The 72,089-nt window shown below is 37.3% G+C and overlaps 2 protein-coding genes, 2 long non-coding RNA genes and 1 other non-coding gene across 8 annotated transcripts; 4 read left to right on the top strand and 1 right to left on the bottom strand.

The window, feature by feature from the left end:
- The first annotated feature begins 4,375 nt into the window (after positions 1-4,375).
- Positions 4,376-4,449, top strand: TRNAV-CAC. The gene has a single exon. It is a non-coding gene; the product is annotated as a tRNA-Val (tRNA).
- A 467-nt stretch (positions 4,450-4,916) lies between these two features.
- Positions 4,917-10,576, bottom strand: LOC113330883. Its single transcript, XR_003350572.1, has 6 exons — positions 9,901-10,576; positions 8,016-8,303; positions 7,815-7,888; positions 7,585-7,704; positions 5,653-5,842; positions 4,917-5,165 (listed from the first exon to the last, which is right to left on the bottom strand). It is a non-coding gene; the product is annotated as an uncharacterized LOC113330883 (long non-coding RNA).
- Positions 10,577-34,906: 24,330 nt separating this feature from the next.
- LOC113330885 lies at positions 34,907-45,910 on the top strand. Of its 4 annotated transcripts, XR_003350575.1 has the most exons (13): positions 34,907-35,028; positions 35,128-35,275; positions 35,746-36,218; positions 36,880-37,189; positions 37,777-38,611; positions 38,749-39,329; positions 39,455-41,244; positions 41,614-41,824; positions 42,765-44,316; positions 44,396-44,495; positions 45,058-45,177; positions 45,488-45,566; positions 45,670-45,910. It is a non-coding gene; the product is annotated as an uncharacterized LOC113330885 (long non-coding RNA). The 4 variants fall into 4 exon arrangements; XR_003350576.1 differs by lacking the exon at positions 45,488-45,566 and having other exon boundaries at positions 41,766-41,824; XR_003350573.1 differs by lacking the exon at positions 45,488-45,566.
- A 1,345-nt stretch (positions 45,911-47,255) lies between these two features.
- LOC113330933 (disease resistance protein RGA2-like) lies at positions 47,256-48,329 on the top strand. Its single transcript, XM_026577723.1, has one exon. It carries the CDS (start codon positions 47,256-47,258, stop codon positions 48,327-48,329), a length of 1,074 nt encoding a protein of 357 aa, XP_026433508.1.
- On the top strand, positions 48,314-52,694 carry LOC113330941 (putative disease resistance protein RGA1). The gene is made up of 3 exons (XM_026577735.1): positions 48,314-50,977; positions 51,176-51,336; positions 51,995-52,694. Exon 1 carries the CDS (start codon positions 48,341-48,343, stop codon positions 50,306-50,308), a length of 1,968 nt encoding a protein of 655 aa, XP_026433520.1. The 5' UTR covers positions 48,314-48,340; the 3' UTR covers positions 50,309-50,977; positions 51,176-51,336; positions 51,995-52,694.
- Positions 52,695-72,089: the final 19,395 nt, after the last annotated feature.

Below are 72,089 nucleotides of genomic sequence, written 5' to 3'. Positions count from 1 at the left end.
TGACGGCATATACTCTTACCGTATTTCAATCAAAACAAACTCTTACCATATTTGATCATGCAACGTACGAATCAAAGGGACAAAGTTTAAAACAAAAATCTTTTGTCCTGAAATCTTATATGCTGTTAAAGGAGTACTGAGTACATAACACGAAATCAGTGCAGGTTATACAATGGAAACTCTTTTAATTAATACTCGATTATTTAATAAACTCTCATAAATAATATTTTTGGTCGGTTCCGAGTCGGGGACAACGTGCCAAATTAATATTCACTAAAATTATAAGATAATATTTTTTTGATGACCTATGTAGGTCCCATATGAAATATAAATTAATAATATTTTTCATATAATACAATAATGATTTTTGCGAAGACTATTTGAAAAATTATTTAATTGTCTTCTATTTTTTTGCTAAAATCAATATTGCATTGAGTTTCATCTCTAATTTTTCTTATCATTGTAAGAATTTTTGGTGTTGTTTACTCATAGCTCAACAAAAAATTATTCAATGTGATTGCCGCTTTTATAGCCTCGTTTCGTGAAGGGGGTCTATTGTAGAACTTTCATCATCTTCTTCCACATCTTTATCAGTTCACATAACGTTCTCAATTATTTCTTCATCAGTCAACAACTGTGTAACTTCATTTTCTTCCGGATAATTTAGGACATCTTTGACATTCATTGAATTGGGATAAATCAATTTCTCAATCAAATTTTGCAAGTGTATGATCATCCAAATTGTCTAAACTTCTGTTATCCGTTGATCGAAGTTTACAATGACGAAAGCAGTTTGTAAGTGTACTTGTACGAACATCGATAGTCCATGCTGAAATTGCAAGATTCATTGCATCTAACACATTTATTTTTTCTGGATTTGACTCCCCTAATTCATAACCTTCTGAAAGACATTTATAAAATCGACGACAATAATACATTTTAAAAGCTCGTACAATCCGTGCATCAAAAGGTTGAATTTTTGAAGTTATATTTGGTGGCAAAAAAAATAATTCAACATTTTGCAGTCCTTCAATATAATATGGTATTTTTGTTTGTATAGAAACCAATTATTTGATATGAAATTTATCTATAAGTTAATAAAGTATTAATTAATGTATAAATTAATAATTATTAATTTATTAGTTAATTAATATCTCGCTTAATAAATTTTGATGGTCCAGCATTAATTTATAGAGTTTATATTGTATTTAACGAGTATAAAACCCTTTAATTTCTAATAATTCATTCAAATATGGTAAGATTATATGTCGTTAGTTACTCTTACTGGTCCAAAAATGTGTCATTAGAAGGCACAGAGGGTTCATATGACTCTGGGCACAGACGAATCTGAACCCATATTTGAGGTCGGGTCCGGATCCTCTGTGCCAAGAAATCCTCCGTGCCCCTGTGCCCTCCAATCATCAAACAACACGTGTCTTATTTTGGGTATACTTAAGTTACTTGATTTGGACGATTTTTATCGACATAAAAAGGAAACATATGTATCCGTCCCTTAATCTTGTCTTCCATCGAAATTTTATCATTTACTTTACTGAAAGTAAAAGAGATAGAATTTATCATAGTTCATTACCACCGTTTTGTTGGTTTGCAGTGGTGATGTTAGAGATGGCTAGGTGGTGCTCATTTGCAAGATTCATGCAGAGATAAGAAATTCGCATCCTCGCCCAATTAGTTTACTTCATTGTTGTCGCGAAGGAACAATGGAAACCATGGTTAAGATAATATTCTAATCAACCTTGTTTTTTGGTTTGTGTTTGGGCACCTTATAGGCCATGATCTTTATCCACATTTATTATCTTCTACTTTTGTTGAGATTATTAATCTCACATGGTTGAGTTATTTAAGATCCTGCTCCGCACACTTTAATAACTTTGTATCTGAACTACTTTAATTCGTTCAGTTGATAAAAGAAGATAGACTCCTAAGCAAAAGTATCTATTCAATAACGGGAGAAGTAGTACACGTTTTCCTTTTTTATCTCGTTAAAAATCATCTGTTTCGGGCAGTTGAAATTCTTAATACGTGGTGCTTGGTGATTGGAGGGTACTCGACACAGAGGATCCGGAGCCTGGCCTGTCCGGTTCCGTTCGGAAAACATTGCTTAAATTTCTCTCGGATCTTGATTTAGAAAATCTTTTAAAAAAGGAAACTATGAACAATATTGAATATTGGGATTGAAGCAGTATAAATAAGATATGATATGCTCCAGTTTGTTAAATTTCTCTGTCCCTTTCTTCTACATAACGAGGGTCTTTTGTTCACCTTCATATATAAATTTGCAGGGACTTTATTTATTGATCAGGTATGTCATCTCTGATTCTAAATATTTCTCCAATCTAATCATCTTATACCGTAATAGATATTATCCTTGGTATATGGTATATTTCTGTACGCAGTTGCAGCCGGATATATAATCATTGCATGTTTTGACAAACCCTATAGGGTGAATAATATTGTCCTTCAGAAATTCTGAGATAAGATTTGCAATTATATATCGTTCCTATTTATACAATCATTGGGTAACTGGTAACCCTAAATCTTAATGCCCAATTATTTATCTTGACTAGAGATGACTTGGTCCCTCTCCTGACTTAGTCTTCTTAAGATATCTTCTGTAACTTGATTCGGAACCACTTTTACGTTGGCATATACTCCAACAGTTTTGAATTCTTAAGGGATACTAGTAACGGATTTATTTATTTTTTCCTGTATATGTGCAGTCGGATATCTTTTGTTTGAAAAAAAATCATATATTTAATTTAATATTAGGATACTACAAGCAAAACAACATACTTAATTTCTTTTATTTTGTTTTCAGGAGGATTCCGATTGATCTAGTTATTAATCAAGTCTGCGTGCCAATGGAGATAATAACAAGATATAATGATGTCTCGCCACAATTATTAAGGAAGACAAGCACGGAGCTACTTATTAACAACTTAAACGTTCTTGGTGTTTTTAATTATTATATTGGTATCATTGGGGCCGATGATCATAGTCGCAGTTTACCTGATGATATAGTAATAGAAATTCTGAGCAGACTCCCGGTGAAATCACTCATGCAGTTTAAGTCGGTATGCAAACATTGGTTGTTTCTGATTAAACAAGATACACGCTTGATTGATTTACATTCCAGTCGTTCAAAATCATGCCCGAATCTCCTCTACATCAACCCAATGCCACAAAAGGGACGCTTTACCTTCGGAAAAAACAAAACTTTACGGCAAAGTATTTCATGTGCAGAGATAATTGAAGGCAATAGTACCGGTGATGAGGAAGCACAAGTGGAAGCCGTTATCAGTAAAGTTAGGATAACTGATGACAAATGGCTCTGTTATGATCATGTCTTGGAACCGGTAAATGGTTTGGTTTGTTTCGTAGATCGGATGACACATGCTGTTATGGTATATAATGCAAGTACACGAGAAACAACACCGTGGGTTAAATCAACTTTACTAGCAGAGGAAAATCAAAAGATTGCAAACGAAGGCAGCACGCTGGAGATAAAAAATATTCGTAATTCAATTTATCGATTTGGGTTCGACCCTGAGAAGAAGGAACATAAAGTATTCTGCTTTTGGAGGCTGGCTTCCATTCGTCCAGGGCCTTGTTACAGTTCGATCGACCGCACTAAATATGAAAAGTGGGAGGCGTTTACCGTAGGACGTGACACTAAATGGCGAAGGATCAATGCGGTTCCTAATGAAATCAACCAAATAATAATAAAACAGGCGCTCCCTCCGGTTATCAGCTGTAGGAAGCAGGTGTATGCAGATGGTACCATATATTGGAGTAACAAAGGATATAGTTGGGATCCAGACAGTTACTCTCCCGATGATCCTGCCGTCATAGTTGCATTTGATGTTGGAAGTGAAAAGTATAGAGTTATCCCGATTCCTAATTTCATCCTCGACGAGCCTCGTGATGGGAAGTATAGGCTACCTATAGATATGCTAGTTTTGGGTACACATGTAGCTCTACTATATCGGATGGAACCTTGCGTCGTGAAGTTATGGATGTTAGATGAAGGAGCTAACAGAAAACTAGAAAATTGTCGAGGAAATGGACATAATTGGAGCTCAGAGACTATCACACTACCCTTTTGTTGTGACAATGGGGTAGGCGGTTCTGCAATTGCTGGAAGTACTGACAAAATAATGTTTGAATTGCGGCGATGGGAAAAGTCGGCAAGCTTCACCCGTTTGTATTCTTATGATCGCAGGAATAAGACTGGCAAAAAGATTGAGATGGACGGTGCTTCTTCATTTACCCTTCACTCCCAAAGGTCCCTAGTTTCAACTTTTACGGAAACCCTCTTTCCTGTCTCAGCCCATCAACAAGGCAAAAGTTAGCAGTCTGGGCGGTGTAGTCGGTTATCACGCTAGTCTCACACACTAGAGGTCCCCAGTTCGAACCTGGGCTCAGACATTTTGAGTATTATTTTATCTTCATGCTTCAAAAAAAAAAAGTAATCGCTTTTGTTACAACAGAGTTGTGATTGCATCTCTTAAAACATAAGATGTTATGCGTTGCCAAGTCGATCAAATATGGTGCCCTAATATAATCCATATATTTCTAACTTTTGTTTCTGTTGAATCTACAAACCGTGAATCCAGGGAAAGTGGCAAAAAGGAAAGAAAGAATAAGCTAAGCTGTTTTCAGTAGACCAACAGCATCAACCACCACCAAACACCTACCAGAACAACCACTCACAACCACCCATAACACCAACCACAACCTGCAAATGCCAATGAACCCCCATCCGTAGTTTCAGAACTTACTGAGTTAGAAGTTTCAGCAAAAAATTTCCCAGTACCAGGTTGAGCTTTAGCAGTCACATCTCTACCTAGTTGAACAGAAGATGTCCAACGTTCCTTGTTGGGTTTAAGAAAGTGTAAGTTAAGCAAACGAAACAAATTCTCACATTGTCATTGAAATATACATCTGAAAGAAAAAAAAGCAAAAAACACAATCCAGAATACAGAAGAACTAAAACAATCCAGAATACTTGCTTGGCATCATCTAGGCCATCTATATTAGATCAGCCATGTTCATTGCCATCTGATGTGTTTGAGTACTGTAGTGCTGCTCTATGTCTCGAAGAATCATTAATAATCACTTGGCGACAAGTTTATTGCAACACCCTGCAGATAACAACCGATACAGATTCATGTTTAGCATGAGATAAACAGGAAACTTATTATACGAAAAAATGAGAGCTTGGTGTTTGCGCCCAAAACGACCTGGCCGGACAATCCGATGAATGCAAGGTTCACACGATTGTTTGGAAGGTCATAATTGATAACCAAGAACACCTAAAAGGCGTAAGTGGTAGCAGAGGCATGTCAACCAAATTCCTTTAACAAAAATAACTATAGGATTTAATTTCTGATATATTTGGATAGAGTACACGATTCCAATACAATAAGACCATGGAAGGGTTTGCAACCGAACATTGTAACCAAATTCATCTAAAACTGTTTGGATTCACTAAACTATACACCACATCCGACTGTACCATAATTTCCACATACTGACAAATGGATTTAACTAGTTATTATAAAAGATAATAAATATAATATGGATCCACAAACTATAATCAAATAAATTAGCATTGTAATTTAGACAAACCTCAAATCCAAGCTGAAAGACTCGCCTGTTGAACATCAATTCCACGACCCCATACATCAGTTGTTATCAGAACATGGGTGTCCACGGATCTGAACTCTTTCATGATTGCATTTTGCTCCATCTGAGGCATGTCTCAAACATTGAGGAGACTGTAGTTATAGCGGCACATCTTCTCAGTTAACCAATCAACCTGCTCATGAGGAAGTGAAATTAGCATATAATATAATACATATCCACGTAACTTTGTAAGGCCTCATGAACAAATAACCAAATAATTAACACACCGAGATAACATCCCAGACACATACCGGAAGCATAACTATGATAACCACAGAATACCCTACTTCAACGACATTTTACACTGAACGGATTTGGTCCATATGGATTCTAGTTTCCCATCACCACACAGCTGAGCATATATCTATTCACAATGACACCAATCGAACAAAAATTCTATAATTTAAAAAAAAATGTAGGTTCATAGTAACATCTTCTATGTTAAATTCCACACATTAGGCAAACAGAACAAATTCTGACATAAAGTCTGTGAGCTCTTTCATTGTCATTGTAATAAAAACTACTCCAAATTTTATACCCCAAAATCGCAAAAGGAGCTATTGTTCTTGTTAGAACAAACCCGTAATTCGATCCTAACAACATTACTAACTCAACTGAAATCAAAACATAACGAAATAAAACTGAAATCGAAGCACTCACTAGCTGAAATTTTCTGCGTGGTAGTCTAGAAACAACATGAACTCCATCCTCTAACTTCCTTATACTTTACCAACATTTTTACCTCTTATGTTTATAGGAAACCCCTCCATAGCCACTAGTGGAAACAGTAAAATTTAACCTCTAGCTTGAGTTCAGCAATTGAACACCATGACCAGTAACATAACATCTGTGTCCAACATGTTGTGTGTAGCAACTAAAGCAAATAGAAAAGAAAATGAAAAAAAAAAAAAAAAGAGTACTTCTCATTTGAACCATCCAGCTGGTAAGAGAAACCTAAAAGCTTTTAAGTTAAAAAGACATCTTCTGTAGGCATTTAACTTTTCTGTATCCCGTAAACAGTAATTGACGATTTATGAACAGAAAAAAAAATCCACAAAATGGCAGCTCTATCACTGTTTTTTCCATCCGAATTACCCAAGTATGATCAAAATTAAATAACCACAAATATGATTCACCCTACTCTAACGACATTTTACACTAAAGGAATTTAGTCCATTCCAATTCTAATTGCCACATCCACACAGCTGAGAAAATATACACTCTAATTCACAGTGACATCAATCTAAAAACGGAATTCAACCCTAAAATGAAAAGGTATAGATTCATTGTACCACCTTCTAAGTTAAATTTCATACATTTAGCAAAACAAAACAAATTACAACATAAACTCGGAACCTTCTTCATTGTCATCTCTAAATATCTCCACATACAAGAAAGAAGTGAAAATAATTTGAGGTCAAATTAGTAAAATCTGTATACTCAGAACACTAAGGAACAAAAATATACATTCAACTCCAAAAACACGTGCCGCACACATGCAGTCTACTAGTCTTCAGTAAAATAATCCTATCTCGACTTTGCTTGACACCCCCCAATTCCCTCCCCCATGATGTGTCGCCACCTACCTCCTGGAGCAAACAGGGGGTCCACTAGCATTTAATTGGGCCAATAACATGACGACACATCAGGGGAGGGATTTGGGGGCAAGGATTCGATGTTATCTGTATTGCACATGACGAGGTGACTGACACCAATATGATCATCTGACATGAAAATGGTGGGGTAAATAGTACTTAGGTATGTACTACTTACCATTGCCCTAAGGAATTGCCTACATTCTAGGTGATGGATCGGAGTCAGCGCAATTCACAGACACTACATAAACATACACCACAAAAGACAGACAGGCGTTACCTTCCTCTTCGTGTTACAGAAAATAACAGCTTGAGTGGTCGTCAGAGTATCATAAAGATCGCATGAAGTATCAAATTTTCATTCTTCTTTTTCAACAGCAACACAAAAATGTTTGACACCCTGACAAAGCAAACCAAAAGATACACGAATTAATAACCAAATAATTAACACACCGACATAATATCTCAGACATGTAACAGAAGCCTAACTAAGATAAGTTAGATACATACCTCCAAGGTCAATTCATCACGTTTTACAAGGATCCTCACAGGTTCTGTCATGAACTTGCTAGTGATCTCCAGTACTTCATGAGGAAGTGTTTCCGAAATTATGCAAACATAAGATGAATATTAACGGCAATCATCATGAAACCTTTTCTATCAGTGCACAAGAAAGAAAGAAACAGCTACAGTGAAATCCTTAATTTGTACCTGAAGTTTTGTTGGAAGATATCTGTAAACGTCATAGATTTGATCTTTAAAACCTCTACTCAACATCTCATCAAGTGTTAATAATTTGATAGTGCGTAACGATCTTTTCTTAATCATATCTCAAACTTTCCCAGGTGTACCGGATACAACATGAACTCCATTCTCTCATTTACTTGCATCTTCACCAACACTTTGACCTCCAATACAAGCATGAGCTTGAATATTCATATAACTTTCTCAGTTTGTGTTGATAATTCACTTTTTGGTTACAAAATCAAAGCTTGAAACCTGAACACAGAATCAAAGATCCAAATTTAATCAGAGATTCAAAGAAAGAACATTCAAAAATTTAATGAGGATTACAACCCAACAAAATCAAAAATTCAAACTTATTGAGAAATCCATGGAAAGAGACCAAAACAAAACAAAGAATAAGATGTTTTCAGTAGACCAACAGCATCCACCAAAAACACCAACACCTACCAGAACAACCACTGGAAACAGTGACGGAGCCAGCGCTTTTAGATCGTGGGGTCAAATAAATTTGTTCGGCGCCGTTTACCAAATGATTTTCTAAACTAGTTCTAAATTACAGTTCAAGGTACTACAAAACCACGCGCACTAGTATTAAAACTAGATAAACTTGCGGAAACCACCGAAGCATGAATATACTCGTAATTTTTTTCTTGGGTACATTACGGTTAGAATGTTACTAATTGGGTAGGCGGCCGAAGGCCGCGTAATTTTTTTTAGAACGGGTCGCAATACCAGTGGACGACTGTGACTTGCTTACAGAGAGGGTACTCGATATATAGAATGAAAAATATCAAAATGAACAAACTTAATATAACAGACAGAGAAAAATTATATATTAATGAGAAAAAGAAGCATTATCAACTTTACACAATATCGCAATGACACTGGTTTAAGTTTTATCAGTTCAATGCAGACCTATAAATATTCAGCAAATGGTGTGTATAGTTCTGACTGCAAATCTGATTTACCTACTTAGCTAGGTTGATTACTACCAAGGTAGTGATATAATAGAACTTTGCTTCAGTCCACCTAATGTCTATAATGTTATTGGAAATGTTGCCCAGAGTGTAAAACGATACGTTTTAAGTCCAAGCCATCCTCAAGGAATCTCATACATGGTCCATTTGTTGTTTTTAATTTAATTTAGAGAGCTAGTCGGGTGATAAAACGAGATTTAAACCGGTATTAGTTGCACTATGACCCCATTAGCTATAGAAGTTTCAACTCTACCACAATGTTTGCCCCCACAACTCAGTTAAAATTACGGAAACATCAAGCCTATTCTAGCCGAAGTTCAAAATCAAGTGGGGTCTTGGGACCCCATTTGTCCCTTGTTGCCTCCGTCCCTGACTGGAAACCGACAACCACCACAACACCAACCACAATTCCCATCACCAGAACCCCAACCCATAACCACAAACCAAAATTGTCAGCCTCCAACAACAACTGGCACTACCAGAACCACCACTAGAATTGGTGATGGTCTGTGTGGTGTCATTGGTGCTGACCCGCTGGTAATTTTAGGTGATGTGAATGGTAGCGGTTGTGCTGGTAATTTTCTTGGATGGGGCTGGCACTGACGGTTCTGGTGGATGATGTTATTGGTGCTGGACAGTGGTAATTTTTGGTGGTTTGGTTATATGATGCTGGTATGCTTATGATGAATGGTGCTGGAGGTTCCTGCAGCGGCGGACTATTCAAACACCTTATTTCTAGTATTTACTTTGAAATATTTGACTCAATTATCTAGTTAAATCAAGAAATCAAAACAAACCCCCTAAAACAAACCAAAACCCCATGGAAAAAGAAACTTGATAACAAAAACTGGGGTTAGAGTTTTAGAACATACTTTGAATTAGAAGTTTCAACGATTTAAACATAAGTTTTCCCAGTACCAGGTTGAGCTTGAGCAATCACATCTCTCCCTTGTTGAATATCAGATGTCCATATTCATAAATCCCACATAGTCATTCATCTTTAATACCCATTTCATCCAAACTGCTTACTGGTTCTACTCCATGACTTGTCTTCTATGTTAAATTTCAGCAAGCAAACTAAACAAATTCCCACATTGTCATTGAAATACCCCAAGATCACAAAAGTGCTACAATTCATATTAGTATAAACCCCCTAATTTGCTTAAAAATCAAACCATTATCATCAAGTTCCCTTAGAAAAATAAAATGAAATTGAAGCACTCACTAGCTGAAACTGACCTTCCAAAACCCCTAATTCCCATCAACTTCCCCATCTTCTTCTCAATCTCACCTTTACTCTTCCAAAAGGCTCTGAAAACCAACACTTTGACATTCTTCCTCTTCATCAACAATTTTTCAATGTCTTCTTCGGCCTCTGATCTTATTATTTAATCAGATCTTGAAGAAGATCATCTTGTTGTTTGATCATTTAACGAGTAGAAATTCCTCTTTTTTGATGAGATTGAATCGATGGATTTGATAAACCCTTGGTTTGGTTTCATTACAGGGATTCATTGGATGGAACCCTAGGTTTTCACAAGAAGATGATTTTCGGAGTGTCTGTATCAAACTCCGATTCTGGGTTTTTTAAATAGAAGAGATTGATCCGACCCGAACCTGTTATAACCAACCCAAACGGGTTTGAACATAACACGCTTTTGACCCGGTGCAGCTAGAACGAACCCGGTTGTGGAACCAGTTTAAGATAGGTTCGTGGGGATAAAGTTAGGTCAAGGTGGGTTTGAATGTAAAATTTCAAAGGTGGGATCCATGGGTCGGATTAGGTGGAATTACGTTACACTCAGTATATTTGGTTGCCCAGATCCAATGGAATCACGTTTCAATATCCGACCTCTCCTCCTAAAATTTGCTGGGAATCTTATCAAGAAATTTATGGACCTACTATTTTTAACTCTAAATTCCCTCTGTATGCAATCTTAAGTGCCAAAAAGTATATGCACTTTAAAACAAGATATTCTATGAATCTTAAGAATTTTAACTGAGTTACCAAATACACGAGGGATGTACCTGAATCCCGGAAATTGTAATCCTATGTGATTATAAAATTCCTCGAAATCGTGAATTCTACAAACAAACCCACCATCATTTCATAAAGTAAAACGGTAAAATATGGATTCTCTGTAAAAGCAAGGTTTTGTATCACGGTCTTGCAACATTCACAGCTCAAAAGGCGCTTTCAGAAGTCCCACTTCCATATTGCATTCACGCATTTTCTTGAACGCAACCAGGAATCGACTCTGAAGCGCCAAATGGTTTGTTCCCTAGATTTTACTTTTGAGTCATATGATTTAGTGTCGTAGAACATATTCATTACGAAATGTGAATAGGCTCTCAACAATTAATCGTTACCATTATTATCTGTTAGATTAAATAACATATCTTTCAAGCTAATGGTGTATAACATTCTGAGCTGAATGGTTTGTCCCCAGCAGTATTCTATGTGTTGAATATTGAATTGTCACATCGGCTAGACGCCGAATCAAGCTTACGTGGCAGATGGTGAATCTTGAATTGTGAATGTAGATAAGAGAAAGCTTGAACCAGCTAAATTTCTTGCGATTTATCGAATAATTTCATTATAGATTCTATAATGTGTATCGAATTTAAACAAACAATGTATTCAGGACAAGCAATAAACTTCACAAAATCGGGTTTGTTCTTTAGCAAGAAAGTACATAATAAACATCAGGGCATTTTTTGTAGATTAATGAAGATAAAAAAAAATCAAGATAAAAGTACATAATAATACATCTTTTCATTGATAGATCAAAACTGAAAGCTTTTGATAACATTATTGAAAAAAAGGAACAAAAGAGAAAAACTTGGTTTGGGAAAATGCTTTCCATAGTCTTAAGCAAATCGGTGCTTTCGAGCATGCCTATCTTTAACATGGCATGCGTTGTCTTACCAAAAAAAAAATAACTAAACGAATCAATGACATACAACGTGATTTTTGGTGGGGAAAACACACCAACTCAAAAGGCATTTACGTAAAAGCTTTTGATTTTTTATGTAAACCAATTGAGCAATGAGGGATAGGTTTTAAAGAAGCCAATAAGGTAAATCAAGCTATGATTAGTAGAATAGCATGGAGGCTAGTTAGTCATCCAGATGATATGTGGGCACAAATCTTAAGAGGCAAATATTTCAAAAAAACAGGTGTCTTATTATCAAAGAAGAAATCAAGCGCTTCTTGGATATGGAAATGCATTCTCCAAGGTATTGAACACATAAAAAAAACATAGCATATGGGAAGTAGGAGATGGTGCATCTATTAACATTTGGGAAGATAGATGCCTCCAAGCTAGAGGTGAGACTTTAGCAAACTCTGTCCATAGGACAAACACACACGTAACACTTGTGGATGAGTTAATCAACTCATACACCAAGAAGCGAAACATCCAATTACTATATTGAATTTTTGATAACTCCATGGTTCAGAAAATCGTAAACATAAATCTTTTCACTATAAGGAGTGCGGTAATCTGAAAAAAGACCAGCTGAGATAAACCTTAACTAAGAATGGGGAATTCTCTGTCAAGTCACTATATGCAAAACTCTTAAATCCTTCTAACATAGTCTTTCAATCTTCTAAAAATTTTTGGAAAGGTTTATGGAGTATGGATACGTCACAGAGAGTGAAATTATTCATCTTTAAATGCTTGCAAGATTCCCTACCAACTAAGCAAAAGATGAGTTCTGCTATAGATGAAGACAACAATTGTGTTTTCTGCCAAAACAGGGTGGAATCAACTTATCATTTGTTCTTTGAATGTGAATTTGCGAAAGCGATATGGAACTTACCTCCAATGGCTTCTCAGGGAGTAATTCTAAACTCAAATATCACTAATAAATCTTTCTTAGATCACTATAATAAATGGAGAACAGGGAACTTAGATTCCATATCTATGGCATTGGCAAATACAAAGTGTTGGTTCATTTGGAAAGAAAGATGTCTGAGAGTCTTTGAAAATAAATGTAGAACGCCTAAACAATTAGATCAAGATATAACCAGACACTATGCTTACTGGCACCCAGATAATAGAATTAGAAACACTAAAACCATTAGCATGATCATGAACCAAAACACTAACTGGACTCTACCATTTGTAAACACTAATAAACTAAACTGTGATGCTTGTTGGTTATCTGAGGTTACTAATGCAGGTTTTGGTTTCATACTTCGTAATTGGACAGGAAATGGGATGCTGCAAGACCTTCTCAGCTGAAGAGACAGAGGATGTAGCTCTGCTAAAAGCAACACAATGGGCCATCATAAACATAATTCAAAATATGGTGATAGAAGGGGACAATCTGGCTTCAATTAGATTTCTTCAGGGAAAGGATTCTTCTGTTCAATAGCAAAGTCAGGCAATACTAGAAGAAGTTAAATCTTTAGCAAAACATTTAGTTTCGTTTTTAGGTTTTCAATATGTAGACATGAGAGAAAACAAGGTGGCAGACTTGATATCAAAGAAAGGAAGAATCTCAATCAACACAACTTCCTGGAATTTGCAAGCTCCCAGTTTTTTAATTCCCGCAATTGCTTTCGACACTTTCAAAGCTTTTGATATATGTAATAAAAATAACTTTGCGGTCCTTTCTGCTGATGTTAACCCTAGATATTCAGTCATTGGAAGAGCAACTCCTCAAGAGTCTGTCTCTGAAGAGTCTGAATCAGAAGATTAACAGAAGCCTGGTAATATATGTCTTATTTTCAAAAAAACAAACAAACAAACAAACAATGTATTAAAAGGATTTCTTCAGAAAATTATCATTATTGAATCATTGTTGTTCAATGCATGATGTTTTTCTTGATTTTGGGTTAAGAAATGTTCATCAGATTGAATTTTTTATAACTAAGGGGTGTTGAAGTTTTCACAATTTATACATATGACATGACTAGATAAATGTCCAAATTTGTGCACCCCATCAAAACCGGGGGAACGTTCCGGCTCTCCTTATTGGAGAATGTTTTGGATGAAAACCAGGTTGTATTCCTAATCCTATATTTACTCCTCAAAACTAGGCCAAGTTCTCTCTCCACTCTTTTTCTCTCTTGTTTTTTATTTTTTTGTTTTATGTATACTCGGATGTCACTAACAGAGTTTGAATCTCCGAATCTCTAATGTTTCAAACTGAAACTCTAATGTATACTGTGTTCTGAAAAAGCGGGGGTCTAACAACACCGCCCAGTATTTCGCTTAGCAATCTGTATGGACTAAATCCTAAATACTTTGCTAGAGAATCAACTAGACAGTCAGACTCAATCTAGATAAAAATATCTCAAGGAGTTAATATCTCTCTCTTGTTTTTGATATTACTCAAGCTAATAGAAATCAGCGAGTCCTAATCAAAACACAAGGAATACTTGGACGGTACCAAAGACCAATGTCCAAGGATCAATCAACAACCAAAGGTTGGATTTCCAATTGATGATCAAGAATGCACAACTTGTATTATTTCAATTATATAAAATATAATGCGGAAAAGAAATAACATATACACCAGAAATTTTGTTAACGAGGAAACCGCAAATGCAGAAAAACCTCGGGACCTAGTCCAGATTGAATACACAATGTATTAAGCCGCTACAGACACCAGCTTACTCCAAGCTAACTTCGGACTGGACTATAGTTGAACCCCAATCAGTCTCCCACCGATCCAAGGCACAGTTGTACTCCGACGCCTCTGATCCAAGCAGAATACTAAGCACCGATTCCCTTAGCTGATCTCACCCACAACCAAGAGTTGCTGCAACCCAAAATCACAGACCTTATAATAAACAGATCTGTCTCACACAGAAAAGTCTATTGAAGGATAAAACGGTCTCCCACAGATAAACCCTAGGTTTTGTTCCGTCTTAAGATATAAAATCAAGGTGAACATGAACCAACTGATAATCCGGTCTTATATTCCGAAAGAACAGCCTAGATTAATCAATCACCTCTCTACAATCCTTCCTGACTACACAGGCGGTTTGTCGAGGAATCACAAACAGTGAGACGAAGATGTTTGTGACTTCTTTAACTTGCCTATCAGAGAACTCTCACGATCTCAAGCAAATCAATCGATTGTACTCGTACGATAGAAGATGCAAGATCTGATCACACAACTACGATAAAGATAGTATCGGTATGGCTTCACAATCCCAATGAAGTCTTTAAGTGGTTAACCTGGTTTTAGAGAAGAAAACCAAAGGTTAAAGGAGAATCGACTCTAGCGAGCGCACTAGTATCACACAGACATGTGGGGATTAGTTTTGCTCAAAGCTAGATGTCTCCTTTATATAGCCTTCAAATCAGGGTTTTGCCTTAGTTACAAAGCAATCCTTATTTACCGTTAGATGAAAACCTGATTTAGATTCAAGCTAATATTTCTCAACCGTTAGATCGAAAACTTAGCTTGTCACACACACTTGGGTATACGTTTACTGGGTTCGTGAAAACCATGCCCAAACGTGTAAGTGTATGTTGGTTCAACATAGTAACCCAAAAGGTTAACCATATGAGCATTTCATATTAACCTTGTTCTTCTTCACCATAACTAGTTCAATTGACTCAAATGAACTAGTTAAAGAGTTGTTCAATTGCTATGAGATCTTATGTAATTACACAAGACACAATTGAAACAAAGATGATTCGATTCGATTGAATCGGCTCATGAACATATAGCCACGGTTTGCATAAAGCATTGCTTATTAATTTAATGTTTCATGTTCAGAGCACATCTTTAGATCATAACCTGTTAAGTTCACAAAAAAGTTCGCGGACTTAAGTTAATCGGTTGAGTTTTCCAAACTCAGCAGAAATTCTCGGAACTAGAACTTCCGCCAGTTCGCGGACTGGGTTCGCGGACTGAGTTCGCGGACTTAGCACACAGACGAGTTCTGGAAAATCCAGCAGAATTTCTCGGTCGAGAACTTCCGACAGTTCGCGGACTGAGTCCGCAGACTGGGTTCGCGGACTTGGCAAGCCAATTCCACAATTCTCCCGATTTCTCTTGATCAACAAAGTTCGAAAAATTCGGTTTAAGGAATACATGGTTATGTAATCTAAACTCTCATTTCAATCATTGAGACATTCTCAGAGGATGCTATGTATCCGTTATTCACAGATTGATTCACGTCAGAGCAATTCTCAAAGTGATTGAAACATTTCATGACTTTCGTCACTAGGTGAAGATAAACTTGATCAAAGCGAAATGCTTTACCAACACACGATTTCGAGATAAAAGATAAGCAATGAATTCTCAGCTCGAAATGTCAAATTTGTGTGATCTAGTCTATATAACATACGACTTTTGTCTCATAAGAAGTAGGAGATAGAATAGATAGACTTTTGAGTGATAGATAAGTTCAAGTCTCCACATACCTTTTTGTCGATGAAGTTCCACGGTTCCTTGTATAGATTTTCGTCGTTGTATGATGAATCGCCATGAAGTCCTTGAGCTCAACTACACTTTTCTATCCTAGTCCGAGACTTAGCTGTGTAGGCTAGAAATCAAGACTCATAGTTTTGGTCACTAACATTGACAAACATGCTTGAGATAGCAACGCATGCGAGGTTGACCAAGCTATGCTCTAACATGTTCTACCTGTTCAACCTATAATTCAAAGGCTGATTATTATATCGTGTTCTCGTTTTCTTTCGTCTTCCGTTGTAAAATTGGCCTTTTTCGCTTTAGCTATTTTCTTATGTATGTTTTTGTTGTTTAAAGAAAAATAAATTTGTAGTTTTGAATACAATAAAAGTGTTATCAATCAGATCTTAAATTAAAAGATTCCCCCATACGTTCCATTTCTCTTAATAGTCGATAAGGAATAAACTTGATAAAATCGGGATATTACCCAAATAGTTGAGTTCTTTAATCATTATGTTTAAGGATTTGAAAATTACGATCAAAATAGTAATTTAGTGCTTTCCAAGCACCAAACCCCTTTTCATGTTAAGCGAGTCCTTCACTCCTTGGATTGCATATTGAAATTTGGCAGTAATCTTTGTATTGGGGTGATGCAATTTATGGGAGTTGTGTGATAGATGAAACGGGTATCTTCAATAAAAATCATTTTGCAAAGAACATGGATATGATTATCGAGTTTATTTTATTTTCTTGGAAAATTTACATCAACTTTATTCCATTCATTATTAGCTCACTGTAATGCTAATGAAGTAGCAGAAACTAAACGAAGAACTAAAAGAGACAAAGGTATATAAACTATCAAAAATAAAATCAGAAGAGAGAGAATATGATTTTATTGGGAACTGGATGAATACTAATAGTGGTTTTATTATACAAAGACCAACCAATGGAGAAAGTTTGAATGTGCACCCCGATTTTGGAGGGGTGCAAAAATTTGGACTTAATGTTCTAGAGCTACTCAAATTATTTATAATTAACTATATTTACGACCATATTAAGTTTGTCCATATATAATATTAAGTGATATTATGCAACATCACAAGAAAAATCTGCACTGTTAGGTTATTACCACAATGATACTAAAGTATTATGTTATAAATGTTGTATGTATCTTGAATCCTCGTACATTGATTTAACAATCTGAACAAATTTACTTACCAGTAGTTTTAGTTCACACGTTTAAACAAGCATTTATATTATCCATATGTTTTGTATACAAGTGGAATGTGTTAGAGCGTTGCTCGGTCGAACCCACTAAGCGTTGGTATGTCAAGTTTGGTTCTCATATATTAGATCCAAAATTCAAGGTTCCTTCATTAGATTACTAGAGTTAACTTCGTTAGGTTAGACAATGAAATCTATAAATGTCAAGATATACAAGTATTACTCTGAAAAACCTGGAGAATCTGAAGACATATCGACATATATAAACGAGCACATCATCCTTCTGCTCGAGGTTAGTAATACAAGACTTGACTTGTTTTCATTTTTTAATTAATTTGAATTTCAAACTTTCCCTCCATCTTTTACATGAACTAAAAATTTCCTACACGGCATATTGTATCAGATGTGGTCTTCCTTTACACTTTCGCCATAATGGACTTCCTCCTTCATATGAGTAGTTTCTCCTTCAAACTGAAAGAGTTAGTCCCACGTGGAGACTACCCATAGCCATTGGTGTAAGGAAGAATAATATCAGTTGGAAACCACAAATAATTCCCTTTTTTTGTGAAAAATGTTTTAAATTAAGATGAAGATGTTTTAAATTAAGAAGTCTTCATCGAGTGGAAACAAGGATGAAATGCGTAGGGTCATATATAAGTTGACTTGTTGTGAATCCTTAAGGTACATGATACCATATAATAATAGTATTAAAGAGCTATCAGGCATCCCTAACTGCACTTCACGAGTTATGTATCTTGAATCTAGAGAATTTCAGAGATCATATAGAAGTAGAAAGAAGGAAACAAAAATGAGAAGACAAATGTGCGCGACTATATTTTTGGCGTTTAATTCGAAAACTTGGCTATTTCCTCAAAGAAATCTATGATGAGTGAAGTAACAAGTATCAACGACGGTGATGATAAACCTTCAAAATTATCATCTTCAGTCTCCAGCAAGCTGTGCATCAGCAAGTTTCAAGGTTTTTTTCTAAATGAGGGGAAGCACAATCATGCCCTTGGAGGTAACTATACCAGCAACATCCATTATTTCTTCTAATCTTAGAATTCCGGACTTTTATCCATCATAAGGACAATAAAAATGTGTAAAGTCTACCCTAGTGATGCCGCAGAATGAAGAAGTTATGAGTTACAATGAAAGGTTTGATCTCTGACTAAATTATATTGCAGATAGTGTTCGTCTAATTCGAGTATTGCGATGTCCATTAAAATCATATTACTACTTCTCATACGGCTTCTCATTTTATTCGGTTTATCCTCCTTCGACTTATAAATCCTTTCAGATATGATGGTATGTCTATCTGAACTCTAGTCCTATTTTTCTGTGTTGTCTTGATCCAAATTTGTTTAAAAGACGGTATATTCATGGGGATTTGTCTAATTTACAGTTATTTATATTAGTATTTTCTCGTGGTGATTATACTTTGAAACTCTCTTTCAAATGACATAAAAAAATTCTAATCATGGTGATTTAAGTCACCATATTATGTTGAAGAGCCTTTTTAATTTCTCCATTATTTCGCCGATTTCAAGTCTTAAGTAGTATATTGATGGTTGAATTTATTACTTCGCGACAAATGTTTTTTTAAGGTCCTACCTATTCTGAATGGAAAGTCTAACGAAGACTCTTCCACACTAAGATACAATTGAACAAAGGTTTGCACAAACATCCTCTACTCATATTGTTCAATTGTGCACTTTATTTGTTGTACTTACGATTATTCCACCTACGGTGGTTTCGCTTTCAACAACATAATATACAGTCTGTTTGAGCATATCAAGTATCTCATCCTTGAATATTGGTTTTTGATCAGACTTTAGAATTTTCTCAATAATGGTTTGTGCTAGATTACCACCACTACCGAAATAGTGTAATTTTTTCTCTATATGGGTTGTCTCTTTATTTGTCACAAAACTGATCTTAAATATTTTTTCCCCGGTTCCGTATCCGGTGTGACCAACACAAAGTCCGTATCGTTCGCTGGTTCGGTATTCAGTGTGACCGATATACATATGATTAGTGTTCTCTTTCGTTGACCGAGAGTGAGCCTTTAGTGCTTGTAGGATCAAAATCTCGCAGCAATAATGCCTCAGCGAAATTATTAACAACACAACACAGTAACGTCGCAGAATAACTTCAGAAACGAAATAATAAACGACGTCAGCTAAATCATGAGAAAAATGTGATGGTCCTGCAAAAATTAGAGAGTGTGCGAGATTAACATTTGTAAGGCTGCGAGAATGTCACAAGCCATATTCGAATATAAAGGACAGATTAGCTGTCATCCACTATGTACTTCCCTATAAATAGTCGTTCAGTTGTAAAGGAAAGGGAGAGATCTTTTTTGAAGTGAGAAGCAAGTAAATAGGAGAGAGAAAATCTAGAGCAGTGGTTATTCTTGATTCCTTTATCTTTTCTTGTAAGATTGTTCAAAGATTGATCAATAAAATTAAGATTGTTAATCTAAAATGAGTTGAATATTAATGAAATCTTGTGAGGGGTGTAATGTAGGATTTCCTGCAACTACATAATGGCGCTAGAAACAGGGACGAAGATCGAAAGTTGAAGATTGTTGTTGAGATTGTTCAAATCAAGAAAATGATTAAACAAATCAGTGAACCAGTTAAAAGAAAAATGATTAGATTCAATGAAGATGACAAAAAATTAGAGTATAATATGATAACAAAAACAATGGTTAATGAATTCCATGAAAACATCAAAGGAAGAATACATAAACGAAATTTTGAAGGAAGGAAAGTTATGGCGGTAGAAAAGACATTACCCTTGAAAGATTGGGAAAAGCAAAAAATCACATTCATGGCGGCAGAAATACTAAAAGAAAATTTGAACCACACATCTCCATTGGTTATTGCAGTGCCTATTACGCGAAAAGAGAAGGGGACAACAACGAAATCCATGGAAGAATGGATATTGAACAGAACTTTAGTCGACACAGGAAGTTCAGTGGATATAATATTTTATCATGTGTTCAGGGGAATGGGATTTAAAGATGAAGAAATGTCTAATTCAACATATCTTGTTCATGGCTTTGGAAAATCCATAACAAAACCTAAAGGAGAAATAGTGTTACGAATTCCACTAGAAGAGATCGAAACACACGTGACACTATGCGTGGTGGATATGGAATCACCATATAATATGTTGCTAGGAAGACCATGGATACATGCGATAAAAGCTGTAGTGTCAACGTTGCATCAATGTATTAAATTCCCCACACCAAATGGAATAGGTGAAATTAGAGGAGATGTTGACAATGCGAAATTATGTCATCAAATTGAAGTAAAACATTATGAAGGACAAGCAAAAAGGAAACAATTTCGCAGAAAGTTGGCAAAGGAGGCAAAGAAAGAAGAAGAATTTAGAGTATACATGATAAGGGCAAAAGAAGGTAGGGGAATACCCAGCGAAATTTCGGAAGAAGGAGAAGGACCTGTGAAAACAATAAAAGAACCAACACCAATGGGAGAACCCAAGTCCAGTTACACTGCCGCAAAACCAACAAAAGAAGTAAACGTTGGAACTATAGAAGAACCTCTAATATTGAGAATGGGAACCAAGATGGATGCAGAAGAAGAAGAAGAAAGAACTGTTAACCTTTTGCGAGAATATAAAGACGTTTTCGCAGGGAGCATGGATGAGATACCTGGAATAGATCTATCAATTGCATGTCACAAGTTGGAGATTAACAAGAATGTGAGGCCATTTAAACAAAGAATAAGAAAAATCGCAACAACTTACCATTCCCAAATAGAAGAAGAACTACAGAAAATGCTTGATGCAGGAATCATAAGAGAAGCTAAATACCCAGACTGGATAGCGAATATGGTCATTGTTCCAAAGAAAAATAAAGGAATAAGTATTTGCATAGATTTCACTGATTTAAATAAAACTTGCCCTATACCAGATATTCCTCAAATGGTGGAATCAACAGCGGGGAATGATAGGGTGTCGTCTTTAGATGGGTACAAAGGATATAATTAGATCCCTCTCGCTGAAGAAGATCAAGAGCATACTTCTTTTTTCGCCCCTAGAGGTTTATATTGTTACACAAAAATGCCTTTTGGTTTGCGAATGCAGGAGCAACATATCAAAGAATGGTAGATAAGGTGTTCGCGAAATGGATACACAAAACATTAGAAGTATACGTGGACGACATGTTAGTAAAGAGTAAAGAAGCCAAAGACCATGTACAGGACCTGAGGGGGATTTTTGAACAAATGCGGCAGTACAACATTAAACTGAATCCGAAGAAGTGTACTATTGGAGTTGCATCGGGAAAATTTTTAGGCTACATTGTATCAAAGGAAGGAATACAGGTTGACCCGAAAAAAGTGCAAGCAGTTCGTGACATGCCAACACCGGCAACAATAAAAGATGTACAGAAGTTGAATGGACTTTTAGTTTCGCTGGGGAGATTCATTTCACGATTATCAGACAAATGCAAATATTTTTTCGATATACTAAAGAAGGGTGCGAAATTCAAATGGACTGATGAATGCGAAAAAGCTTTTCAAGGGATCAAAGAACATCTTATAAAATACAACTATTTTAAAGAAAGCAGAATCAGGAGAAGAATTATTCATCTATCTTGCGAGACGCCGCATGCATTAAGTGTCGTGTTATTGCGAATAGACGTAGGAGTGGAGAAACCCATCTATTACATTAGCAAAACTTTTAATGCGGCCGAGAAGAATTACTCAAAGATTGAGAAGCTAATCTTATCATTAGTTTATGCATCATTTAAGCTCCGCATATATTTTCAAGCGCGCAAGATAAAGGTGTTAACAAAAGCACCAATTGAATCAGTGATGAAGAATTCAAAAAGATCAGGAAGAGTGGAGAGATGGAATGCACAAGTAGGCCACTTTGATATTAAATATAAAATTTTGTCTTCACCAAAATCATAAGTTGTTGCAGATTTCATAGAAGAATTTCCTTTAGAGGAAGATGAAGCAGTAGAAGAAATGATGGATATAGAAGAAGAACACAGAGATCCAAAAGACTTATTAACAGAACCGGATAGATAGGAGATATTGGTAGATGGATCATCAAATGGAGAAGACAATGGAGTTGGAATTGTTTTAATTTCGCCAGAAGGAGTGAAGATGGCTTTTTCATTCAGATTGGAGTTTGCATCCACAAATAACGAAACGAAATATGAAGCTGTGATACATGCCTTAAAGTTCGAAATAGAAATGAAACTAGAAAATGCCAGGATGACTAGTTATTCGCCAAATAAAGGTAGAGTACACTACAAATGAACCATCCTTGAAGAAATATAAGAAGCTCGTTGAAGAATTGTCAGCGAAAATCCCAAAAATAAAATGGAGGCACATTTCAAGAAAGGATAACTGACTCGCAGACGCTTTTGCTTTCATCTCAAGCATGATGACAGATCCAACTGCGAGATGCATAAAAATACAAACACTTCTGTCACCATCAATAAATAAAGAAGAAGAAGAAGAAATGAATGTGATGATAATAGACGGTGAAGAAGAAGAACAAACGAACAATATCGCAGATTGGAGAACAGAACTTCATGCATATTTGGCGAAAGGAGAAACACCAAGAAATAGATTGGAAGCACATTAAAAAGCCGTGAAAAATATTATGAATTAAGAGATGGGATGCTATACCGAAAATCATTTAATGGACCATCACTCAGATGTTTGACACGAGAAGAAGGAGAAAATGTGTTAAAAATGTTACATAGTGGATATGCTGGCAATCATAGTGGGGGAAGATCTTTGGCACATAGAGCAAAAATGCAAGGCTATTACTGGACATACATGCACGAAGATGCAAAAAAAAATATCAAGACGTTGCGAAGATTGTCAGCGACATGGAAAGAAAATACATGCACCTGGAGCACCATTGTCATCTTCAACCAGTGTGTGGCCTTTTGGAAAGTGGGGCTTAGATATTGTGGGGCAATTTTTACCAGGTTTTGGACAAAGAAGATACTTAATAGTCGCAACAGATTATTTCACAAAATGGACAGAAGTGAAGGCAGTACAACATATTCGCGACAAAGATATATTTACATTCATATTCGAAAATATCATTTGCAGATTCGGTATTCCTGCGCAGTTGGTATCTGATAATGGGAAACAGTTTGAAGGACAGAACATAGAAATGTTACTTAATGCATTTAAGATAAAATGTGGAAAGTCTACTCCTTTGTATCCACAAGCTAATGGGCAGGTAGAGGCAACAAAAAAAAACAATTGCAGATATATTAAAGAAGAAATAGGAAGGACATCATATAGCATGGTGCGAACAAGTACATAATGCAGTATGGGCTTATAATACAACTAGAAGAGAAGCTATTGGAATGTCACCTTTTTGTTTAACATACGGGGTTGAAGCGGTGTTACCAACAGAAGTTGTTATTCCGACAACAAAGAGAGAAGCTTGGGAGAAAAATCTTAGTGCGGGTTTGATCTTAAACAAACTTGATAAATTAGAAGAAAAAAGAGAAAGAGCTTTACAACATATGGAGAATTATCAGCGAAGATTAGCCCGAGAATATAATAAACGTGTCAGAGTACGCGAATTCCAACCAGGAGATTTAGTTCTGCGAGAAACACCAATATATCAGCGAGAAAATGGTGGAAAATTAGCGAAAAAATGGGATGGACCTTACATCATTAAGGAGATAGTTGGAACACGAGCTTATAAATTAATGGGTCCAGAAGGTAGAGATGTTGGTCATAGACTTGACAGACCATGGAACAGATTGTACTTAAAAAGATATTATCCGTAAGAAGCTTTGAGAAGTTATGGATTCTGAAAGAATAATTGCGAGATTATTCATATCAAAACAAGATCATGATGTGCGAAACTTTCGCAGAGATAATCATAGAACAATGACATAAAAGAAAGGGGTGAACCTTTATGGCGTACACCCTAGGTAGCGAATAAAATTTCGCAAGAGGCAAATGTAAGACCTAAAGTACGTCATATAAGGGGGTACCTGTTGCATGGCTCAGGGAAAGGCTACACCGCCACCGGAACCTGAGTCATGGAGATTTGGGGTCAATAAAGCCCATCCGGGAGAGTCACCTTGGATTCTCAACTTAAGCATATTACTTAGGTTGGGCAACTAAGGCAATAAGGACTCTCCCAAGGAGTGCAAAATCTGATCAAGGCGCCGAGGTACACAGTTGAGTCAAGAGTTCCAGGGGCGTTTGAAGCGTCACTTGCCATTCTTGACAAGTCTTGGCTTATACTGCACTCGGCCCGAAGAAAACCCCACTTAGGGTGCAGTCTCGTAACCATAAGCCCTATAAGTAAAAGGGATAAGAGGATGCGAAAACAACTTGTTGTTGTTAAGACTGGATGGGAGGAGCTAACCTTGTATGGTAGAAGTAGGCCTCCTTGAAGGGGAAACCAGGGGGGAGATAAAGGCGGCACCCTCCATTAGGGAGCTGATAAGTGTCTTAAGACGCAAATGTCATGAGGCTTTTTACTCGCAAGAGTATTAAGGCTTGTCATATTTGTGCAACAATCCTGAAGAGGCAATAATACTAGAGAAAAAGATAAGACGAGATCAATGGGTTTTCGCATGAAAGTGCAAAGACGTCCTGCGATTTCGTCGCAAGACGACAATGTCATGGGGCTTTATTTTCGCAAGAATATTTAGGCCTGTCATATTGTCGCAACATTCCTGAAGAGGCCATAATACAAAAGAAAAAGTTAAGGAAAGATCAATGGGTTTTTGCATGAAAATGCAAAGACGTCCTGCGATTTTGTCGCAATGACAAGAGGTGACGTAATAAGACCTTTAATTAGGAAGGGAAAATAAGACCGCATAACAAAACAAAATATTTATAAGTATTCATAACAGATCATTTCTCGCAAGAAAGATAATGAGAGGCAAGAATGAGAATCAGTAAACAAGAGGCATTATCTTTCTCACCGGCAAAATACTAAAAGGGAAAATTGATTCCAAAGTTGGTTGAAGAATATTACTCGCAAAAATAAATAAAGATGAGACAATTCAAGAAGATAGAACTAGATAAGAAGCTCATGCTTCAGTATTAATTCTAGTAGAAGGAGATAATAGACGTTCTTCGCCAATGTTCTCATTATCGCCAGCCTCTCCTTCATTTTGATTCTGATCTTCACCTTGATTATCGCCATCAATTACTTCTTCAGAAGAGATTTCTTTTGCATTTTCATCTTGATTAACACCAGCAGTTGCTTCCTTAGAAGGAATCTCTTCTCCATCTTCCAAAAGACTATCCTCTGCACCACTTTCATAATCGTAATCACTGTCAGCATGACGAGGAACTTCATCATCATTTACTTCCAAAGGTTCGATTCATGTAGGAGGAAGAGATTTAGACAATAAAATATCATTCACAAGGACTTCAACCCGAAGATGAACTTGACGAAGAAGTGCTCTATGATGATTCCTATCTTGAATATCCTTAAAGTAAGCAAGATAATCAAGTCTTCTTTCTGCTCGGTCGCGAGAACCAGTAAGGACAGAGACGAGTAATGCATTTTCTTTGCGAATTTTGGCATATTTAGCCTCCAAAACAGAAATGGAGGAACGAAGATTTTTCTCGGACTCTGCGAAATATAAAATACAAAATTTCAGTAAGATGAAGAACTCAAAAAGATATGACAAAGAAAAGATAGTTAAGGCAGTCAAACTATTATAACTACCTTCCTTTTGCGAAATAAGATGTTGAATCAAATTCAGACAACTATTCTCCCAACGACCCATCGCATCATCAAATTTATCTCCAACTAAACCTTTAAGTCGAGACTGAAGATTTTTCTCCTTAGAAATAAGAAAGGCATTTTTATTCGCAAGAGAAGAATAAGATTCTTCTAATTTGGAATATTGTTCTTTAAGTTGACTCGCCTTTACACTTAAAGCTATTCTACCTTGAATGAGTGTATATCTTTCAGCGATAGATGACTCTGTTACTTCTTTAAGTTCATTTCTCAAAGAGCGAAGAGATTGTTCTTGGTCATCACATACTTTCTGAAGGATGCTAAGTTGTTGCGAAGATATCGCCATCTTATTTAAACAAATTCGTTTCTCTTGAGATAGAGTTTTATTCTCATCTGATAAAGATTTCATCCCAAGATTAGCTTTAGTTAAAGAATAAGAGAGGCGAGACATTTCATTACTTAATAAATCTTGCCTCCGAACTAATTGGATATTTTCATTGGTAGATTATTTATATGATCTACAGAATATGAATGGAGGTTATCTAATTGGTTATATTGATCCATCAAGATCTCTTTATCAAGACGGGCTTCTTCAACAATAGATTCAAATTGATATCTCTCCATTATTCGTTTCTGGTTTAAGGCTTAACATGCGAAAGAGGGATTTCAAGGATAATTAAATATGGGAAGGATAAAATCATTAGGAAGGCAAATTGAAGAAACGGATAAGGAAATCATACCTTTTAGTTCATCATTCTTCTTGCGAAGATTTTCGCCAGCCAGCGAAACATTCTGAAGATTTTGATTTTCGAGACGAAGAGCATTACACTCTTTTTCCAAAGCTGTTTGCGAAGCAGCTCTGTCAGAACCGAAATACTTACTCAGAATTTCGTAAATACCAGACTTGACAAGATCAGTGGGAGACCTCTTTCCATCATCCAGGACTTCAGACAAGACTCTGAAAGCAATGTTTATTCCTTCCACGGTTTCTTTCGAAAAGGGAAGAGGCTCAGATAGAGAACTGGCAATGATAGAAGGTTGAAAAACATTATCAACAGGAGGAGAAGAAGTTTCATTCACAGAAGGATCAATAAGGGGGGTTTCAATCATTGAAAGGTCAGTTGAAGAAACAAAATCTGAGGCAGCCTTTTCGCGAATTGGAGATAATGGTTTAACTTGCGAAGATGTCGCAGGAGATTTAGAAGAGATAAGTAAGTGGAATGGAACAGAGGTTTCAACGGTTTTAAGATGGCGAGATTTTTTGAGAGGTTTGTTAGCATCCTTACCATCCTGCGAGTTACAATCCAGATAAGAAACAGAGGCAACAATATTGTTATAAGAAAAGAATAATGTTTCTTACTACCTTCTGATTTACAGACTTTCTTTTGTGTACAACAATCTTTTGCTGCGATTTGGGAATATTAGGGTTTGGAACCGTAAATTTGGTGTTAGAGGCGTTTTTGCTGAAATAACAACAGTATGGTAATTACGTAAGTAGCATCATCAAATAAAGCAGTAAGCAAGATCAATTTCAGCAAAACCTGTAAGAAAGAAAAAAAGAAAACTAACCTCGACGAATCCATGAAAAACACCAGCAGGAGAATTAATTCGTAAAAATTAAGAAAGTTACGAACAGTGAAGATCTTCAGACGGAACAATATGAAGATGAAGAAGAAAATAAAAAGAATAAAAGAAAAAGAAATAAGAAAAGTTACAATGGCAGAATTTACGGAAGAACAATAGAGTTGCAGAGATGAGAGAATAAAAAGAGAAGAGAAAGTAAAAACAAAATGGAAAGAAAAGTAAGAAGAATATATAGAGAGATGATTTTCTACTCGAAGAAATAAACACTATTAATACGAAAAGACGTGAGCGGTTAAAAATTAGCGGTTACAGAAGACGTGTCAAGAAATAGATGGAAGAAAAGATACATGTGATGAATGCAAAGTATGAAGAATTGAATAGTTGCGGCATTTCTCACATCGTTCTCTACTACGCAGAGAAGATATGAGAAGAGGAAAGATGTAGGATCAGAATCTCACAGCAATAATGCCTAAGCGAAATTATTAACAACACAACACAGCAGCGTCGCAGAATAACTTCAGAAACGAAATAATAAACGACGTTAGCTAATCATGAGAAAAATGTGATGGTCCTGCGAAAATTAGAGAGTTTGCGAGATTAACATTTGTAAGGTTGCGAGAATGTCGCAAGCCATATTCGAAAATAAAGGAAAGAATAGCTGTCATCCACTATGTACTTCCCTATAAATAGTTGTTCAGTTGTAAAGGAAAGGGAGAGATCTTTTTCGGAGTGAGAAGCAAGTAAATAGGAGAGAGAAAATGTAGAGCAGTGGTTATTCTTGATTCCTTTATCTTTTCTTGTAAGATTGTTCAAAGATTGATCAATAAAATTAAGATTGTTAATCTAAAATGAGTTGAATATTAATGAAATCTTGTAAGGGGTATAATGTAGGATTTCCTGCAACTACAGTGCTTGTACCAATGATTAATGGTGAGTGGCGTTTTTCATCAAACACTATTATGAACTTATAGTTATGGATTCTGAACTCGTCATAATATATCTCTTATATAGAACATTCGCATGTACATACCTACCATCGGGTTTTACGCATGCGGGTATACCAAAGGCATAGGCCACCAAGGCGGTCGCTTAGAGCCCCCAACAACAAGGACCTCCAAACTTTTTTATGTTTTTATATAAGTATTAAAAAGAAATAAATTAATAAAATAATAATTATTATTATTATACCAATATGGTTGAATTCCGATTAATGTATCTTTGTGTACTTATATTGATTAATTAATTATAAATGTGTATCATGTATTAAAAACACACAAATAACTAAAAAATGAATTAACTAAAATAAATTTTTGTATACAAATTCTATTTATTAGTGGTTTCATATATATGTAAGCATTAATTTTTAATTCCCTACCCGACTCTCTAACATTTTTGACCCAACAAAATTTTAAAAATGGAATCTTCTTCCAAATTTTAATGCATAACTTTTTTATTATCTTTATCTAGAAAACAATAAATAAACAAGCTTTTATTAATATATATAAAGCCATCATTTTCTCATGTGATCAAATAAACATTAATAATAATGATTTTTCCTAGATTATGTTATTCATTAACTTTTTTATTGTTTCTTTCTGAGAAATAATACCTTTTTCTTCTTCTTATGTACCATTTTTTAAAATTAGATTTCTCTTGATTTTCAAGCTTACATACGTCATTCTTACACCTGTGAGATTTTATTGTTTTTTCTTTTATCTAGCTAATCCAGTTCTCGATTTTTTACTTTTCTTCAGTTTTTGCCTGTCACTACTTACTTTACTATTGTGATTTTTTAAATTTTTTTTCTCCTTCAATTCATTCTTGTTATATTATGAGTTATATTATGAATATGTATTTTCTCAACACAAATTTCATCTTTTTTGTTTAACACAACTCTACATGTTATCCATATTAAGTTGAAGGATGTTGAAGAGCTTTTTTAACTTTTCCATTATTTTGCCGATTTCAAGTCTTCAATTAGTATATTGATGGTTGAAAAAATTACTTCGCGACAAATGTTTTTTTAAGGGGTTCCCACCTATTCCGAATCGCAAGTCTGACGAAGACTCTTCTACACTGGGATACAACTGAAGAAGGTTTGCACAAACATCCCCTACTCATATTGTTGCGCACTAAATTGCAAACTTTAAAAGTTGTTGGATCTAGTGTTAGTCCTTATTTAATGGAGGTTAAGCATATTCAATATCAATTACTTGTTGTTCTGATGTAGTTTTACAGGTAGCAAGTAGAAGTTCGTTGCTCGGACTTTTATGAAGATTGGTTTTAAGATTAATAAAGAAAATATTTTTAAGAAAAAACTAATTTTGTTGACCAAAGAGAGAGAGACTAGGGTTTCGGATTCCACTACTTCTAACGGTTGTAACAATTAATTTCTCTAATTTACTCTCAAAATTACACAAGACAATTTTGAACCCAATCTCATGCCTTGGAAAATTTATCATTAATAAAATATCAATTCGACTCAAGTCAACAATCTAAGGCCTAATTTTCCTTCGTTTATAAAAGATCGGTAGCTAAACTACCCAAAACAGTTATTATGAAGCATGTAAAGAAGAGAAAATTTATAGACAATTAAAACTAATTGGAGAGTAATAATTAAAAGAAAATTAAATATCAAAACTTACATGCTAGAAGTAGTTTCTTCCTCCACCCTAGCGGAAAAAATACTCTATTATTACAAAAGAGAAATTAAAACAATGAAATAAAAACTCTACTCTCCGGACCTCCCCTTTTTCTTGATCCACAACATATTTATAAGCACTACCACATCATCACCGAATGAGAATACGCCACATGTCAAGAAAATGAAAAATCCTCCAATAAGAATGTGTCACGCGTCAAATAATATAATTCTCATGCATTTACAATTTTCCTTATTTGGGAATTATTTATTCTTTATTAACTCCAACCATAAAGAAAAATATTCTTTCAATACTCTTTATATATTTAAGTCCCATCAATTACTCCATGTAGATTTCTTACTTAACACTTCTATTTTCTTCATTAAAAATAAATATATCTCCATATATCTTTTTAATATATTGTAAATGATGGCGACATAATGAGCTCCACACTTTCCACACTCCCATATCCAAATAACTGGACAAATGAAATAATTCTCCATTTTTTTTTTCTATTTGGGCCTAGCCCATTAAATTATAAATCACTTCGTTTCCTCCATTTTACGAGCGGAATTCCACATTTTGGTCCGTTGAGCTTTATTTCCCAAAAACACCTACAAATACACAAAATAGCAAAATAAGTACAAATTTGAGCACCAACAATATATAAAACTGAGACAAATTAGACACATAAATGCGTCTATCATGTTGGCTCATGATGAATGAAATTTTAGCTATTGTTTTGTAACGAACGTTATCAATTAAGAAGTCTTGAGATCAATAGAGACAAGGATGAAATGCATGAGGGAATATATAAGATGAGTTGCCTTGAATCTTCTTCATGTTTTATAAATTTGATAATAAAATTTATTATTATGACACGGCATATACTCTTATTATTTTTCTTTGGTCGGATCTTCTTTGTTTTATAACTCTAGCTTCCGACAAAAGTATGAGAGTTGAGCGTAACTAGGCTTTCAACATAATTCTCTATGTCAACCACATTTAAACAATAAAAAATTGGTTATCTAGTACTGGAATGCTTTTGGTCACATAATATTACACCATTGCCATCTTATAAAAGAAACTCACCATCATTATTATTTTTCCATGAACCTAATTTTAAGGTATGAACATCTATGAAATCATAATAACCGGAAGCATAAATGTCTTGGAACTATGCCTGGTGATCGTGGTATTGTTTTGTATTTTCTCGTGGCGAGGTTCCAAACACAAAATATTACGCCATTATATAACCAAATCTTAAGCTTGACAAACCATTAGAAGAACCCAACAAATCAATATGATGCCTAGAATCTTTAACGAGAGGTGGTCTATTCCCTTATTAAATTTTGATGATAATGAATGACAACATATTGTGTAGAAATTCTTTTTAGGATTAAATCTAGGATTGTTTAAGTAAAATTCATACGGTACTTAAATGGAGAATTCTATGTTAAATCCCTTTATGCTAAACTCTCTAATCCTTCTATTTTAACTCCTGCCAAAACTAATTTTTTTTGGAAAGGACTGTGGACTAAGGAAACTTCACATCGGATCAAATTGTTTATATGGAAATGCTTACAAGATGCATTACCAACAAAAAAAAAGATCAGATCCATAAATAATATGTGTGTTTTCTGTAATAATGCCGTTGAAACTACTTACCATCTCTTTTTTGAATGTGCTTATGCCAAGGAGGTTTGGAATCTACAGCAAATGGCCTTACATGGAGTATCTCAATCTCAAAATTCTTACAATTTGCACAACACTTTCTTACATAAATATAATGAAAGGTTCGCAGGGGATATAAATTCTATTTCTATGGCTCTTGGTGCAACCAAATGTTGGTTTATTTGGAAAGAGAGATTCCTTAGAGTGTTTGAGAATAAATCTAGAACCCCTACTCAGCTTGCCTTAGACATAATAAGACACTATGACTATTGGCATCCAACACACTTGCATAACACAACTCAAGTAAATATCAGTCATATCAAAACCATACCTTATTGGCATTTCCCAAGTAGGAATACTGTAAAGATAAACTGCGACGCTTCATGGATTTCAGAGCATACTAATGCTGGCTTTGGTCTTGTTTTTCTAAACTCATCAGGTACTTTTCGAGCAGCGGAATGTGGATGGTGCAATACTTTCTTAGCTCAAGAGGCAGAAGCTGTAGCTCTGCTAAAGGCCGTGCAATGGGCCAACAGACACAATATTCAAAATTTGGCGATAGAAGGGGATAACCAGACAACCATAAAGTATTTACAAGGAAAGACAATCACTGTAAACTGACAATGCTTAGCAATCTTAGAAGAGGTTAAACTAGTAGCAGATAAATTAGTTTCTTTTAAAGGTTTTCAGTATGTAGATAGACGCGCAGACAAGGTGGCAAACTTGTTGGCAAAAGAAGGGAGAAGATCAAGTAGCACAACTTCTTGAACTGATCAAGCTCCTAGCTTTTTAATTCCTGCAATTGCTTTTTAATTCCTGCAATAAAATTATGTAACTATATTGACTCTATCAATGTATCTTGTTCTGCCAGGATTAATCCAACAAATTCGGTCATTGGATGAGCAGCTCACCAAGAGTTAGTCTCTGAAGAGCCTGAATTAGCAGATTAATATTGGCTTAGTAATATAAATCTTATTTTCAAAAGAAAAAAATATGGTACTTAAAAATGTAGGGACGGAAATAATGAATACCCACATACACATTTGCACAAAAATAATGATTTCACCAACATTACTGATGGTGATGCCAGATTACCAAAGAGAGAACCAAAGTCCATATAAGAAACAAAAACTTTTAGTTTTCCTTATATAAGTTTTGGTATCCTCTCTGGTAAACTAGTATCTCTTTTTGCATCTTTATATTTCACTGATAACTTTATAAATAGTACATAGTAAACATCTTTTGGAAAACTTGACACCTCCTCTTCTCCTACCTTCTACTCTCACGCCAAAAAATCCAAATAAAAATTCACAAAATTGGTTAAAAAAATCAAAATCAACAAATCCTGGGTGAAAAAGACATCTAGATTTTGATACTGTTTAAATGGACAAAAATGTAAAAATAGCCAGGATGTAAACAGTTTCATCCTGCCCATTTTCAAATATTTTTTTTATTTCTAATTTACATCAGGATGCATGCAGTTTCATCCTCGCTATTTTTTAAGTTTAAGTCAGGATGAATCCAGTTTCATCCTTGCTAAACTCTTTTTATCCATTTCATCCATACTACATTTTACTTATCCATTTGAACCGTGTTTTAAAAATATTTGGACAAATGACCCATTTTACGATAAAAATTAAGGTTTCAACGGAAGCGCATAAATTATTATAATTGGCAAAATCTCTAAAACAACTTTATCTAATTAATCAAATAATAATGTGACTCGTGTTTCTCTAGAATACTAGACCTTTTCACAAAGCCTTCAATGATTCCTAAAACCAGTAGAATAAGGAAAAGAAAATCAATAAATCAAGAAGTTGAAAAAGAAATTTAATGGGAGAGAACTAGGAAATATAATCCTAAGGCTAAGCACTATGATAGCATGTTTCACTTAGTTGTAGCTTAATTATAATGAAAATGAGTATTATGAGATATCACTTGGCCTTGATGGGATGAAATCGCTTGATTTTGCTAAAGAGTGGAATAGATCCGTTCCTCGTTCAAGCTAAGCAATGGGTCAGTTTCCGTCTAATTAAGCTAAGCCTCTATCCCATGTTAAAGTGTAAATAAACACTCTTTTCACTTGGCTACCATTAATTTATAGCCAAGCGAAATTCCTAACCATAATGCATGGCTAGCTGCACTAGAACTATAGAAAAACTCTTTTCAAAATGTTCAGTAACGGGTGTCACTTTCATATATTGATAAAATTACTAGATGATGATACCAATGACCCGAAGAAACTCGTCCATACCAAGTTCTTTACCCATATTACAATTGGCCTAACCAAATAAACAACCAAAAATAAACAAAATATCCTCGCCAGGCCTAGTTTACTACCACTGTGCGATATTGCAGGAGGTTGAGCATATAATATTTTTAGATGGTTCCTTTAAGCATTTTAATAAGGGAGTTGGTGTTATTTTGTGCGATATTACAGGATTAGTGAGGAGAACAAAATCTGACTTTGCACTGATCTCAGATGCAGTTGGTGTTGAGGCAACTGCTCTCATTTTGGCTATCTCTTGGGTTAAGGAGATTTCCAATTAGCCGTCCCAGTCCCAGTCCCAGGTCGCGCCAAACGCGCCTTAGTAGTTCCCCGTCTAAACATTATTCCCTTTTCCCCAAAAAAAAATATTACATTTCGCATTTTCTAGGGCTTCAGTTCCCCTCCCCTCCCTCGTAGAAGTAGTATTAGCAGACGACGACGACGAAGAAGAGTTGATTTGTGGAACTAAAGATGATGATCTCTACAAACACAAGGTTCTCTCTCTTTCTCACTCGATTACTCATTTTATTATTTTACATTTTACTGAAGTTTGCCCTCGATATTTGTAATTTGTATTCTTGTTTCCAAATTAGGTCACGATGATGTCGATCATGCTTGGGTTTATGCTTGATTAGAGCATTTTAGACCCAATTTTGGTGATCCATATTTTCCAAAACATATTATGGATGTTCTAGGACAACTTGGACCTCTGTGTGTTGGTGTTGGAAGCGTATAATCTAGGTGATTATGCTCCTATATAGGATATTCAATTTGTTTGATTTTTGGGTTTGAATTGTTTGATTTTTGGGTTTAATTACCACCACTCATGCCTAATGGTTATAATACCAATTAGGCTTCAATTCATGAATTGCAGCATTTTGATTCCTGCATCAAACATTATGGAAGTTTTACTGTATGAATTATAAACCATAGTAGCAATTATATGAAACTGCAGGGAACAAAGAATGCTTAATTGTGATATTTAGTAGTCACTATGGCTATTTTCCAGAGATTTTATGGAAGTTTTACAGTTCAACTATGATCTATCTTGTATTTATGTTTACGTCTTTTAATAATATTCTGTGTTCATTTGTAGCTTCTCATTGCTGGGTTTAGATAAACTGTAGTAATCATACATGGATGGGTTTTGAAGTAAGATCAATCGAATTTATGTCCTGTTTAAACTTAGAAATTGTGTATGTTTTCTTCAGGTGGAAATGATACCATAGTGGTTGGAGTCCATACAACATTATTTTGGCTCTTGCGCTATGCCGTTGCTGGAAGAAACTCGCATGGAGATATTTTCACAAATGGAGTTTATGTTAGGTGTACTTCACGCTGAAGTAACATCAGTGGAGGAGTCTAAGCTGCAAGAGGGGTCATTCTTCTATTGCATCAGGGTCGACTCCAGGAGAAGCCGGTATGGTATGTATGGAAAAGAACCATACAGCCTGAAACCGTCGGATCTGTTTATTTTGGGTGATACTGTACCTGAAGTGTCTTGCAGTGTTTTGGAAGCAGTTGGTCTTTGGCTTCAGTTGTAGAAGATGTGAAACAGTCCTACTCTGTGGGGCATGGAGACGAAGTTATGTGCTTTCGAATGGAAGGGAGGAGCCAGATGAAGCCGGGCATGGTTTTAAAAATATGGTTGAAGTGGCATTTGTAGTGGCAATAGTCTGAAAAGGTATGATCCATGTACCATGTTATTTAATTGACTGCAGTAGCTTCTTCATTATGCTATACATGTGGTTAAGTAGATATGTAGTTTTACATTTGATTGTTCTTCCATTCTTATGCCTCGGTTTTATTTTTGAAGTATTAGTGAGGACACCATTCTTGTTGTATTATTGTATACAAATACTATAGATGTGTAAAGTTAAATGCAATTACCTTCTTGTTACCAAGTAGAGCATTACTTTAGCTTCGTCTTTTGTGTCCGTGAAGTAGGAATCATCAGTTGTTAAAGGTTAACATAAGTTCACTAAATTGGGCATTAGGTATGAGTTATCTGAGTTCTGAACGTTTCATTGTGCTCTGCGTTACCAGTAGGACACTGTTAAATTATAGACTCAGGACATTTGTTGCGGTACCCCTGTCTTTTGGAACATTGTTTTTAGCCTTTGCAAAGCCTATGTAAACTGACAGATGTTAATTTAACAAGTTTTAGTATAGCGTGTATAGCTTAAGGATTCAACTTTCCATACTATTTCCAACTGCAGATGTAATGTGTAGAATTCGATTAATATATCATGGCATTGTTGGATCATTTATTTATTTTTTCCAATTGTTAGATCATGATTACTTCATTTATTCAACTTATAAAGGATGTTTTTAACCATTCACAGCTTGAGAAAGCTCAAAGAACAGCTTAACCATTGGTATCGCATCTCCTTACGCTTCCCGAATTACTGCAATAGAGAATAAAGTTGGTCGAAATATGAGAAGCTAAAGGACTGTTTCAAAAGGAACAGCAACGCTGTTTTTCTTGTGAAGGATTTGTGGAACCCATGGATATATTTCTTTGAGTGCTCCAACCGGAAATATGTGCAGAGTGGTTGGGGATGAGACAAAGGGTACTGTCTTACGGCAATTGTTCATAACAGTCAGCTCAAAACTATGCTTTGCTGTTAAAAACCAAATATCGAGCTTGAAAAGGTATCAGATTACTGTTGTAGTGTCAGCTTTGAAATATCTATATTACTTTCTTTATTTTTGTACGTTTGCTTTGTAGATTGTGGTGCCTTTGTAGGTTTAGATAATATGTGTTCATGGAAATTATATCTTCACATCTGTTGGAATCTATAATTTGTAACTGTCTAGATTAGTAGAGAACTATCTAGATAAATCTAGAGAACCGCCCATCTAGATAAATGTAGATTATACGAAGTCGTCTGTAGTGCAAAACTTAGATATCTAGTTAGAGATGAAAAGAATAATGAATTATCTAGTCCTAAGGTCGGTTTTTGTATGTGTTAGTTTAAATGTTACATAGAGTATCTAGGCAATCAAGGGTCGATACTTGAAGGCTATAAACGTGATATACAAATTTGTAAACTTAAGCAAGGAGTTCAGGTACTGCATTTGAGAGTTTTAGGAGCTCTCCATGAGCAACAATTTCTACTATGCTCGCACATTTCCGAATTGTTCTATCTTGGCATGAGAGCTTCAAATATCAAAAGTTTCAACAACTTCACGTTTGATACTTTGTTATTCTAATTAATTTTCGTGTACTTTTAATACAGCATTATTAGCAGCGGCAGGGCCTGAACAGAGCACAGTTCCATTGAGTTTCCTGACGCCGATGATGCAGTTCAATTTTGTGATATACCAGATTCTCTCAAGGACATTCCACCTGAAAATTATCCACTTGTCATAATGTTTCAGAAGTTCCTAGTGATGCTTGATGCAAGAGTATGCGAAATTCATATTTTGATAGATTTGGTGATATAAGGGAACTTTCACAATCTTTCAACCACAAGGTCATTTGCTTTGCATGCTCTTAGAAGAACGAAAGAGGTCAACTATGAAAGATTCAACTCATGTTACTGGCCTCATTTTAATTGCAAATTGACCAAGAAGCTTGATTCATGTATGGTTTTTATTGAGATAATCTCACACGTAAAAGATGGGTTATTAGCTGGAACGCTACCTGATGATAGACTTAGACGGGAGGACTACATATCATTATCTGAGGGACGGGTGTCATCCATTAGTAGGGAAAGAAGGGAGGTGATTTATGATGTTTTCCTCAAATACGAAAAGAAGAAAATGCATAATGATAAGTTTGATTTGGTTGATTTTTTCATTGACCTTCACCTTCGATTGAAAACTGGGTGTTACTAGAGTGAGGAAATGGAGTTCGTGTATATTGATGAAGTACATGATCTCCCCATGAGACAAATTGGCCTTCTTTAAATATATTTGTAGAAGTTTTATGGAAGGATTTTCCACTTCTGGTGATACTGCGCAAACTATTGCTGGTGGGGTTGATTTCAGATTTCAAGATGCAAGATCTTCGTCCTACAATGAGTTTATACTTTATTTTGGGTTCAAGAAGGGATGGCATGGGATTTTCAGGTATATGTAGTGGGTTATGGTATTCCTTTTGTATTTCGAGTTCAAGGTCCATTAGAATTTATCTTAGTATGATTCGTTGTGTTTCATGAGTGTACACTGTATGATTGATCCTGACATTGCATTTGTTGTTTATGTAGGATGTTTTGCTTTACAACATTTTTGGAACGTCACCTTTAAAGAGTCAATGGTGCGAAATTTCCACATAGTCTGGAGGGAATCATTAAATTCAGGGAAAACTCATGATGATACTCAAGCATTGTCAGGTCTTGCTCCAGCCGCTGCTGTTGATGTTACAGTGAAGCCAGCTCCTGGGGCTCGTGGGGAAAAGTTCAGCTCTTCGGTTACAATTACTTCACCTCATGTTAACAAGGGTGAATCAGCAAAATTACTTGGGCCACCTAAAGCAGCTGGCCTGCAATTTCCACATGAAATCACTACAGATTACTCTGTTCAGCAGTCAAAATCTGTGCTTGAACCAGTGAGTTCTGTTTCACCTTCAATCAGTATCAAGGATACGTCTGCAACATCCGCCTCTGTGTCAGCGCAGAAACTGCCATCCAGTAACTATTCTTCTTCTGTTGTACCTTAGGATGAATCTTCATCTCTTGGAGCCAACACAGAAGGTAGAAGAGAAAACGTTAGAAGGTCGGACTCTTTCAAGGATCATTTGAAGAAGACAACTAAGAAAGATTTACAGGATTGTCATTCACAACGCCAGGTATCATGTCATATGATTTCCTTACAATATTCAGGGCCTACTTTGGCTTTTGCATTATTTTACTTATCTGTCATTTATTTCTTTTCTTTTTGTTGTTGATCACTGTCTACGTGGAATCGTCGCAGGAAAATGCTTCAGACTCTGTAGGTGCTTCTAAGTCCTTTTCGTCCGTTGTCTCTTGTGAAGTTGCCAAATGCCCTGAAACTAGTCAGGATTTACCTTCAGAGGTAGTTAAGTCATCAACTAGTGGTTATGATGCTTCTGAGGTATTAAATGGTGCAACGAATGGTGGGGCCAGTGAACCATTCAGCACTTGTGACCTTGGACTCGCAAAAGAGATTGAGCAAACACTGGAAATTCTAGTGAAAGAAAAATCTTCAGCGGACCCAAAGTCATCTGACATTTCAGAACACAATGAACATAAAGACGGATCCAGAGGGAAAGAAGAGAACACCAGTGACTAGTTCTGCAGAAGCTGAACAGGTGATGGGAAAAACTGCTGCTTGTAGCTCAGAAGATAACATGGTGACGGTTGACGATGTTGCACTAGCTTCCAGTGATGCCGTAAATGTTTCTACTTCTGTTTCACTTCCTGTATCTCGAGATATTGCTACAGATTCACATACAGTTGTAAATGAAACCACTGGTGGGATAGAAGTATCCATTTATCTCACCCAGACCCTGCTCCTGTTATGTCACCAGCTTCATGAGAAGTTAATTCTGAGTTTGAAAGCAAAAACACTTCAGGGGCTGTTTCTGAGTTCTGTTTCTGGTTCAATTTCCACTTCAGGGGCTGTTTCTAAGGATAAGCCCGAACTAACTAGGACTAAGAGCAACATCACTGCGAAAGCAAAAAAAAGAGGAAACACATTCTCAAGGCCGCGGATGCTGCTGGATCAAGTTCTGATCTTTACAATGCGTACCAGGGTCCAGAGGAAAAGCATGAAGCATCTGAAATACTGGACAGTTCTCACAATGCTAGTTCAAATCTTGAACCTGGCAAAGTGGCGGAGAAGGATTTTACAGCCAGTGAAAAAGATGCAGAGAGTAAATCTGAGCCAGATGATTGGGAAGATGCTGCAGAGATTTCTACTCCAAAATTGAAGATCTCTGATGACGGGAAGCAGCTTGATGGAGATGGGAGTGGTGGTACTAGCAAAAAGTATAGCAGAGATTTTCTCCTGACATTTTCAGAGCAATGCAATGTACTTCCCATAAACGTTAATATTGGACCCGACATAGCAGATTCTTTGATGAGTGTTCAAATAGCTATTTCTCATCATGTTGATCGAGAACCATATCCAAATTCTGAAAAAGTTGTTGATAGACCGAGTGGGGGACCTCGGCCAGATCGACGTGGCAGTGGTATGTTGGATGAGGGTAATAAACCTTGGAACAGGCTACCCGGTAGGAAGGGATCCGCTCATGGACCCAATCAGACACGCAGAAGGTTCTTCCAGAGGTTTTCGGCCTCAAGGAGGGGAAATCATGGCGTATTAAAAAATCCTCGGGGACATCCACCTGGACACTATACTGGTGGTATTCTTTCTGGGCCAATGCAACAGGGTGGGATGCCAAGAAACAACTCCGAAAATGTTGTAAAGCAAAACACCAAATTCTCTGCTCTTTAAAGGTGACGTTCCAAAAATCTTCTCGACTCCAATGATACGAAATTTCCAGAATGTAGCAGCGGAAAACACCAAATTCTCTGCTCTGAACTGAAGTGATTGTATGTTGCTATCACTCGTACTAGGCGGAAACTGTGGATCTGTGAGAATATAGATGATCTTCGAAGCCTATATTTGATTACTGGAAGAAGTTATGTCTCGTTCAAGTGAGAGAACTTGATGAACCAGTTGTACAAGCAATGCAAGTTACGAGCAGCAAAGAAGAATGGAGTTCACGCGGTATCAAGGTTGGTGTTTTAAATTGTTTAACCTCTTTATAATGTACCCTTGTTAACATTTTTGCTAAAAAGAATGTGTTCACCAGTACTTAAATGTCTTTTCCTATATAGTTACATGTGCGAACATGGCATGGACTACTGACTACACCATGAAATGTACATCTGTTGGATGGTTAAATGAAAAGTGATTAGATATCATTATAAATTCGTTTGTAGATGATTATCGCACGAGTATATCATTTTTTGTATTCATTTAAAATTTTAAATTAATTGCAATGACCCACCCTATTTTCCATCTTCCCGGAGTCCATGCTACTAGTACTAATTTATTACCTATTGTGGTCTGAAGGATCCATTTTTACATGCTCAATTTTGCAGTACTTAATGATGGTTATTTTGAGATGGCGCCAGTATGCTTTAAAAGAGCTGGTGATTCATTCTTGGAGAAACTTGCTAAAGCTTCTGGTCTTAGAGCTGCTGGTATTCACTGCTTGGTTCTAATACTGAACTAGCTTGGGTTGCTCTTGTAGTGACAGCTGAGATTGTGCTGCCAAATGTCTCGTGGAGTTAAAGGAAATTAGAAGAGCAGGTATGGACTATTTCCCTTTGTACGTTATGCATATTAGTTTCCTGATCCATCAAACCGTCTTTTTGTTGAATCGCAAGAGGATCGATCTGTCACACTTCAACTTACTAGCGGTTAGTGGAATAGAAGTTGTTTTAGCCTTTCAAGAATCTTTTAGTATACTGTCTCCTTTGTATCGCATATTCGTAGAAAATAAATTATAGAGCATGAAACAACATCTAGTAAAACAATTTAAAACTAAATTGGTACTAGAACAAGAAAGCCAGTGAGATCAACCTTTTTCCACTCAAAAGTTCCTATCACTATATTGACAACTAAGAAGGTCATTTTGTGATCAGATTAGAATGACTCTTTAGTGTCCGTCTGAGGTCGGGCATGCTCCTAACTCATTATCAAACCATGTATTGAGTCAAACCCAACTCCAAGCAATGCAGAACTTTTAACAACATTTACTAGTAGTCCTGTAATTGCAAACTGCACAACCACAGGTTGAGTAAAGTAACAAATATTTGCTTATACGTGCCATTTATCATTTCGAATGTTATAACAATCTTACAGTGATGCAGGGGCATAACCTCTTCATATAGGCTTGTCAATATCGATCAGAATAGTTTGTAACACCAAACAAGAATCCTAGAAATTAAGGGTCTTGGGAATCAAAAAGGTCCATGCTGAATAGGTACTGTTAGACACTGAAAATCTTGAAACTAGAGACCGAATACACTAAAGTATCCCAAGGACATATGATACATGTTACTTTCTTTCTCTTCTGCCTTAAACTTGTACATTGGATCTAGATTAAGTTTAATAAAATCAAGCCTTTTCCACTCATGTTCCTTGAATTTTGATTACTAGTTAATAGTCAGGTGATTGCCTGTGCATGGACCTGAAATCATCCTACCAGCCAGGTTATATTCAGCTTGCTTATATTTTTATGCAACAGGTACGATTGATTAGGAACACTGTGGGGAACCTAGGCTTGAAGAAGCTGGCGACTGTTTCAGTCTTTCTGGATGTTGGTCTACTGCAGCTGATGTGTATTCTAGGTGTAACTATTGGTTAATAAAATCAAGCCTTTTCCACTCATGTTCCCTGAATTTGCATCTTCTGCTCAAAACTATTGGGGAAGTTGAAAAGCATCGACAAACATTCTGATTTGGCTAAAACTGGTAAGGGTTATTTCATGTCGACTACTGGTCCTTTTCAACAAGGAATAACCGCTCTTAACAGTTATCAAGTTGCAAAATCAATAATAGAGCCCAAGATACCGGGCAAAAGCTTCCTGGAGAACTGCTCAATTCCTTGGAACATACCGAGCAGCGTTTTTTCGCGATGTATTGTCAGAGGGACCCGAAGATAAGATGGTTATGATCGATCTGAGACTAACTGAATATCATGAGCACAAAAGGAAGGTTAAGGTATGTGAACATGTGGAGTGTGGTTTTGCTGATTTCAATGTCGGTAATCTAAGTGAAGAACTGTATCAAGTTATAATACAATGTTCGGGTCTGTCTCCAACCTATAAAGTTTTCATTAAGCAGTTGAAAGAGAACATGATATCAGGATTGGTCTCGGTTTCTTTGGTCAGCAATTTTGAAAAATCATTGCTCTCAACCACGACTGGAAGAAAGACTTCGATGTCATGCGACCTTCCTGGTTTGTTTATTTTCTTTGGCGTCTTCTTTTCTTGGTTTCATCTTGGCATGGTTCCTTTCTTACATTAAAGTCTTCTGTCCGCGAAATAATTCCCCGGGGGACTCTAAGATGCAACTCGAGCTCTTTATCAGTAGCTGACTCAAAAGTTTTCTCTAGGAGGTCTTTCGATTTTGTAGCATCCAAGATCGAAGAAATTCTTTCAAGTAGGATAGGGTGGGTTTGGGAACTAGATTTTGACAGAGTGGCTTACCACCCTTTTCTGGTCTGGAATCTGGTTCTCTTGGTTACTTTCATTTGGTTGAATTCTGGACGTCACCTTGATTTGCTGTACAGTTTACTTGGTAGATATATGATATAATAACCGTACTGCCCCTTCGTTTTCTGGACGTCACTTGAACTTATCAAAAGAGGTACAAGGCCTTTTGATAAGTTGGTTGCTGATATGCTTGAAGAAATTGGGGATCCTTTGGTCTGTCTGAGGTCAGGAAATATTCAGAGAGAATTTTTGAGACCCAATGTCTTCGAGATAGATGTAGATTTGATTCACTCCAGAGAAGACACAATGGAAATACTATACTCAGAAAACTCCCAATGTGTCAGAAATGATGAAATGGAGGATGGAAGTTCAAGTGATGGAAATGTTTGACCATACGATTTATACAGAATGTCCAGCTGAATCTGATATTGAGATTCCTGATAACGATAAAATGAAATTGCTGGAAACTGAAACCGGAGAATTAGTTTATGGGCGTTCCATGCAGTTGTTTACGAATACATCTCGTATTTTCGAAAAGATTTTTGAGGACATCAGCTTTCATGATTGCAAACCATGGATGAAGGTTTGTTTCTTGGTTCCTTTTCTCTTTATTTTCCTTGACAAATAACTAAATTTCTAACTTTTTTTTTTGTTTTATCCAGCTGGATATTTGCATTTATTTCGTAGTAGTATTCGTCTGCTTGTTAAAGATGTGAAGTGGATGAAGGAACTAAAGCTGCTCTCTTATGCATTAAGTGGCAGGTTAGTTATTTCAAATATATCATGTGTGTTTGTTGAAGTTAAATTAGTATGGCAATACATGCAAAATGGATGAGGGAACTACAGCCATTCCCCTATGAAAATAGGGTCGTGATAGTCGTGGCGAGCCAGCGGTAGACCAACAAAGGGCGGGAGCAGTACCAAGATGGGTGACCGCTTGGGAAGTCCCCGCGTACCTTTTGTTTGGCTGAAAACCAGAGATAGATGTTTTGTTGTATGCTTCTGTTTGGCCGCCAAACTTATCTTGAATCATTTTGATCCAGAGATAAATATAGTGTGTGCATGTTAAACCATGCATCCTATCCTATGGCTTGTTAATTTCTAAGTTATTTGGTTATAAAAGCAGAACTGGCATTGTCATGACGTTCTGTCTCCTCCTAGCTTACCATCAGGAAACGGGTTTTCACAGGAGAATGTAAACATTTTGCCTAAGTTTTCAGTGTTATTACCTCACCCTCTACATAACTTACATCTGACAAACCTCTGGATTTCCACATTATATAGCTCTGTTTCCATTTGTAATATTTATTTATCTTTACCCCAGGATATGGATGAGGAGGGAGAATGAAATTGCAGTTGTTACACATAGTGGATTCTTGTGCCATGCCCTAAAATCATTTGGAAGTAGCTATCATCCATTGATGAAGGTTGAAGTCTGCAAGCAGTAAGTTTTAGAACCACAAATATATTGTACTTTGTTTTTAGCCAGTAGTTGCCACTTCTTTGTTTTATGCAAATGCCATAAAATGTGCGTACTTTTGGAAAATGTTTGTATTCTCACTCTGGCAGACTGGCAGTAAGGAAACCAAGTTAGGAAGTTACTGTAAAAACCTCGGGAAAATGTTTGAATATTATTACAGAAATCTGAAATGCTCACCTAGTGAGAACGACTTTGAATATAGTAGTGGCGTCATTTCAATTATGCTAACTTTTACTAAATGTCTGCATTGTTTGGTATTTTGCTGCCTCCCTAGGAGTTTAATCGTAACAGTCTTCCCATAACTAAAACTAAAAGAAAAGGTTGAAGCTGGCAGAGAGCCCTGATATTCTTAAGTAAATGAATTTTATTTTACAATATTCACATTGTTTGAAGCATTTAAATGCTATTTCTTGTCAGTGGTTCTAACTTCTAGCTTTCTATTCAAACCACTTGCAGCTTTGCCAATCGTACGTGAACTTCGGTTAATGGTGATCGTTGATAGAGGGTGAGTGAATGTGCCTTGTCTTGATTGCCATTTAGTGTTAGATGATTGTTTTTCTGTAATAACAGTTTCCACTGGGCAGTTCAAAAGAATCTTCTTACATGAGACACTATTCTGAGTTTTTATTTATATGTGATCAAATGCAGTCTGACAAACAAGTTAAGAATTTCCTGTAAATAAAGTAATTTTCAATTACACCAATAGATCAATAAATAATTTTAGAAAAGGTAAACCAACTAAAGTAGCACGACGAAGACAACGTTTCCGTTGTCCCAGAACATCTTTTGTTCGCCTTTTATATACTCGTAAATTGTATCAAATTTCTTGACAGAAGCGACGGAATCTGGACGTATGGTAAACTGTTGGTTTTCTTCATTGCACTCCAAAAGGAAATCACAGTCCATGAAATCTTTGTTCTTCAGATACTCTGTTGATTTATAAAACGAATGACCCATTATGTTATGATAGATTCGAACCTTAACGGATTGAGAGACCAGAGACCCTCCTCCCGATTCAATCATTTCATTTATTCGGTCCATATCCAGAACCTCTTTGGCTGTCGGCATCAGAAGTCTTTAGGAAGACTTATACCATCCTCGGTAATGTTAACATCCCAAACAATTTTGGGAGATGGAAATTTCATAAGTTCAGTCATCAATTGTTTTTCCTCTCCCCACTTGATTTACAGAAGCTACCGCAGGTCCACCAACACTCGATTCACCCTCTGCAACCTCGTACACTGCGTCTCTAAGCATGGCCAAAATCGATTGTTGATCAAATTGTAAAAGCTTTTGTCCTATGATGGTTTCTGCTTTAGAGCCTCCATTGCCGAAACAATGCACATTTTTTTTTATAGGGAACGCTCCTTTGTTGGTCACAAAAGTGATTTCAAATAGATTTCGAAACTGGCTAATATCAAATTCTTTACCGATCAAAAAAAAATTGCACCTTCCCTTGTTGCCCTTAGGCGCCGCTTATCTTGTTTCTCATTTTTCTTTTTTTAATAAAATTTTAACCTTTTTCAGTCAAAAAAAAAAAAGTATTCTTTTTCGTTATGATTTTACTATTCTTTGCAGTATAGTTAAGATTCTAATTCTTGTTATAATGACTGAAATTATCTGAGTTGTAAGTTGTCACCCTTCATTTTGGGAAAGGGTTATAATATATGTAATAGAAAGAATCAAGGCCAGGGTGTAGTGAAAATTAATCGACAATCAAATAGTAAAAATCTCTCACATGGAATGGAACAGACATAACAAAGACACATCTACTTTTAGACAAGTTGGGCGTCCAGTGGTAATTGCTGGGGCATACGGCTAGCCAATAGTGTGATAGAAATCACTGTCTGTTTCTATGGAGGAAAGAGGTGATCACAAATGAATGGAGGAGAGTGGATTCATAGATATTATTGGTTGACTTGGTGAGCCATCGAAGACTCATTTTAATCCACATTCATATTTCATAGTTTTACTTGTAAACACTTTCGCATTTCTCACAAAACAATATCTTCATTGTTTTCTATCTTCTTGATTTCTTCATTATGCCTTTGGAAACGGTTCTTCTTGTTACCGGGGTCTCTGAAATCATTAAAAGGATAATACCCGTTATTACTAAACAGATCACTCATGCTTGGGGTTTAAAAGACAACTTAAGAAAGCTTAGGGATACCTTGGAGTCAATTCAAGCTCTACTTGCTTCTGCCGAGGAAAAACAAGTTAATGATCCTACTGCCGGACTTTGGTTGAGAAGGCTGAAAGATGTTGTTTATGATGCAGACGACGTTATAGATGAGTTTTCTTACCAAACCATGCGTTCTCGTGAACACAAGGTACAAGCTCTTGTATCATCCTCCAACCCACTTTTGTTTCGATTCAAGATGGCCAATAAAATTCGAACCATCAATAAAAAGTTGGATGAGATTTTCAAAAACGGTGAGAGGTATCGGTCGCAAATTACTAGTAGTTCCCAAAACAATCCGACAAGTGTTTTTCAAAGTAACAGGTTAACCTCATCCCTTGGTGGTACTGATTCAATATTCTTAGGGAGGGAGATTGCAAAATCAGACATAATAAAGATATTGATCCACAAGTCGTCACCATCATTACCGTCGTCATCATCTGGGATTTCTTCTCAACCGGAGAGTGTATCCGCTTTATCCATAGTGGGTATGGGTGGACTGGGTAAGACTACGGTAGCTCAAATGGTCTACAATGATGACTCAATCATGGGAAACTTTAAGCTAAGAGCTTGGGTATGTGTCTCTCATCCTTTTGACATCTTTAAGATTTTAAGAGGTGTCATCGAGTCGATTACTAGAAACAAATGTGAGAATCCATCAAATGTCGACGTACTGGCAAACCAAGTCAAGGAAAAATTGACCGGTAAGAAATATTTGCTAGTGCTAGACGACTTGTGGAATGAAGCTGTTACAGATTGGGAAAATCTGAAGAACTACCTAAGCTATGGCGGCGTCGGCAGCAAGATATTAGTCACTACACGCAGTCGAAATGGCGGCAACTTGGTGGTGATGTTCATGATCTTGAAAAGTTATCAAAAGATGCTTGTTGGTCCATTATTGAGAAGAAAGTATTGTCCCGGGGTGGAGCAGTATTGACAGATCCAGAAATGATTAGTATTGGCAAGAATATAGCAGAAAAATGTGACGGTCTACCCCTTGCAGCGAACTTACTTGGAAGTTCAATGTGTTCCAAAAGAGAGAAAAGCTATTGGCGGTCAATCGTAGACGACATTGATAGATTGCAAGGTACACCTGAACATGAAAAAGTCATTTCAATATTAAAACTGAGCTATGATAATTTATCGCCTCCTTTGAAGCAATGTTTTTCATACTGCTGTATTTTCCCGAAAGATTGGAAAATAGAAAGAGAAATGTTAATTCGATTATGGATGGCAGAAGGATTCCTTTCGCCATCTAGCAGAGGAGAAAATATATCTCTTGAAGATATTGGTAATGAATATTTTGAGTATTTGTTGTGGAGTTCGTTCTTCCAGGATGTGGAGAAGTATCATGAGTCGGGTGACATTTGGAAATGTAAGATGCATGATTTGGTGCATGATCTTGCAACGAGTGTTGTAGATCCTAATGAATTTAGAATTGCCAAGGTAAGAGATGACAAGGAAGAAGCCTTACAAGTTCGTCGTTTTCAACTGCTATTTGATGAAGGGAAAAATTTGGCATCTCCTACAGTATTATCAAATGCTGTGAAACTGCGTACAATTGTTGCTCTTGAACCAAAGTATATTTCGCATGTCAGTTCTTTCTTTCAATGTAGGCGTTTACGAGTACTATGTCCTCTCAGTGGCTGGGAATGTGGCTGGCGTGGATGCACACTCTCTTCTAGGAGCATGTCTGCTTCATCGATTTCTAAGCTGAAACATCTGAGGTACCTTGACCTCTCAGACATGGATTTATCTCCTGAGGTATCTTTAAATCATTCTTACAATCTGCAAACACTCATACTGAAATTCTGCAGAAACGTTCCTAGCTGTCTTCTAAATAAGATTGGATCTTTGAAGAGTTTGAGGCATCTTGATATCTCGTTTTCGGATATTAAATCTATACCCGAAAATATTGGGTCCTTGGAACATCTGAGTTTCCTTGATCTTTCAAGAACAAAAATCTCAAAGTTACCGGATTCAATCACTTATATCACCAGTTTAAGGACGTTGAGGTTCCGTAGTTGTTGTAATTTAGATGCCTTACCAAGTGAGCTAGGAGCACTGACACGATTGCGGTGTCTTGATTTGAGTGATACTTCCATCCAAGAATTGCCTGAATCATGCATTAGCAACCTCTGCAATTTGGAGATTGTGAAACTAGGTAGTGTGTGTGAGCTTCCAAAGGAAATTAAGAATTGGCCGAAATTGAGAATTTTTACTCATGAGAGATTTGATGATGTAATGCCTAGAGGTATAGAAAGGCTTACCTGCCTTGAAACATTAAAGTCTTACATGGTTAGACAAGAAACAGAGGTATGTGGAAGTCCCAGTAATAAGAGTTACGGTGGCATTGAAGAGTTAGCAGGCTTAAACTCCCTTGAGGTATTGAAGATCATAAAACTTGAAAATGTGAGAGGTGGAATAGAAGATGGAGAAACAGCAAAGTTAAAGGACAAGCAACATCTTCGAAAATTACATCTGGAATGGGGTTCCACAGGTGGTGATGATGACCAAGTACGGAGTAGTACAAGTGTAAAAGATACTGCGGTGTTGGAGGGTCTCCAGCCTCACTCAAATTTGGAAAAATTGGTAATAGAGGGATTCTCAGGTTTAAAGCTTCCAAAGTGGATGATGGGTTGTTCATTATCTAACTTCCTTCCGAATTTGGTGGGTTTAAGTTTCATAGATTTGGATAATTGTGAGCAGCTTCCAGCTCTGGGCATGCTCCAATTTCTTAGAAGTCTTTGGATCGTCAGAATGAAATCAATCAAGTGTCTGGGTGAAGAATTCTATTATCAACAAGAAAACAGAGAAGAAGAAGAAAGCAGTAGTAGTGATACTTCAAAGAGACCCTCATTATTCCCTTCGCTAGTTTATTTGGATATTTGTGAATTGGAAAACTTAGAAGAATGAGTTGCTCCTCCTCTTTCTTCTTCTTCTTGTTTTCCTTCTCTTGAGAATATATATATCAGAAACTGTAAACGATTGAGAAGCACACCACCGATGACTTCGTTTTCTTCTCTGAAGACATTGCATTTAATGGGTACCAATGATAATGCAGTAAACTCATTATTCTATAGAGGGGGAGGAGAAGGATGTCTGCCCTCTCTCACATCCATTAGAATAAGGGAATCTCCAGATCTAATATATTTACCACCATTGGGCGCACTACTCCAACGCAGTACTCCGAATTTTTGGTCCCTTGAAATTGGGAAATGCTCAAATTTTCAAGGTTTTCGTGATGATGGTGATAATCGAAACAACAACAACAACAACAGTTCTATTCGTTCACTGTGTCTACAAGATTGTCCTGCTTTAACATCTCTACCGGATTTACGATTATGTACTTCTCTCCGGGAATTAACAATCTGGAAATGCGACAAACTGAAGAATAAGGAGTCAATACTCTATGATCATAAGAAGTCCCTCGCGTTTCTTGATGTACTCCAAGTTGATTTCATCCAAAGAGACGAGGGTGTTCCGGATGTCTCTTCTCCGGATGACTTAACTAATTTGATGGAGAAGAAGAAGAAGTAGATTTGGTCGATAGGAACTCATCTCTTCTTCTAGAATTACCAACAGGTCCCTTTTCTCTCCCTCTCTCTGTCTTTATATAAAATGCCATCTTGTTTATATGCGTTAGTAAGTAGTCTTTGCCATATAAATTGCGTTTCTTTGGATCTTTCATTTCCAAATTCTAATTAACTGACATTTAATTCGTCTTCCCTTGGTTGTATGCAAACAAGGTTACTTTGCTTATGAATTTTATTGGTCCACCAGGTTGGTTGGATCGATGGCGAGGAATCAACAAGCAACCAGGCATGCTTCTTAATTTTGCTCTTGAAATTCTGCAAGCAGTGGGTATGCTCCAAAATGAAACTCAAGATGAAAATGATGGATTTTATCAATCACAACCAGAAGAAGAGTATTTGGGTGTCCAGGTATGCTCCAAACTTAGACAACGTATATTCAATTGGTCAGAAATTTCCTCAAAATGTAAATTTTTGAACTGGATTTTGGGCAGTTCGGTTACTTTATATGATGAACAAGTAACCGAACTCGTCTGAAGCTGCAGTTCGGTTGCCATGTGAGATGAATAAGTAACCGAACTCGATTGAAGGTGTACTTCGGTTCCTTTTTCGAAACACGCAGGTTACCGAACTCCATATTAATGGAAGTTCTGACATACAACGTTATGTTCGGTTGATTCCCAACTAACCGAACTTTACATACAAATAAGTGTATAAGGTTTGGTTGGTTCGGAAACTTCATGTAGCAATTATCTAACCGAACTAGGTTTAATAAGTTCGGTTGTTTCTCAAACTTGAATCTAACAGCATAACCAACCGAACCAAACAAACAAAAAAAATCTGAAGTTCCAGTGTGTAGTTCGGTTATCTACATAAAATACAAAGTAACCGAACACCGTGTTCGGTTTTTCCTATAAAATTTATATGTTACCAAACTCTGTTCCTTTTATTTGTTCGGTTGCTTTGCAACTTGCTTAACCAACCGAACGCGTAGTTCGGTTTTCCCGATAAAATTATCATGTAACCGAACTTATTTGTGATTGCATTGATGTTGTTACATTTCTTGTAGATGGAATCCCCACCTATACCAATGAATGATCAACCTTCTCCGATTGGTATGTTGTTCGAAGATACATCTCATCACTATGCTAATGAGTTAGAATTTGACTAACCTATTGATGTGAAGAATTGGGCTAGAGAACATGCCAAGAGAGTCAATTGCGTCTTGGTTTTGAATGGAAAAGAAAGCAACACTCGTTTAGAAATGGTTTGTGAGAGAAGTGGAGATCCCAATGTTAGTCACAAGAGGAAGGTTTATGAGTATAAAGGAAAGACGACGAGGAAGAACACAACATGCTCAAAGAAAATCAAATGTCCGTTCAAGCTAGTATTTAGCAAGAGCAAATTAACGAAGAAATGGTTTCTAGCTATGGATAAGGTGGTAGGTCGTCATAACCACCCTCGTCCGGATGATCTTGAAGGGCATGCAATGTCCGCAAGGCTCACTCATCAAGAAATGGAAAAAATAGCCGCGTATAGGAAATTGTGTATTCCACCTTCCACAATGTTATAGAAATCACTGTCTGATTTTAATGTTATAGAAATTACTAAATGTCTGCATTGTTCGGTATTTTGCTGCCTCCCTAGGAGTTTAATCGTAACAGTCTTCCCATATGGTAAACTGTTGGTTTTCTTCATTGCACTCCAAAAGGAAATCACAGTCCATGAAATCTTTGTTCTTCGGATACTCTGTTGATTTATAAAACGAATGACCCATTATGTTATGATAGATTCGAACCTTAACGGATTGAGAGACCATTTATCCGGTCCATATCCAGAACCTCTTTGGCTGTCTGCATCAAACGATTGGTATATTTGGAATTCAAATTGTGTAATTTTCACACAATTTATCAACAATTAGTTGTGCTGGAGTAATATGGGTCTCTTGAGACATGTAATTCAAATTTCGCTACTCCACACACTGAGTGGTTCAACCATATTTGCAGAATCACTTCCTCCTCTTCTTCCTCAACCATACCTGCCTAAATTTTCCCACTCTTACAAGATATAAAGGTTTTCCAGTTTCCAGATCTAGGATCTGAGCCATTCATCCCTTCTTGCGGCGTGGGCTTGCTGCTTGTCAGACTATCAGTAACTTCACTACCAGAAGAAATGCCCCCATTCACTATGGTTTTGAAAGACAAACATCTACCGTATGCTGTTTTGACTTGCCAAAGTTAAAATCTTCCTGCTGATGTAGTTAGTTACCCTTCAATGCACCACCCCCTTCTATACATTGATTCTTGCTCTCTGAATTTCTAACCACAGTAAGCAAGACTTTCAACTTGTGCCTCCAATTCTGCTTTCCTATTTAAGCCTGCTTGAAGAGCTTCGTCAGCAGTTCCTGGTTCATTATGCGCAGCAGCTTTTGCTGTCCTCTTTAAGGCTGCTTGAAGAGCTTCGTAGGGCAGTTCCCGGTTAATCATGTGCAGCAACTTGTACCTCCAGTTCAGTTATCGGCTTCAATGCTGTGTGAAGACCTCCCCCGATATGAATCTCCAGTTATTGTCTGATGTTCAGAATTCCAACATTTGGTTCCTTGGTAGCCTGGGATGATGATTCCTCACCCAAAATTTTCCTGTCTTCTCACTAAATCAGGGTTCATTGGAGTTGCCATTGGTTTCACTTTAGCTTGATTTTTCTACATAATTACAATGGACTCAAATGTTATTTTCCACTTCTGTAAATGAAGAAATGAGAATCAAACAAACAAACAAACATATTAAGCAGTTAATGAACTTACCTTTTTCCTTTTTTTTTTACATCTTCAGATTGTTTGCAATCTTTAAAACACCCAATTCCTTAAAACATACACAAGAATTAAAACCTAACAAAAATGTAAGAAAAGAATCAAAATGTGTGAAAGAGAAATTAGGGATTTTATGGAAATGGTGTCTTATTATCTTCTAATGTTGTTTCCGAGCTTCTTCATACGAGTTACCTTGGGCCACGATGATGAGAATTTTTTTGTATTTCTAGGGTATGAAGAGAAAGAAAAAATTGAATTTGATTTGTGTTGACGGCCTAAGATTCAGAATCTCTGTATAATACAATTTCGATTTTTTAGTGTGATTTAAGGTTTCAAATTTGAATCGACTGGAATCTTTTTGGAGCCAACTTCGACTGAAGGAGAGAGAAGAGAATTTCAGTCCAAGGGTTTGTTTGTTTTCGACTTTTCCGTCCTTGCTGGTGTAAGCATAATACTTTGATTCTTTGAACCCTTTTTGTGGTGCTTAAGAGCAACTGCAACGGACGAGTAAACACAAATTTTCGGAGTGGGCTGGCGTAGTGGGACAGACCATCGATCAAAATTTGATCAAAGAGTAAAATCCAGACCAAATTTGGTCTGCGATCAGGACCAAATCCAAATATAGTCGGGCGTTGATATAATCTCCGCTACACATCGGGTGTTGATATAATCTCCGCCATTCATCGGGCGTTGATATAATGTACGCCTGAAACGGGGCGTTGATATATTGTACGCCTGAAACGGGGCGTTGATATAATGTACGCCCGATGGGGTGTTGGTAAAGACAACGCGCGAAATGGGGTTCATATACTTAACGCCCCACTTTCACAAATTTATGAAACTTACATGGGGCGGGCTTTATACCTCCGCCCCATTTTTTTTTTTTGTTTCTGAAGCGTATACTATACCAACGCCCCACTCGCGCGTTATCTTTACCAACGCCCCATTCGGGCGTTATCTTTACCAACGCCTGATCCCAGGCGTAATGTTTATCAACGCGCGACCAAATATACTCTTTTCCCACTACGCCATATGACGGACTAAACCCAAATTTGGTCTTTTTTTTTAATCTTTGGTCTTTGGTTATTCTCGCACCACTGTGGACGCTCTAAAGAGCTGATTGACTTGTGGGCCTAGTTTAAATCTTCCGAACCTTAGGGCAATTCCAATGCGACGAACAAACTCAGAGTTTGTTCATTTTGCTCTCACTATGGAATGAACAAATCAAGAAAATGGAGCATCAGGCGCGCATTTATTGTAAGGACGCGCGAGCAAAGAAGAAACGCGGGCGTCACTAGCACAATCGCGGGCGTTCCTATCAAAATCTCTGGCGTTTCTACCATGAACGCCCACTGCAAATTCGGTTATTTTACTAATATTTTTCTCACTTTATCCTATTTTATCTCACTTCATCCTATTTTATCTCACCAAAATATTATATTTTATATTTTAACTTTATCCTACAAAGCATTTTATATTAAAGAAAAATACTAGTGGGGCCCTAGAAAACAAAATCTGTTCATTTTGCCCTGTTTTACTACAGTGAAGAAACCCGTTTGACCATCCACGGGGCTCAACAAAATTTTGAGTTTGAACATTATCATAAAAACTACTCTTAGGTCCCCCTCTAGTAATTATTTACGAGATAATTCTCGGTCAACTTAGTATTATTTTGGAGATCATAATCATGTTAGAGTTATATAAAAAATGTACTATTTTTTTTTTTGTAGTTCTTGCCATCTCGAATAGGTTTATTGCTAAGATTTTTTCCCATTTCAACATATTAAAATTCGGTTTTCAAGTTCAAAACATAAAAGATTTTTTTTTTTCCGAAAATGCTTAACAGATTGCAGCACCGAGATCCAAGACAGAAAATCTTAATGCCAATGGTATTGTGGTGGGGGAGGGATTTGCAGTAATCACATATTATAGTTGCAACTGGTATAAAATATAGTCCAACATCACTAGATTTCCCGGATTTGTAAAGTGTAGAAGCCTTTAGGCAACGCTAAGCTTGTACGTATTTTGTTCGATATTTGTTAGGCCCATAGAATTTAACATGGTACTAGAGATGAACGATTTTTTGGGATCATTGTTTTTTTGGGGAGCTTATTTTGGGTAAAAACATTAGAAGGAAACTTAGGTCACCCCATATCTATAATTAATACCTAAACTACCCCCATATTTAATTTTAAGTTCTGATTAGTGAAATGCTTAGTGAAGTTATTTTGTTAAAAATAATTAGTGAGATTAAATTAAAAGATTGGTTTTTTATTAGATGAGTAGAATTATTGAGAGAGTATAGTTAGAGAAGATGAAGGAGAAAAACATGAAAAATAATTTTTTTTTCCAATTCACTAACTTTGAGTATTCAAGTGATGAAAACTCATCTGATTCTTCATCTCCATCCTCTCCTAGAATATTTGTAAACCTTCAAAATGATCCGGATTTGGCTTATTTCTTAGATGGTGATTGTATTCTTCCCCAAAATGAAACTCAAGATGAAAATGATGGATTTTATCAACCACAACCGGAAGAAGAGTATTTGGGTGTCCAGGTATGCTCCAAACTTAGACAACATATGTTCAATTGGTCAGAAATTTCCTCAAAATGTAAATTTTTAACTGGATTTTGGGCAGTTCGGTTACTTTATATGATGAACAAGTAACCGAACTCGTCTGAAGCTGCAGTTCGGTTGCCATGTGAGATGAACAAGTAATCGAACTCGATTGAAGGTGTAGTTCGGTTGCTTTTTCCAAACACGTAGGTTACCGAACTCCATATTAATGGAAGTTCTGACATACAACGTTATGTTCGGTTGATTCCCAACTAATCGAACTTTACGTACAAATAAGTGTATAAGGTTCGGTTGGTTCGGAAACTGCATGTAGCAACTATCTAACCGAACTAGGTTTAATAAGTTCGGTTGTTTCGCAAACTTGAACCTAACAGCATAACCAACCGAACCAAACAAACAAAAAAAATCTGAAGTTCCAGTGTATAGTTCGGTTATCTACATAAAATACAAAGTAATCGAACACCAAGTTCGGTTTTCCCTATAAAATTTATATGTTACCGAACTTTGTTCCTTTTATTTGTTCGGTTGCTTTGCAACTTGCTTAACCAACCGAACGCGTAGTTCGGTTTTCCCGATAAAATTATCATGTAACCGAACTTATTTGTGATTGCATTGATGTTGTTACATTTCTTGTAGATGGAATCCCCACCTATACCAATGCATGATCAACCTTCTCCGATTGGTATGTTGTTCGAAGATACATCTCATCACTATGCTAATGAGTTAGAATTTGACTTACCTATTGATGTGAAGAATTGGGCTAGAGAACATGCCAAGAGAGTCAATTGCGTCTTGGTTTTGAATGGAAAAGAAAGCAACACTCGTTTAGAAATGGTTTGTGAGAGAAGTGGAGATCCCAATGTTAGTCACAAGAGGAAGGGTTATGAGTATAAAGGAAAGACGACGAGGAATAACACAACGTGCTCAAAAAAAATCAAATGTCCGTTCAAGCTAGTATTTAGCAAGAGAAAATTAACGAAGAAATGGTTTATATCTATGGATAAGGTGGTAGGTCGTCATAACCACCCTCGTCCGGATGATCTTGAAGAGCATGCAATGTACGCAAGGCTCATTCCTCAAGAAATGGAAAAAATAGCCGCGTATAGGAAATTGTGTTTTCCACCTTCCACAATGCTTCGCTTATTAAAGTAAGATAACCCGGGTAACGTATCATCTTTGTACACCATTTAAAATGCAATTGAGATGATTAAAAGGAATGAATGGAAGGATAGAAAAGTAATACAACATTTTTTTTTGGCTCAAGAGAAAGGCTACGCGGTTCAAAAGAAGGTAGGTCCGGAAGAAGAAATAACTCATCTCTTCATTGCCCATCCGAAGAGTGTCCAATTGGCTCAATCCTTCTATGAAGTTCTTATAATGGATTGCACTTACAAGACAAACAAATACGACATGCCATTGTTGAACATTGTTGGTCGTACGTCGACGAAGTCACCGTTTACCGTTGTTTTTTGTTTTCTAAAGGACGAGCAAGAACCAAGTTACACTTGGGCGTTACAACAAGTGAAGGCGATCTACCGAGATGATGAGATCCCCGGGGTTATCGTTACGGACAATGACGTAGCATTGATGAACGCAATAGAGAAAGTCTTCCCATTAGCACATAATATGCTTTGTACATTTCATATATGGTGCAATGTGATGAATAGGTGCAAGCCTCACCTTTTTCCACCTAAGAGGATAAGATTGGAAGAGATTAGTAAGCTACCGGAAGATAAAAAAGCGTATGCAAAAGAGGCATTTGATAAACAATACACCATCAATCATGCTAAATGGGTTGCCTTCTCCGGGGAATGGGAGGCATTGACTTGGTCTCTCACCTATGAAGAGTATTATATTAATATTGCCGAATTTAAAGAACATTGGTCTAGCCCCGAATATCCGGAGGATATAATAACGTATGTGGTGGAGCAATGGTTGGAACCGCACAAAGAGCGCTTTGTTTATGCTTTTACCAACAACTATAAACACTTTGAGAATCAAGCGACAAGTTTGGTAGAACGTCTCACCACCGGTTGAAGAAAAATCTCTTTGGGTGTGTCGATAATTTTGTGGTTGTGTTCAACGCAATGGAGAGTTACTTTAACCGCGATATTGAGAGAATTAAAGAGAAGTTCCAAAAAAGCCGCATCATGAAGTACACAAATATTGTAGACAAAGGTGGTAACATCAAGAATATGGCGGACCTTCGGTTATTCAAGGGACTCCACTATAATGTTTCACATGCTTGCATCAAGAGGTTAATGGTTGAGGTGCATTTGATTAACATATGGGGAACCAAGCCGGACGAGTTGTGTGTTTGCAACATGATGAAGTCTATGGGACTCCCTTGTCGCCACATGATAGCTAAGTATGAACATGGCATAATCCCTTTAAGAGATATTGATCCACATTGGCAACACTTAAGTTTTGTCCCTCCTCCAAAGGGCGATGTCGGTGAAGAGTTTGGTGACAATGAAATGGGAAGAGTGGTTACCGAAATGTACCGGAACATGAACAAACTCGAAAGGAAAATCTTTTGGGATGACATGCGGCCTATCGTTTTTCCGCACACTTCGGAGAATGTGCAAGAACCGAGTAAATGCAAGGGAAGAGGTAGGCCAAAAACCAAAGAAACAAAAAAACAAGTTAGAGAATATGCAAAGGTGTTGGCTAAGACGGCAAGTGAAATTACCCCTTTTACTAGAGATCCTTGTGGGCATGAGCATACCGCGGAGAAGTACCAAGAAGATTCGAAAAAAGGGGAAGGAATATTATTCAAAAGGGCGAGTCAATTGAAAGAAATATGAAGAAAAAATGACCGATGTTACGCTCTCAACCTACTCCGTCGGAACCAAGTCAAGTGAAGCAAAAGGCAATTGATGATACACCAGCTCATGTTGATAAAAGGTACTTGGAAGAGATACCTCCTTACATTAGATATTACGTCATATCCATCAATGATGTCCCTCCGGATGGTAATTGCGGTTTCCACGTTGTTAAGGAACAACTAGTTTCACTCAAGGTGCCAAACTACATGATGATAATGAAATCACTTATATTCGTCAAAGGATGATGATGAAGCTAAAGGAAAAACCGGAATTTTACAAGAGAATGTTGTCCGATGGGGATGATAGCCTCAACATGCAATTCCTTAGGTATCAAATCCGTCTCCACGGGGGCAATCCAATTACAAGGGATCATAGGATGGGCATGCCGATATGTGGGCACTTAATCTCCGACGCATTCAATTGTGTGGTTCACTATTTCTCAAAAGGTGCTAGTTTCACTTACACTCCCAAAACAACCATATGTGTCGAGCAACTTAGACGTAGGAGAATGGTGATTGCGTTGGTTAACAACAACCATTTTGCAGGCCTCCGGTTAGAAGAAAATTGTCCATTGCCTCCGATATGCGCATACTCTTATTGGAATGGATTTAACCCCGACACGATGTTGGGTTGGTGCATTATGTATGAACATAACATGGAGATGTGGAAAGCTTTGGAGGAATCGAACAAAATTATACATGGACATGCAATTTCCCTTGGGATGATTAGATGTACCTTTGGCTAGAATATATGTATGCTTTTGAACATCATCATATGAATGAAAGATTGTGTTTTTTGGTATTTGGTCTTATTTTTGTGTTAGTAGCTCATATTTTGTTGTTTTTCCCAATGCATTTTTTATAGAAGTTCGGTTAGGAAATGAGATTACAACACAATATCGAACTAGTTCATGACATAAGTTAGGAAATGAAAATACATGACGTTGCCAAAATGAAATTACTAAGAACTTAATACCCAAACCGCATTATGAAAAGTCTCTAAGGATGCGGAAATGATCTTCATATTTGAAATCCTTTCCTTTCCATCGTCGCCATTCATTCTTTGACATCATAACGATTTCCTCGTATGTTTCACTCCTAAGTCGATTCCTCGTAACAATCCGATACAAAATCAAAAAATCCACAACTCTTTCTTGAATCCTTTCAAATCGATTGAACAAAGGTAGTTGGTCAAGGTTATCAAAGTTTCATGTCTCGTCGCAGAATTTCTCATGAATTTTCTCCCAAAAATTATTACTCATAACACCATTGACTCTTCTTTCTTCACCCCTCTTTGGAAAGCATAGAACGTAGTTTCTACAAATAGAAAGATCTTCTTCAAGAGTAAATTTATGACTAGGAATTGCCATTTTGATTTAAAGAAATGTTAACCATGAGACACATATATGTATCATTTAGGTGTGTAACGGATATAAAAATAGCCGTTTTTTGAGTCAGATCAAATACCGCCAAGCGGACCTCATCACACTCATTTTCTATATTCCATACCTTGTTCTTTTGACGTTTCAAAACACGAACAACATTTTTATGATCCTAAAAAAACAACATCATATCTTATATACTAATATATATATAAAAGAACAATATATGTCAAAATATAATAAAATGACTGAGAAATCAAAATCTTGATGGTTAAGATTGAACCATACCTTTGTCGCAAAGATCTTGGCAGCCCATGAGTTTTTGTAGCCCATCAATGCCTCCCCACCATCTCTTGGAGTACCATATGTTGGACTCTTTGGCGGCAAACACAAATCCTTATGAGGAATGTATGAATATCTAGCACAAGGCTTTTTAGGCGTCTTTCTAGGTCTCTTTACCACTATGTCTGCCTGTTCCTCCTCTGATTCATCATCATCCTTATCTCCATCCTTGTCTCCGTCTTCCTCATCTTTTTCACCCTCATCATCGCCACCCTCATTTCCTCCTCCTTGAGCTAGTTCATCTTCTCCACCTTGATTATGTTCTTGACTGCTCATCTCTTCCACGATCTCTTCATTAACTTGTTGGATTACGTTGTCAACATTATCTCTATTGACACCATCTTGGATGACAACACCCGGTAATGAACCAACTCCATACTTAGCATTTTTGGTTCCACGCTTATCGACACCTAAGTGTTTTGGGCCTCTAGGCGTGGGAGTTCTCAAATCTTCCGGTAATGGTTGGTTGGATTTCTTACCTTTGCCACTAAACAAAAAAACAAAAGAAATAAAGAATAAATCACGAAAAAAAACCAACTCAAGAAAAAAAAAATTATGTTCCAGGGTAGAGTTCGGTTACTCAATTATTTTTTCGAGAAAACCGAACTCCACATATATATGTAAATAGCCAAGAGTTCGGTTTGTCAAAGTTTTTTGCGAACAAACCGAACATATTGGAACAAGTTCGGTTATATGGGTACTAAACATATAGGGAAAAAAAGAACAGTTCGGTTACATGGCCAATTTTTTTTTTTGTTTTTTTGTAATAACGGTACAGTTCGGTTACATGGAAGTTTTAAACATTTATGCGAAACAACCGAACAAAGGTGCTAGAGTTCGGTAGTGTGGGTACTAGAAATTTTGGGAAAAATCAAACAGTTCGGTTACATGGATTTTTTTTTCCTATTTTTGGAAATATGGCTATAGTTCGGTTACATGGCAGTTCAACAATTTTTTTTGCGAAACAACCGAACTCACGAGTTCGGTAACCTAGTTTTCAATCCTATAAAACCGAACTGTTCTTCGTGTTCTTCGTTTCATGGAGTTCGGTTAAGAAACTAGGGCAACAATAAAAGACGCTCTAACCGAACTAAACACTGTAACTTTAATTTGAACCCTATTTTGATGATTTCTAATCAATTGAATCGATGAAAATCAAATTAAAAGAAATGGGTTTCTCGGGAAATAGCTGTGAATCGGTCCCATGGAAGAATCAGGCTTCTTACTACGTCTATTATACGGAATTATGGATTCACTTGGCTCTTCCACTTCTTTATGAATCTCAAAATCACTTGGCTGATTTGCTAGATGTCCTAATGGGGGACCTGTTCCTGGGAGTCTATTGGTTTTCTTTCGAAGAACCATTCTTATATTCGATTGATTAATCGACGATGAAAATTTTATGAATCGACGATTAATCGATGAACACGATGTTGAAATGGGGGAAGAGGAAAGAAGAAGAGGAGAACAGTTCCACAAAACTGTTTTTTTTTTGTTTTGCGGTTAAGTTATATTAGAATTATGTTTAGGTTTTTGTTTTTGATTAAGTTAGATGTAGTTATTAGGTTAGGGTTAATTTAATTAGGGTAAGGGCCAAATTAGTAATCTCATATGATTTTAGGACATCCCTTAACATTGTAGGATAGGTGGCCTAATAGGACCACGGTCCCCCCAAAAAAACCATGGTCCCCAAAAAATCGTTCTTAGAGACAGGCTTGTAGGTGAATATTCCCAATGATCTCCCATGTAACTATTATTAGGGTCATGGACTTCAACATGGTCTCAGAGCTAGACTCGTATGCGAGCTAGTCTCATGGACTTTAACATGATCGTAAGTGTGCGAGCTAGGCCCATGAACTTTAACATAATCACACCAAGTTGTTGTCATGTACATCACACTATAAGTTGTATGTTCCTCTAAACAAATTGAATATATAATTTGAGGTTAATTGAGAGAGTTGTTGTAATGACCCGTCCTTCCACCGATATTGGCCCAACTTAGCCACCGCGGTTATACGGCAGTGTAGGGTTTTTTAACGGGCATCCCTGCCGTCATGCATCACCAACTTTCCGGGAGGTCACCCATCTCTGGATTGCTCCCTCCCGAGCATGCTTAACTGCAGAGTTTTCTGCCAACTATGGAGCCAATTATGCTGAAAAGTCCTCGGTATAATGTGGACGTTCCTTGTCTCCTTTGAGACCAATATCTGACATAATCGCTCAGCATACTCCCTCACCCGATCATAAGCGAACTATAAACGTAGTTGTATCCCAACTAACACCGATATTGTTCACACTTAACCGCTGCGGTTATCCTGCAGTGTGGAATTTTTAACGACACCACTACGGTTATACAGTAGAAGCTTTCCGAGAAGTCACTCATCTTGTGACTACTCCCGGCCGAGCACGCTTAACTAATAAGTTTTCCCACAACTCAGTCAAGTGAACCCGTCAGGCCTCAGTGTAAGGAAAGGAAAAATCGTTATTTATATTCCATTCGGCCAACCACTGCCGAATATCAGAGTATTACAATACACCACCTTAAATTGGATCCTTCCTCGGCTCCATAATATATTCGCAAGCCCAGATCTCCAACATTCCCTACATCTCATGAGAATCACCTGGACCAACCCCGTCCAGCGTACCTTACCTCCCTCGGCAGGTGACCGGTCGCCGACTCTGATACCATTTGTAATGATCCTTCCCTCCACCGATATTGTCGACACTTAGCCACTGCGGTTATTCGGCTGTGTGGGGTTTTTAACGGGAATCGCTGCAGTCATCCAGAAACAACTTTCCGGGAGGTCACCCATCTCTGGATTGTTCCCTCCCTAGCACGCTTAACTGTAGAGTTTTCTGCCAACTCTGGAGCCAATTGTCCCGAAAAGGTCTCTGTATAATGTAGACATTCCTTGTCTCCTGTGGGACCAATATCTGACATAATCGCCTAGCATACTCCCTCACCCGAGCACAAGCGAACTACCCGTAGTTGTATCCCAACTAACACCGATATTGTTCTCACTTACCCACTGCAGTTATCCAGTGTTAGGAAAGGACAAATCATTATTTATATTCCATTCGGACAACCACTGCCAAATATCGGGGGTCTTGTAATCATTCGTAATGACCCGTCCCTCCAATGCAGTCATCCGGAAGTGTAGGGTTTCCAACGGGCATCTATGCGTTAATCCAGCAGTAACTTCCTGGATGGTTACCCATCTCTGGATTACTCCCGCCCAAGCACGCTTAACTTCAGATTTTTCTGCCAACTCTGGAGCCAAATGTGCTAAAAAGTCCTCGGTGTTAGGAAAGGATAAATCATTACTTATATTCCAAACCACTGCCGAATATCAGGGTATTACAATACCACCACCTTAAATTGGAGTCGTACTGGGCTCCAGAATAGATTCACAAGCCCAGATCTCCGACGTTCCCTGCCCCTCATGAGAAGCACCTGGACCAACTCCGTCCAGCGTACCTTCCCACCCTCGACAGGTGACCCATCGTCGGCTCTGATACCATTTGACCCGTCCGTCCACCGATATTGTCCCCACTTAGCCTCTGCGGTCATCCAGAAGTGTATGGTTTTCCACTGGCATCACTGCGGTAATCCGACAGTAATTTCCCAGATGGTCACCCATCCCTAGAGCCAAATGTGCTGAAAAGGCCTCGGTGTTAGGAAAAGAAAAATCATTACTTATATTCCGGCCAACCACTACCGAATATTGGGATATTCTAGTTGTGGTTGAAAGATGAACAAAGGTCGAATTCTAGAGATTTTAGTCCTACTTGAGAGAATATAAACCAATATAATTTGTTATTTTTTCCGCATATGAAATGGGGGGAGCGATCAGTACTTACTCTGAAATCCTACAAATAAACCTATCTGTCGCTCTCCCCTTGACTCCCCTCATTCTCCATTGCTTCATGAAACCCTACATCAAATGAACGAAAAACATTCTTCTTACGACAACGAAACTAAAATATCTTCTTGTTTTCATCATGTTGTGATCTCTTTTTTCTTTCTCACCATTTCTTCCTTGAATTCGCACTTTCTTATATTTTGATAAGATTATTTGTGGGTTTTGTATTAATTTGTAGGGATGATTTTCACTGAAAAATGTATGATCTATACTACAATACCCTAACCTTATTTTCTATTTCGTTGTTTCTATTTTACGATTTTCTCTTCATTCATGATTTCATCATGTGTTGTTGGGCCGACCGACCAGAGGGCCCCGAATAGAGGGAGTCCCTTTTATGGCCATTTTATTTTTGTAAAATGAAACATAACGCAAAAGTGCAATTTGATAAAAAGAATGTAAATGGTTTGGTGTGATCAAAATTTTGATTACTTTTTCATTGGAAAAAATTGTCCATCCTTTTTAGTCCAATTACTATAACTCTTTATGCATCCTGTTTTTCAGGGGTATTATTGGCAGGTAAACTAAAATATAACATATCTAAAAATCCGTGCCTCAGAAGTTTACAATTTTTATCTCGTTGGAAAGACTTTATATAGATATACACAATGACTACAAATAACAATATCAAATTTAGAGTTTTTACGAGAAATTCGGAGGTGTTTATCTTTTCAGGCACAATTTTTGAAAATTAAATAGATAACCATTATGCAAACCACCACAAAAGATGCACATATTCATGAATCCTCTATATTTTTTTGCGAAGACAGAAAGAGGCTCGAGGAAAGAAAAAAACAACAGGAATTTGAATAAACAAAGTTAGGTTAAAAATCTCTAACACACGATGTACAATTGATTTGTTATTGTCACTAAAATTCTCAAAGTGAAGCAAATACAGAGATGACAGATAAACTTACCTGGTCAAGAGGATAAATGTGAGGTTCTTCTTCATGTAAAATGATGATTAAGAATGGCGACGGTCGGTTTCATTGAGAGGAAAAGAAATTTTTTGACATCAAATGGTAATACGAACTTTGTCGACGTAACCGATGATAATAAATCTGTCGATTTTGGGTAACACATTAAGAGTTTGGTCTGGGACATTTGATGAGAGTGGATAAAAAGGGTGTATTCTTAGCCACGATTTATCTCTTTCATTCTTCTATATTTTTGAGCAATGGAAGTCGTTGATGGATTAAAAACTCAAGCAAGAGCGGTCGGATGTTTCAAAAACCATTTCTTTTTGTAAAATAGATTCTAAACTCAAAAGACTCATAATACATCCATGAAAGGAACTCGAGTGATTTTGCAGTACTTATTTTCTTTATTTCATCTCTCTGTTTTTGTTATAGGATTTTAGCTTCAAATCTCCATGGAAATTTGACAATGCAATTCCAAGTGAACAGAGGTAACTAAATAAGATTTCAAAAATACACCTTAATAAGTTACGATATAGGTATATTTCAGAAGATTTGTGGGTTATGTATGTTTTTCCTACTTTGCTATTTTTTTTTTTATATATCAGTTAGCGTAATTATCGTGGTTTCTTTATCATGTTCTTATAAATTGAAGCCTTAAAAATAATCATGCAACAGAAATGAGGGTTTGCGCCTTTTCAATTAGTCAACTAGCTGTGTTTTAATTTTGTGAATGAGAGTATTACGATATACCAGTTGCAACCAGGTTAGGTATTTTAACGATACATGTATTATCTGCTTTTAATAATATTTCATTCTATATTTTTCCATCCTTATTAGGGGTTTCTAAATTTACATACTCTTAGACTTATGATTCTTTGTTGATTATTGGTTTGTGTAGGTGTTGCTTCCGTCCTCCTGTGTTGGACATAACATCATGTTGGATATTTTTAAGATTGTTTGCCGCTATTCGGGGGATTCCATTCAAACTTGAATAGACGCGTCTCTCCCATAAGCCACCATTAATGGATTTTGGAACGTCTGTTGATGATGAAAAGGCATTATTAATAGGAATGAATATCCCTATAAATAGTGAAGGAATTCTCCCATTCTCATCAATCAATTCAATTTGTTTTCTCTCTTTTTAAAGCATCGTCAGAAACCCCTCTCTTGTGTTCTTGGTTGGGTCAAGGGGTGCAAACCTTGAATCCAATTTCTCTGTTGTAGGGCTTTCATTGTATCCTAAAGGCATTATTTCGCATACCTGTTGCAATCGCCAATTGATATTGGGAGGGTAGAAATAATCGTCTAAAAGAAATCTATTCGAGCCTTGAAAGTCGGGAGTACAACAATTTCTTTTCTGTTTATTTCATCCTATATTTGAACCCACTTTCCAACACATCAATCATCAGCCTACCGTTTACGATTGTTACATGAATATCCGGATGTTTGCAGGTAAACATGGTAGTTCAACGCGCGCCATGTACAGGGGCGTCTCTGACATTTCGAACGTGTTATGATGCAAAAATATTTTTTTCCCGTTAGGTGTTTTCTTAATGAAATTTACCTTATATAACATTGAAATGAAGGAATTTATAAGCCACAAGTTATTACATAGTTAAGTTGTACCATAAAACTATTACATAGTTCAGCTTTACCATAAAACATTTGAAATGAAATGCCTTTGGATAAACGGTAAAGAACATTAAGAAGTACAGAACCTTGTGATTAGAAACGAAGACAAACACATTTTGACAAATTTAAGTGTAGTTGCATAAAACCACAAACTACATCCAAGGGTGGAGAAGATAAACTAAAACGAATAGAAATGCATACTCAAACATGAACACAAGGATATACGTGGTTCGGCATGATTACCAACGTCCACGGGGTGAAAGGATGATTGATATTACTTATCGTTTTAGGTTACAAAGTGTGCTCTCTTCCTTTCTCAAGTGTAATGCCTCTCTTCTCTCCATTTTTTCACCTCCCTCTCACTCTCGACAAGCCCTTATATTTATAGGCCATAGTCGAGATACAACGAAGTTACATTGTTGGTCACAATACATCAACTCTGTTGTTCCCTATCGGCCCTATCTTAGTTACTCGCCCGTATTTCTGGTGCTGCCGATGGAATCTTGGTCTTTGACAGCCTTTCGCCCGAGGCCGAGTCCTTGGTACTTGATTAGGCACGATATCGCCCTTCTTCCTTGTCGTCCCCTTGGTTTTGACCAGTTTACTTTGCTTGACTAAGTACTCCTTGCTCGTCCGTTACTCCTGTCAGATGATAAGGGTCACGTCACATCCGACAACTGTAAGGCCATCACGTCCGACCCAAGTGACTCCTTGTTCTTCGCGCCACCTGAGTCTATTCTGTGCTTCACCTTTCTTCATTCCTTGGTGTATCCTAGCCTAGGATCTTGCCACATATCCCTGTGGATTATTTACACCTACATTTATTCCCATTATTCCGCTCGTGTTCTTGGAACGAGGGGAAGAAAATCGTTCCACCTTCCCACGTCCTTGGGCATGCCGTGAATCCCGCCATGCAGTTCCCCACTATCATCCCTTTATGACTTGTAACCGTTACTGTCGGTCGAAACTCCTCTTCCTATAAAAACCTATATTTACTTTTTCTTTCACTCATTTGCGATTTTCAGAGAGTTTAAAACCCAACTTCTTTCCTTCATACGCTGCTTCCTCACTGCCGCCATTGATTCTAGTGATCTTTGTTTTCTTTATCACTTGATTTCATTTTCTTCGCTGGTGAAGGTTGTGATAGTCGTCGCTGGCCTTTCCTCTTTGCTTCTTTTCTCGTTCGTTTGATATTAATCTTTAGAGTTCTTCAACTGGTTCCGCCATGGCTACTTCATCTCCATCGATGACCGAAAAGAGGTGCGTGAGTGATACCTTTTCCGATAGCGATGATGTTTCCCTTGATTCCTTGTTTTTACTTGAGAGTCCCTCACCTCACGATTACCGTGCTATAAAATCCATTTTCCATGATGGTTCTTCTTATTTTTCATGTAGGGTTGACAAGAGAACTTCCAAATATTTGACTGATGAAGAATTTATCAATCAGTTGAAGGACGAGTTTTCTCTTCAGGACTATGAGGTAACCCTAGTCTCGGGCCAAATTGGTGTGTTGAAGAAGGCTGATGTCGAAAGGTATGTGTAGTCGTCTGAGTCGGTTATCATTACCCGATGGCAACTAGAGCTTGTTCTTCGCTTTCCTCTATACAACCCTGAAGATCCCTTCTATTATGAGGTGTTTTCGCAGCTCCTTCCATATCGGGCCTTGACTCAGTGGAATGAAAATACTTTTCGGGTGATGAACGAATGGAAGAGGCGAGGCGAGGGTAGTTGTACTGAGGCCGAGTGGTCGACCTACAAACCGTTGGAAGCTCCCGAATACACTTCTACCAACTTTGTTGTTAACTATCGGAGTGGGACCTCTACTAATGGCGATCTTGCTGGGTTTGCCGCTAGTTCTCATCGCCAAAAGACTCTTCCTGAGGGTGCTTCGAGGTCAATGTTGGATGCTGATCCTGTTGGCAAAGGTTCGAACAAGCGTGCTCGTCACACTAACGACCCCAACTGGGACTGAGTTCCACTTCTCGTTCGCGGTCAAATCTTGCATGGTAGTTTTTCTCCTCATGAATTTCCTGCTGAACCATATCCTTTCTGGGTGATTAATGATGATAAGGTATGTTGTTCATTCTTAATTCTCTTTGACTTCCACTATATCGGCTTGAGGTGCTGATTGTTTTCTCATCGTAGGCCAAGCCCCAGGGCGAGCCTGGTAAGGCGGCTCTCATTTCCAAGAAACTGAGTGCTAGCACAAGGGTCGAGGAAGATCAGGGGAAGGTAACAAACATACAGATTTTACCCTAAGTACATGTACTTGCCCCTGTTTTTTTCCTTCACGTGTTCTGACGCTGAGCCTTTTGCATAAGTTACCTAGGCACGAGGATGAAGATGTCGGAGGGTCCTCGGCTCTAGATGGTAAGACTTTTATCCGTCGGCCCTTCCTTCCTTACCTCTTGGGAGAGTCGGCGAGGAATCAATCTGATGTTTTGTTTGAAATTGTAGGTGGTGAAGGGCGCGTTCCGAGGCGTAATCCTCCTCGGGGTAAGGTAGATGCAAAAGGTGTGGTGCTGAAGATTCCAGACATTGTGATCGATATTCATGACCAAGACGATGAGGATAACATATTCGACGATGATTCTCTTTTCGAGAAGGAAACCGAGAAGGATGTGGAGGCCGCTGCTGCGACGTCCGTTTTACAGTCCGGAAATCAAGGATTGGTCGAAACATCTGTGTTGAATCAGGTGATTACTGCCGAGCCAGAAGTATTGCAGAGACTGCCCCAGGTTACTACTGGGTCTATGTCGGGCGTGAAAACATCATTCACAATATCGGGCCCCATCTGTAACTCGCTCGGCGCACAAAATTCTGCAGAATTTGGCTCTTTTACTGATGAGCAGATGATCGCCGCCGTACCCCAATATCACGACATTGCGCCCACCTTTGACACTATGGTGAATGATTTGTTTATGATTTTTTCTTGGTGTTATCGGACCTTACTGACTCTCCTTGAGATGGATTCTGTAGGCCGTGAATCGGGCGAGATTAGAGGCTGCTCTTCGCCGACAAGAGGTCCAGCATTTTGAGTCCGTCAAGCTTCAGTTGCAGTTGGAGAAGGATCAATGTCGTGAACTGGAGGTAAACCTTGCTGACGCCCAAGGTATGCTGCTTAGACACTTGTGTTACTGATTGAGTTCTTCGTACCAATATCCTGAGTCGAGTATTATTCTTCTAGCCGAGATAGATAGTCTAAATCTAGATGCTGCTTCAGAGTATAGGCTCATGAAGAGGAAGTGGGATATCGAGAAAGATCTCGTGGAGAATCTTTGGAAACGAATTTCCAACAAGTATGGGAAGATAGACCGTCAAGAGGCCGAGATCCAACTCATTCGAGAAGAGCTAGATAGATATCGCCTGTTCGAGTATGTGCCTGAGGAAATAGATAACTTGCGAGCTCATCTGGGCATTTTTAAAAGACTTGCTGCTGATAAAACATTATTGGCAGATATAGTCAGAATCGTTCTTTAAGGCTCCAGAATCGAGATCTTCATGAAGATCGGCGACGAATCTTGAGGGATAAGACTGTGGCCAAACAGTCAAATAAAGATCTTCTTGAGAGGACTAAGGAATTTTATAAGCATACTAGTGACTTAGAGTGGACCCAATCCCAATTATCGATGCTACAAGTATCCCATAACCACTTGAAAGCCGAGTGGAGTGATCACAAGAAGTATTTCCCCACCAACGAGTTCAACGAGCAGTACTAAAATGAATTAACCATGAAGCTTTCCAAGGCCAAGGAAGAGTTAGCTAAATCTGTGGAGTCGCTAGAATTCGTATTGACAATCCCCACAGGTCTCTAGAGAGCATGTAGGGGTGACTTCGTGACTAGTCTAGCTTATTGTCCTTGTTTTGTATGACGCTGAGTTCCATGTCTGATAAATTGTTTGTGTTATGTTACATCCGAGCAGGGTCGCGTCAAGGATCTGGAGCAGGAGGTCTAGAGGTTGAATAAGGTCGAGGGAGATATGCAGGCCAATCTTACCACTGCCGAGGCGACTTCTCAGCAGCTTACCCAACACATTGCTCAGGAGAGGGCTGCTCATCAGAACGAGCTTGCAAATGCGATTACTACTGGTATCAATGAGTACATCGAGCGGAAGCGTCGAGAGGTCTCTCTGAGGAGGGGAGGAGCCGGTGCTGTTCCGCTCCGAGATTGAATGGTTCTTTTGTAGTGTTGTGCCACTAGTTTTCCCCTTGTATTGGGTTGTAATTCGCTTAAACACTCCTTTTCTTGATAAACTTTATTAATGGGGTGCTGCGTCGCCATGTTTGTTGATTTTTTTTTCTTTGACACCCTTAGCTCTTTATGTTTAAGTTAACGCTGTGTGACTTTGTTATTGTTATTTTTCCGTTTACGTTCCATACCTGCATTCCGTATCACACATGTTAGTATTTAAAACCTTTTTCTGTAGAACACACTCAACAAGGAGGGTCATCGGTACCGATGCCATGTCCTGGTCGAGGTATATCATCACTATCTTTTAGATTTAGTGGAAGGTTATTGGTCGTCCTAGTGAATAGGCTCGATAATCCCGAGTGGTTATCGATCAACCAACTCGGGTAAGTGGTCACGGCCACTTGCAATGGAGGTAACATTTCAGATGTAAGTAGGTTACCTAGCTGAGAAGAAACCATATCTTAACAACCTTTGGTAGCTGGTTTCCAACCACCAGTACCCTTAGGCTACCTCGGCACTTGCACACTGCCAATGCCCTGAGTATCGAATAGCCAGTCGA

Source organism: Papaver somniferum, unplaced genomic scaffold, assembly GCF_003573695.1.
Source record: "Papaver somniferum cultivar HN1 unplaced genomic scaffold, ASM357369v1 unplaced-scaffold_12, whole genome shotgun sequence".
NCBI classification, from domain to species: domain Eukaryota; kingdom Viridiplantae; phylum Streptophyta; class Magnoliopsida; order Ranunculales; family Papaveraceae; genus Papaver; species Papaver somniferum.
This window is presented reverse-complemented; position numbering and strand designations above follow the sequence as displayed.

Coding starts and splice junctions, on each gene's coding strand:
- LOC113330933 (XM_026577723.1), top strand. CDS start 47,256: ATGCCTTTGGAAACGGTTCTTCTTGTTACCGGGGTCTCTGAAATCATT.
- LOC113330941 (XM_026577735.1), top strand. CDS start 48,341: ATGATTAGTATTGGCAAGAATATAGCAGAAAAATGTGACGGTCTACCC.